General features: G+C 37.4%; 5 protein-coding genes across 5 annotated transcripts in view; 1 reads left to right on the top strand and 4 right to left on the bottom strand.

Moving 5' to 3' along the window:
• LOC100372162 (neuronal acetylcholine receptor subunit beta-4-like) overlaps positions 1 to 106 on the top strand; it is a 25,703-nt gene extending 25,597 nt beyond the window's left edge. The window contains exon 6 of the mRNA XM_085505727.1: positions 1 to 106. This exon is cut by the window's left edge and continues 1,796 nt beyond it. The gene's annotated coding sequence lies outside the window, so the exon portion shown is untranslated.
• Positions 107 to 12,089: 11,983 nt separating this feature from the next.
• LOC144350271 (cell adhesion molecule 2-like) lies at positions 12,090 to 16,275 on the bottom strand. The gene has a single exon (XM_078008526.2). It carries the CDS (start codon positions 15,970 to 15,972, stop codon positions 14,200 to 14,202), a length of 1,773 nt encoding a protein of 590 aa, XP_077864652.2. The 5' UTR covers positions 15,973 to 16,275; the 3' UTR covers positions 12,090 to 14,199.
• A 7,503-nt stretch (positions 16,276 to 23,778) lies between these two features.
• LOC144350273 (hemicentin-1-like) lies at positions 23,779 to 30,318 on the bottom strand. Its single transcript, XM_078008529.2, has one exon. The coding sequence runs from the start codon at positions 30,316 to 30,318 to the stop codon at positions 28,633 to 28,635; it is 1,686 nt and encodes a 561-aa protein (XP_077864655.2). The 3' UTR covers positions 23,779 to 28,632.
• An 18,161-nt stretch (positions 30,319 to 48,479) lies between these two features.
• LOC102808007 (kin of IRRE-like protein 3) lies at positions 48,480 to 53,615 on the bottom strand. The gene has a single exon (XM_006815423.3). It carries the CDS (start codon positions 53,406 to 53,408, stop codon positions 51,789 to 51,791), a length of 1,620 nt encoding a protein of 539 aa, XP_006815486.1. The 5' UTR covers positions 53,409 to 53,615; the 3' UTR covers positions 48,480 to 51,788.
• Positions 53,616 to 67,945: 14,330 nt separating this feature from the next.
• On the bottom strand, positions 67,946 to 70,135 carry LOC102809403 (kin of IRRE-like protein 1). Its single transcript, XM_006815430.3, has one exon. It carries the CDS (start codon positions 69,946 to 69,948, stop codon positions 68,518 to 68,520), a length of 1,431 nt encoding a protein of 476 aa, XP_006815493.2. The 5' UTR covers positions 69,949 to 70,135; the 3' UTR covers positions 67,946 to 68,517.
• Between the last annotated feature and the right edge of the window lie 1,954 nt (positions 70,136 to 72,089).

Below are 72,089 nucleotides of genomic sequence, written 5' to 3'. Positions count from 1 at the left end.
GGTATTTAGATAACTGTTTGCCGCTATATAATAATGTACCTTCACGTATTTCTATTCAGTTTAAAATATTACAAATTAATATAATAAAATATATAGAATACCACAATCGAATCGGCATGGCCGACAGAGCGTGCGAGTCACTAAAACTGTCGATCGCAAGTTTTATCTGATGGTATGCTTTTGATAACAGTTCCCTCAACGTGCAAATTTTATTTACTTTGTTTGTTTTTATTTATAGAAAGAGGGCGTACCATGATGGTGCAGCACTACTACAATATCATAACTACTATCCATACACGCCCATAAAACAGTGTGCTATCATATAGTCAAAACAGTTGGAAAAAAATGTTTAAATCAAGTAGTCAACGGTACCATCATAATATTAAGGGAGTTTGAGTTTCAAATTCTGCACCATGTTACTGGGATATGTGCAATGAATTATGGGAGATAAATTCCTATTACGCACTAAAGAAAACTATTATCACATTGCAAACTCAAAATGTTGGAATTCATATCAATAACAATACTCTTCCATTCCGAGTTCAAGCACAGTTGAGGGCCTGTGGTTTAAGACATGAATAAATAATTTCGCCATGGAAACCAATGTAAAAAACAAGTTTCACGGAAAAAAATGTCATGTCATGAAGTATGACGAGATGAAATATACTTTTCAATTTAATGTCTGAACAATTTAGTCGAATATGCAATCACGCAAATACTATCATCATTGGAAAAGATTTTGCCCAGCTGAATACTCGCTGTTATCATTATGGTTTTCACTAAAATCGCACTCACAAATCTAAGGCGTGGTTATTCAGGTATTGAGACATTCAATAAAACAGTTTGAAAAACAAAGTTGGCTTCCCTAGCAAAAATATAGATACGTGTAAAGGGAACTAATTCGGGCGTGCACCTTGTTACAATATCTAATCGCAATGTGAAAGCCATAAGAGCTATACTCGGGAAGTAGTTGTTCGTGGATATGATCTCATCTTGAAAAAGTCGCGGGTGTTTTTATGGTGATGTAGCGCCCTCTGACATGTACTGTACTGCTACTACCTGGGTAAAATATGCATAGAACGGTGGCGTTCTGTTGATTTGTCAGGCTGTTTATTGGATAGTTCATTTTTTAAATAATTGTGTGGCAGTGGTTGTCGTAATGATTTACGTGGGTTAATTGCACCCTCCGGGCATGAATCAATTATGCATTAATCTAGGACGAAAAATATGAGAAAACCTCTCTTAAAATATCCCCAGGAGGGCATAGAACTATAGAATAAATTGTAATGTTTAAAAACCAACACAGTTACATGGTATGTGGGTACCTCAATTAACCCAATTGAAAGATTTTGCACATTAACTTAATTTCCAGCAATGTTTTTCGAGAAAACCAGCCACACTGTATGTATCATATTTTGTCATTGAAATGTCACGTTTTAATAATATATCTCCAGATTATTTTTATTTTTAACATTTATAAATTTGAATATGTTAATTATTCGCGGTGTGCCCTCTGACCGATGGGGGATTACGAACGTATGTTGTTTAGAAGCGTGGGTTATATGACTGGTTTAACCTATGTGTGTCTTGCGCTCATATTTTATTTGATGTCCGACGCCGTCTTCTCTAATTATACTTTGCTTCGTTGACTCTTTTATTTGGTGCTGTCTGCACGTGGCAATGACTGGTGCTGGTACCCACACAATTCCTATGTTTTTGTTGAATGTATTGGTCAGGAATTTCAAATTGAAACTAATGACTGCCACATTTTCCCCGATAAATCAATCAATAAAATAAACCATAAATCAAGCTGACTGTCATTACACACGGAAAAACTGGCATCGGTGTTTCCACGGAGTCAACATAAGGTTTATTATTAAAATTTGCATATAATGAAGTTAACCTCTCCTTATATGGCACGTTGTAATTGATACCGAACACACCACGTGACCCAATTCGACCATTCAACACACTGTGTTATTACTGGCACAAACATTCACGCTATATTGTTTTCTGATATGGATGAACGTATGACCTCAAAACTTGAAAACAACAGGGAACTACCTTTATTGCGTGATGAATATATAAAATATGTTAAAACAACATCCTCCAAATAATTTGAAATTTAAACCTTCGAAATATTTACTAAACTTGACCCCAGCTGTAGCACATTTCTGCTACGATTTCTAAAAATTGAGAAAACAGTATCTGCGTGACCCAATGCGTCGTTGGTTAAACCAGCTTACCTGGGAGTATTTTTGGAATCTACGTATTAATATCAAGTTGTCAGAAATTATATTGTGTCCCGCGTCATTGGTGTTTATGAATGAAAAATAAATATCTTATATGTTACTGCCATTCGGTAAAACTGACAAACAAACTGATGGGCATAGCCTAAGCAGGTCAGAGTAACACATCCACGTATTCGGTACACCATTGAAGCGGATATAGCAGTCCACTTTCATTTGCTTTCGAGATCGATGGTACTTAAAACCATACATATATAAAATGGTTTCATTCTAAAGTTAGCATCCTGTTTACCAATACCACTCGTACAAATATTTTAATCCACCATATACCATGTGGCATTCGTAAATGCGGGTTCCTCTCATTTTAACCTATATTGTCACATACAATACATGTAGTTATTTTTTTAAATCTTTTTTGCCATTTACTACGTGTATTATTTGACACGTAATTTATTTTATTTGTACACCATTGATTCGACTTCGTACTGACATATATCCCATAAGGTGCGTATGAATGGCGATTATGGACTCAATTGTGCTGGTTAGATATGGAACATCATATTTTTTTAATCTCAGATTTCACTGTGGTGTGCTATTTTGATTATTAGCATAACAATAGCAACGCTTATGACAATGGAGGTGTCACGTGGTAGTTCCAATTGTTTGAGTGTTTATGGTTGAATACTGTAAAACATGTTTTAATAAATAGCTACATGCCATTTTAGCGAATTTGACTTCATGCATGAATTAACTGAATCTTAATTTAGCTAAAGTGCCAACAATCTCTCATTGTGAGGATATACTTCATTTGAAATAATTGGCATCTTGAATTAGCGAAATTACAGATTAGCTAAATTAGCTAAAATAACATGCTAGCTAAAAAGATGTGTTTTACAGTATGTTTGTGATGTTATTGTCGAAAACACAGAATCGCACACTCACTGCTTGACCGTTCTTCGAATAACACTTCCACACATGAATAACATTGTTGGGTAACATTACCACTGTATGCTTGCTCATGTACGCAGTACCGTGAAGTACCCATCTAAAAATAGTAGGATGACGTTGTAGCATTTTCCTGAGCCTTCAACAAGGAACTAATAAATATGCACTGGATCACACACCGCCTTTCAATACATAAGCAGTCGAAAGAGATTCGTTATATGATCGTGATTGCCAGCAAGCTTTTGATAGTACCAGTCGATATTGAGAGATAGAACTAATTCAGATAGTTCGAGTGGCAGCGAGGGACGCGTTGTTAACTGAGGGTATTTCAATTAGACAGGTGTCACATGCATCTTCCTTTTTCTGAGAGGTGCCTTGTGTATCACTGAGTGGAGGTGACAGTAGTTTACCACAGAAGGTAAATGCAAATCTCGACAAGCGTTAAGTGTTGGGCTATAAGAACGTGGCTAGCCATGAAGAAATATTCCATCGCGTTCAGCAACCTGAGAATTGTCTGCATTTTACAAAGACTGCGTTCTGAAGACTGTCGCTCCGATTACGTCCGAATATTTGGTAACGCCATACTGAAAATCAGAAATCATTAAGATAAACGTAATCTTAAACAGTTTTGTATAATTGTGAGGAAATTACGAGCATTATTTGTAAATTTTATACTGAAAATAGACGTGTTAGTCAATTAGTTCATACAACAAATTGACACAGAAATCTTCTCATTTGTGCGGTGATCACAGCGGTGAGTTCTCGCTTGAGGTGATATAGTGACACGTGGATTTACCATATTGTCCACATTACATGGTGTATGCGTGGCTCAGAATATAACAACAAATCATAGGATTATCATAAGCACGTGCCTAGAGTTCATCAACATGTGTAAAACGTTTGCAAGATGCTTAAATCCGATAAACGCATTACAGATACAATCGGTACTATAACAACAACATTGATCAATAATTATTTTGTCATGTAGAAACCAAACACTCAATGTTTCCATGTGTCATTTTTTTGACCAGGCGATGTTGATATTATACGGTCTCCAATTTGGTTTTAAACACCTAGCTTGTGTAAAATTCAAAGTCCCCGAGTCAACTCAGGAACAGTTAGCTTTTATCGGAAAAATTACATGGACAAGTGCTCTGACCGTAACTTGTATTAGCGTTTTGTAAGTTTACAGATTTTACGCAGATGAGATTTTGTTTGTGGGAACAAGTTAGTGTCCACACTTTGCATAAATATGACGTAATGTACCATTGTGAATGGGTAATGAAGCATTGAACGCAGAATACGAATTAAAGTGCCCCCTAGACTTAGGTTAGACTTGTATACAATAAATATTCCCTGTTACATTGAAAGCACGTTTGTCCCCAAAAAATGAAAGAGATATTTGATACTTTTAAGGTAGAGATGCAGGTTTGTGGGCACTTGGGAGTGAATTTTTTTTTTTGGCTTTTTATTACCCAAACAGTCTTGGCTATAGACAGTAAAAATTTTGTAGAATTGTGAACAGTGGAACATACTCAAAAAACGATTTTAAAATATAGAAAACAGGTACAAACATTCTCCTATTTGAATGCTTAGCAAGATTTAGCAAGGTTGTACATAAATAATAAAAAAGAAACATGGTGAAAAAAAGAAATGACGGGATCTCCATATTATGCACTACTATATTTAACTTTTAACAAAACGATAATACATTTAAATTTGGAACTGTTACAGCCATTTTAATTATGAGCATTAGCAAACTTCTTACTGAGTGAATTGTCATGCAAATTAGCAATTATCTCAGCTTCTTTTCAGTGCACATCCCAGAACTTTAACAAAAAATAGCTCCTAGACGCTTTGACCTTTTGTTTTGAAATTTTCACAAATGCTTGACAATGTGTTTATCTTCAAAACGCCGTCGGGGCATTGTTTTTGGTTGAACAGTGTTACAACAGTCGTACATACAACTAGCCTGGGTGTTAATTTATGCATAAACTTGAAGTAGTGAAATTTGGGCTGCTGCCCTGCAAAATTGACAACTGGTAGACAGTTTTCAAGACGGCGATTTCTTCATAGTAAACAGATGTACCCATAAACCAATTTTGACAGGAAACAGAAGCATGGTTTAGGAGCTATTTTTTTTAAAATCACTTTTGACCAAAAAAGCACATTTTTGTGTATATTTCAAATTACAGTGTCCATAAAAAAATACTAATTTGTTTTTAAAATTCATACAATAAGCTTTCCGAAAATATATAGTTTTGTGGACAAGGGAGGTCATCTTGGTTTCCTAATTAACTAATTAAAATACCTGTCAGGTAAACTGCATCTCTACCTTAATGTTTAACATTTTATGTTTTTTATTGTTCTTGAAGTGATGTTTCAAATGATATGAAAAGTGTGATTCCAACTTTAACGGAAATGAGGATTTCAGTCGTATTTCTGAAAATGTTATGCATTTTATACAACCCCGTGTAAATGTTCATTAGTGACATAGTTGATGTCAACTTGTTACGCCAAGGTGTGCCATGAATTGCAACTGATCACACGGTGATATAGTTTCTGGGACAGCTTCACGTTCATTGCCTTCATTACCATACAATCCTCCCTCGTGCATTGTACCAAAACCTATAATTAACAGTATGACCCAATTATGTACCCAGTGTTGGATTCAGCAGCATCTACCTGATTTGATGGACAGGACACCGTTAATGACATGGTCTAGGTTAGAGGTAAAGTTGCCGGATCCAGGGACTATTTGCATTATAACATAATTTAATTTAAAACTGAATGACAGGACGTACCTGTGATCTACATATATTGGAATTATTATTCACTCAATAAACGTAATAACATATTCGAAATTTTATTGCGATGTTATCGATTTATTTCGGGAGACGATCTCTCTTGGCACTCGCTCTATATACTATCATGTACTGGTAACTACACACTTCTCTGAGCAGTTATGTAAGATGATATCCTTTAAATAGGGCGATATAATTAATTCATGTCATTTAACAATTATTCTGAAATCTGCATAAATCGAGCTTATCCAAAATGTAGTTAAAATTGTAGTTGGTTATTAAGTTTTTTAAAAAAGCGTGAACATGTTATGTCGAATTGAACGATAAATATAGAAGGTAACACAGAACAGTATGGTAAATTGCCTTATTTTCACTTGGAATTTATTTTCATCTAAATGGTGAATCAATGAAAGTACAATCTATTGAGAATCCCTCTTTTCATATTTTTTACATTCAACTCATAAAAAATCAGTGAAAATATACTTAATTCAAAACAACATAATGTCTTTTCTGCAAAAATCAATTCCTGGGCCAGCTAAAATTAAGTATTTTACAGTATGATGTTCCAACATGTCCCCAAAACTGAAACAGACATGCCGAAGATGTGTTAAAGTTATTATCTAATAATCCGATGATGTGTCAAACGCCAAACAGACAAAGCTGATTGTCTTGCAATTGTTTCAGAATACACCTTTCCCATAAGTCGCGTCAAAATGCATTATTGAAAGCAATGTCGTTGTTTGGTTGTGTAAGTTACTAGTATTCGACATTTAGTATATATACTAAAGTATAACTCTTTACAAAATAGTAGTTTTATTGACAGGTGAATATTGGTCAAAACAATATGGACGATGTGAACAGTCTTTCTTTCACTCATTTACGTCACATCATCACTTTGTCGATAGAGGGCGCAGCATTTAAGAACGGTATATTGTCTGAGATTTATTTAAATTCTGTATTGAATACTCCTAATACTCATTCGACCACGCATATAGTCGATCACAATCTATAGTTTCCCCACCTATGGTTATGTATTTCAAGCCTGTGACGGCGAGAGTTTGATATAGTTGAGAAATAAATGTAAAGCATTCATGTAGTTTTCAGATACCCTGTATTACAGAATAGAGATAAGAGCAGCGGAGGTTATTACATCCATCATCGCGTCAGTGACGATCGCGATCTGCTCAGTAATGACAACAATGGATCACGAAAACAACTGGTGCTCCGAAACAGTAACGAGCAGCTGGTTGAAACTATCGATTCTATAAATAAACCAAATATTATAACGCGTTCACACCAACTTGTATAATAATATCATATTGACGTATGTGTAATTAAACCAATATTTGCAGCAAATATCTAAATATGTCTGAGCATTGGAAACACAGTGGACAAAACGGATAATACAATTCTCAACAATAAAGCATTTATCAGAACAATCATAGTCACGCTCCGACAGCTCTATTTAGTGTCGATATACACGTCTCAGTTAGACTCCAATGCAAATTAATAAAACAGATTAGGTTTGAAGGAATGAATAGACGATTGAGCTTGGTGTTATAATCGTTACCGCTAGCAATTTTATAATTTTTAAAAATAACCTCGAGGTTAGAGATCACACATCAATCAAACATCCAATTGTTAACATGGTGTGTGTTACATCCATTTTCCACGCAATCAATGGCATTTTGCATGCAACATGTGTGTACCTGGGTATTTGTTATCCGTCTATATTTACAGCGTACACGAGAAAGGTGTGAATAGAATGTTGTTGTTAAGCAGACCACGCCCAGCTCATCTACAGATCGGCCAACAATAGACGCAACAGTTTCCGGAATACCACGCCTAATTAGATGCCTGGACGCTGTTTGCTAACTTGGGTATACGTAGGAAGTGCGTATTCCATGCAATGCTACTTGGGGGCATCTTTACAAAAACTTCGTTACCTAATCGCTTTATGGGATATACGTGTGTGAGGAACAAAGGTTTTAGTGAGGGCTCGCGTCATCACATATAACTTCGTATCTGTTTCATGATATAAATATGGAAAACGTGAATATAGCGCATACTTCAAACATAAAAAATCCAGGCAACCCACATACAATTTATAGAGCTGATTCTCCAGCCTGCCAGCTACCAACATTAATTACGCATTTTGGGGATATAAATCACAAAGTAGTCCTTGAAAAAACAATAATTTGGATAAATTTAGTAATCATACCCTGGAAAATAAACGATCCACATCTTTCATGTTTCCCCTTAAGTGCTGGTCATTGACATGAAGTAGATATGGCATTTTACGTACCGTATTCTTGGCACGTTCTCCCTGGCGCTTTATTGAATAGTACTATAAAACTACCAACACACGTACGTGATGCTCAGCTATACGCTAGGTTAAGAGTGCCATATGCACTATCGCGAGTAATGGTTCGAATGAATGCATTGAATATAATGAACTATTGAGTTCAAGGAAAGTAAACGCATCCATACAAACTGTAAACGTAATGGTTATTACAAAAACACATTCTTTAGGCTCTTTTGGTTATATAATGATTTTGTGTGAATCTATGAATTTGCGGTCTTTATTCTGTGAAAATAAATGCTTCAAAAGACTTGAATAACAATTAATTGAGTCTGTTAATGTTAATTACCACAAACTCATTCATGATGGTTTAGCGATTCATCCCGGATTCCATTATTACTTCTTAGACTAGTAGTTACATTTATAGTATAGTTAATGAGAGATTTCTGGATGTACTTTTTTGGTGGGTTGCAAAAATAAAAAGACCGCATAAAATAAACAAAAGGACCGCATAACATAAATACGAGGCTATATAACATAAAAACAAGACTGCATAACATAAAGATGAATATACAAGTTGCATTTTGGTGCGATAGAGGGGTTCAAGAATATCATAATACACCATAATGGTTTGTGATAGAAAAATGTTTTATGTGGGGGATATTTATATGAGTGAAGATGTAAGTCGAGTTGTGCGTTGAAAAGTATCTTTCACTGGGTGACCAGGAACACGTGGCTTGTGTTGTAAGCAGACGTCTTTGAAATGTTTATTTCTTAAAGTAATCTTAGTATAGCGTAGATGGTGATGAATTGAAAGATGAGTTCAAATTACATCAACCTTTGTTTGGGAGATAACTACGAAGAGATGACAGTGACTGTTAGACATATGTGGAACAAGACAGTAAACTACAACTTTCATAGTTGTGTTGTTACATACGCAGTCGTTATTATACGCATGTAAAGATGGCCCAGTCATCACGGTTTGAGGGTAGCTACTTAACTATAGTAGAGTGGAGTTATAGTAGAGTGGAGTGGGTACAAATATTTTTGCTATAAAATAGACAAAACATGTTACAAATTAAATGTGTATTCCTTACATCAAAGACACTAGTGTCTTTGCGTACACCATATGCTGCAATTTGAGCGCGTAATAGTTTGATCAATCACGAGTCTGTATTGTGTTATAAAGCACGTAATACATGGCCTTATTTGAGCACTTGTACACGCCTATTCGCCCTCAACGGAATGTAAGATCCCAAAATACCTGTTTTTCTCGGCATACGGACAATCCAGGTATCTCATGTGCAATTTATGAAGTCAATCCCCCAGCCAGCAACCAACTATGCTATTTGGGTATAACTGGCACACGGTGAAAATTATTGTAGATAAATTTAGAGTCCATACCCTGGAAAATACACGATCGACGTCTTTCATGTTTACCCTTTATGTCTCGGCCAGCTATATGAAGCAGATACGGCTCTTTGATGTGTCGTATTCTTCACAACACGGTCTCCCTCCGGCGTTTTAGTTTTATTGAGTAGAACTACAAAACAACACGTACGTGATCAGTGATCAGTTAGACGCCAGGGTATGTGTGCTATATGCATTATTGTGAGTAATGATCATTGAGTCCATACCAACTTAACAGTTATCAGAAATGCATTGAGCCCATGGAAAGTAAAAAAATTAAAATTAGAAAATAAAGCACGTAGTAGTTATGGTGGGAAACTTGGTACAGCATGGATTTCGATTATAGGATTTTTTTTTTATAATAAGTTGAGGGTCACTATTTTCCAGAATTCCTGAACTCCTTTGATATAAATTTCAATAGTGTTTGTACGATATCTTTCTTTACTTCCCAATCATATTATTTTTATGTTGACATTTAGTGAAAACAAATACGGGTTTAACAATTCAAATATCAGTCATTAATATTTGCTCAATATTTGGCAAACTTCCAACTGTATTTTGGCGCTACACTAGAGAATGTACAACGCTCGCTGTTGAATATTTATGTATTTTTTGTTAATTTTCACACGAATTATCGATAGAATGATTTACTGACGTCATTTCACAGCTTCGTGACGTGATCGTTTTCATGTTCCCGTAAAACGCCTGCGTGTATACTATTTTCATAACATGCTGGAACATCCAATTTGAAAAGCTGACACCAGTTGTTGTTACATAGCATTACGCGACCAGCTGTCTGGGTCACGTTTTGTTTTTATTCTGCTGATCACTTGGCGTTTGCAGGCTGGCACATTGTAATTTCATTTGAAACCTGAATTTAAATGTCCATTGTGCACGGATGGGGATATCAAGTACCACGACAGTAGTGCTTACATGCTGTGTAATGTGTTCGTATCGGAACCAACGAGGGTGTACATAGAATAGAATATATTAACAGTATCTGAGTTAAGAGTACGACCTAAAATTAAATCCACATTCATCGTTTCTTTTCCCGCCATTCTTTATAATAACACTTACATATTTTCGACTTGTCAGTAACGGTATGTGTTATTAAACCATCGAAAAGTTAACTCTTTCGCGAACGAGGACATACATGTACAAGTATGGGAGCGTTTTTTCATGTTCGGTATCCAATTTACGCTACATACATTCTATCTCAATAACATATACATGGCCGTTGTACAATCTGTCACTTTCTGGTTGTATCTTGTCATATGGTAGTAATAATGTGTGACAAATTCATTTCACTAGTGTTTTAAACAACAATGACATTTGCTTGCAGTTATTCGAAAACTTGACATAGACATGGAATTTGATCCATCAGAAAGGACATGGACGTGTGACCCACAATGCATCATAGGGCTGCCGAGCGGCCATTTAAAATTTTGTAAAATCTAGTATGTATAGGCGTTGCATGTAAACCTATTTAGCAATATTGACAAGCTGTCGATATCATAAAAAAATAATAAGGTATGATTAATATGTATCACGTGATGTAAATACGCTGTAGTAAACTGTCAAAATATCATCAGCTGAATTTATCAAGGTGCATGAATAATTATCATAATGCACAAATGACGCACTAACGAAGAACACAAACAAATATAGGCTTCATTAAAAACGCGTGCGGGATCATATTTCTTGTTGTTTGATATAGAAGACCAGGCGTACCATATTTCAGTGACCAATTGCTAGTCTTAATACATATTCAAATACGGATTGAAAGTTTCACAATAATACAGTATTAATAAACGGCAATAGCAAACATTGTGCATACGTCAATGACGTACTGAAATAATCCGCCATGTATCTGAAATTGACAAGTTGTATATATTATTTTAAAATCAAACGTAAATACTGTAACAGTACACGCCACTCACGTGCCTGAATCAAATCAGAATCAACCTGTCACTGACGATGACAACTTTCAAATAGTATTGATTCTGGAGACTTTCCTATCGTGTTAGGCATTTGTTTGATATAGCCGATATTCACAAACGCCGTGTGCCGGCTAAATATTATAAGCCAACATGTACGACTGTTTTTTTTTACATTCACATAATTACTAGTAGCTTATTTTCCCGGGCCCCCGAGTCAATGTGAAGCTACTTACAAGATTGTACCTGATTGGCTACCAACCACTCACAATCAAACCGACAGACCAATCAGAGAGAAGCTTGTTTCAAGTTGTTGCCAGTTTTTTTTCTTCGACAAATCAAATTATGCCTTGTATATTGGTGCGACTCTACTGGATACGAACATACGTAAATAATTTCGATGGTTACCAACTTGATGAAATAAACAACACAAACACAAAAATTAAAATTATAAACATGTTTAATATATAATAAATTTTGAAAAAAACAAACTTTAAATACAACAACGTCTTAGTGCAGATGACTGCTTACGCCCCAAAATTACAGACCCAGAGAGTTCTTACAGTTGTTCAGTAAAAAAACACATTGAATTTTACCTGTCGCCATCACATATTTATTGAACACAGGCATTTGTCATGGCCATGCAGTATTACCGAGTCACATGATATAACATCATACATTTAATTGGTCGAGACTAATGGGATCTTATTAACCTTTAACAATAACGCGTTGACTTTTATTGTTTTGATAAATACAAAAAAAAACAAAAAAAAAACAATTAAATTACGGACATTACAAAATGGAATTCTTATTTAAAATATTTAGTTATTTGAAAAGAGCTAACCGAATTCTGATACAAACTATTTCAGGCGATGTATTTTTGGTCAACACCGGCTCAGAGTACTATATGTTAGAAGATATTCCTACTAAATATACAACAAGGTACCGGTAGTCTGAAATAGAATTCGGTGGAACACGTCAACCGCGAAAATATTATTTTAGCGTTACAAAATTTACACTTTTATTGGAAGACATTTAGCACAGATTAATAAGATTTTGTCATGCTAATTTTATTTCAAATATTAATTATTACACATTTATTTTACATTTACTCTAATCTTATATTTACGATGTCGGTTGCCTAGGTGATACACGTGACAGGTAAATAACGAAGACATGGTATACATAATGTCTAGATGCAACAAAAAGCCGTTCCTTTCTACGTTGAATGCAACAATATGTTATTGCCTATTTCAAATCTGCGTAAGCCAACGGCGATCACTGTCTTCCATTTTTTCCTTCTTTTGTATTTATTCCAGATTGAATTGATTTGTCTTACTTTAATTAATATGGCGTAATAAAGTGTATTTTAGAGGATTTTTTGGGGTGAAAATTGAGCACCGCCTCTAGAGTACAAATGTTTTCGACCGTCTCTAAAACATAATTATATGCGCCCGCTACAATCCAAAATGGCGGCTACTTAAATTTCAAAATTTCTTTTCTTTATCATAAAAAATCGTATCCGATTAAAACAACTTGCACTAAACCGGTTTATATTCTAGCGCAATGGAATTTGCAGCAAATTACTTACACGTTGCCATCGGAATGGATCTAACAGAGGCGGGGTTTCTGAAAAAAAGGTCGAATAGAAATTGGAATCGATTTTCGGTGAAATTTCAATGGAATTATAAAATTGTCAATGCGAGAAAATAAGTCGTATAAGGTGGTTTTTGATTGGCGCTCGTCCAAATTCAAGTTTGTATTGAATATGTTTTCTCGTACGGGTGATAAAATACAAAAAAAAAAAACAACAAAAAACATTAAAATAATATGATCGCAGTTATTTAAACATATATGGAAGTGTTTTACAATTTGTATACACTTATATAACTTAAGCCTTGTCACAATTCTAACTTGAGCAGGTAATTTACATGACCTACTTCATTATAAAATCAAGAAATTAAATTTAATTACCCTGTTATCCGACAATAAAAATACGCTGCATTGATATTGCTCGACAACCAAGCAGGCAAGTTTGCACCACGACGCGTGTGTATGCCCAAAAGACGCTTCCCGAAAATCCATGCAAAGGTACGGAAAAAACCTAGACAGGAATAATTCATTGATGGTCCCTGAAAGCGAAAATCGACATATCATTACGAATCATTTCAAGTTACTGTCTCCATTAACAGCATTTACCAAACAACCAATTACATACCAAGTACTATGTGTATTTTACCAACAATAGTGTGTTAATGAAGTTAAAGCACCCAACTGACGTCATAATGATGTCTACTTCCAATCCAATGTTTCCATAGCAACAACTTATACGACGATATACATCCTGATTTTTATAAATATTTCCGCCTTGCTTCTTTATATTTTATTTTTTTCTAATGCGAGTGTATTGCTTGCATTACAGAACTACAATAGACGCTGCAATATCGGTTATTAGCCAGTTAATATGGTCGGAGATTATTTGCTGGGCTTAGGCTGTTGAAAGTATAATAAATTATACGATGTCCTGTTTGATATGCACATTCCAGACGGCGTTAATAGAGAATACCGGTTTGTTTTTTCTGTTTTCTTTTTGTAGATTTTTCTTTCCTAATCTCCGCGTAAACTGTAGGTTCAGATTTTGTCCTTATTCTAGTAATTGACGAATTTCTATCCTTCTTGAAACTATCTGCATTACTTTCTACATCACCTATCGTATCCATGCCAACCCCTGAGTCGTATGTTTTATGGGAATCTGTTCCCTTGCTGCTGACGTTGTCAAAGTCTAACGAGACGTAGATCAACTGGTCATCGATGTCGGTTTGTTTCTGTGGCGTGTTCGGAGAGGTTGGACTTTCAGCCCCATCCGGACTATGCTGGTGTCGTTGATCGCCCATACGCAACGTTCTCATTTGATGGACTGTGTCCGTGTCTGGCAATTCATAGTTATCTGCGGCATGGTGAACCTCGACCGGAGCGCTAGTCCGCATTAGCGTGGCAGCGACTGGGGATTCTTTCCCAGTCATTGTAGGATTAACTTCTCCTATATACGTAGTCTGTATCTCCTCAATGAACTTCACCTGGTCGGGGCTCTCGGCATACCTCGTACTTTCTCGGATTTCCATCGGATAGACTTCGTCTACTTCCGTGTCAACCGGTTCTTGCACAGCGGTTCTGCGTGAAAGTGTAGAATCCGCGTCGCTGGGATAATACGGAGGAGTACCGCCCTCCACCCACATTTTAATCTCGCGCGGCTTGAGTTGCCTCTTTCTCGGTTTCCTGCACTCCTTGATCAGGTAAATGAACAGGGCAATAATTAACAAAGCAAGTACAATGGCGGCTATTAGCCACCCAATCCGTATATCATTCGTGGGCATATCCAATATGGTTATAGAAGATTCTTTAGTAGCGCTGCCGATCGAATTAGTAGCTTGGCATGTAACGTTCGCCCCGTGGTCATCCACAGTAACATCACGTATGGTCAGACTCTGGCCATCCGTGCTGACCAGAAACCGTTCGCTAAGCTGTTCGATGTTAATTTTCTCGTATATCCAAATATATTCGATAACATCCGGGTTACCCACGGCATCGCATCGAATTGTAACATCGTTACCGAGATATGCCCTGTAAACTGGCGGAGAAATACTAACCTTCGGTGGGAAAAGAATACGTAGAGGTCCCGGGGTACACGATTTGGGGGTTGGAAACTCGGAGCTTTTGGCAATGCAGGAGTAAATCACATTGTTGTCACCACCGTCAGCGCGAAAGGTATACGTCCTAACTAAGTGACCCATCCCATCTCGTAACAATGTGCCCTGGTTATCCACTCGCTGGCTCGCACGGATCCATTCCAGGTCCAGATCATCCGCACTGATCTCCGATGCACAAGTTAGTAATAGTTGATCTCCTTCGTGTACGTTAGACATTATACTCTGGATGCACCGTGGATAGGTATCGTTCGGTGGGTCGATAACAGTTAGAGTTGCTGGTGGAGTGATAATGTACCCAGACAGTGCGTTGTTATTATCGGTGACTTTACACGTATACTGCCCGGCATCTTCCATGCGCGTGCCGGTGATGCGTAAATTATACACACCTAAACTCCGGGACATTATGACCTGAATGCGTCCGGTTACATCGTCGCGTATTTCGATAGTTCCGTTCTGTTCCCAGTAAAGTGTACCAATTTTGTTTTCAATTGCACATTCCAATATCACGGTCTGGCCAATCAGAACGCTACTGTTTCTTGGCATGACCGCGAAAGACTGCTGCGATATTACCACGCGGCATATGCCGTGGATCAGTATTACTACGATCCATCCGTTCATCGTTTCTATTGTTATTGAAGGTTTTCATTCACGTATCGGTTTATATAAAATAAATAACTGACCTCTGTATTAACCGGCGGCATGTTGACGACCCGACTAATTGCATCAATCCATCAGCATCGGTGATGTACACGCCGTCGATCCAGTTTCAGAAGCGTCGCTTGTGAAACGATATTTTCTCCATCCGACGCCACATCCCTGCGACTATATCACATCGCACCGCGTTTCGATCAGCATTCAATCAGGTACAGTACGGAGCACACAGTCCCGCTATCGTTCCGTTCCATAGACAGCTAGCACGTCGATGTCGATATGTTAAATTCCATGTCATATTGCGCATGCCTTGTTCAATATTACTATATTTGTTACGAATTACCCATCATTCTTTGCATATGTAGATCGTTGTCTTGGCAACACTTTGAACGCTTGCAACAACGACCATGTTATTCTGTTGAGGGCGCTCTTTAAATAATGTCACAGTAATGCATTTTTTTGCCTATTGCTAAAATGTCACGAGTTCAGAAACACTGACGCCAGCGTAGCTTTGATGGAAACACAGCAAACAATTGATTTCGATTTATCTACTCGGTCAGTATGACGATGAGCGCCCGCTGGTGTCGAAATAGCCGTAAATGTCACCCGAGTTAATCAGTTTTTGTCAGCGTCATGAATCGATTGTCAATAAATAAACAATTGGTTATACAGGTGTATTTGGAAATCATAATTCATTAAGAACCAGATTCGAAATGCTAAGTCTAAAAAATACTCTTCAATTATTGCAATTCAAGTGTTGGCGACGTAGACATTGGGGCACCAATGAGTATAACGTATACGAGTGCATATTCCAGTGTAATTACGTCGCAGCCATTAAGCTGCAAACGTGGCATTATACACGGTATTATTTTAAGCACCAGTATGCAGCGGCGACATGTTTTCTTAACGAGTTTCTAGCACATCCCATTTGAACGAGTCAACGGAAAAAATAAATGAGTTGTCACATACCACCTATACTGACCTTTTGACCTTACTACTTTATATATGTCCCGCATATTTCGCATTGTTGTACAGCTGTTAACATTATAATCGATGAAATAACCACGCACCGTACGTGCACATCATACTGTTCATTATATTATCTCTTGTCGGTTGGTAAACTTCTAGCATACATATTCAACATTTTACGATATCGGAATCTTCAAAATCCAAATATTGTGTCTACTGCCATGTAATCCGTGATGCACATTGGCCATGTATGACTGGCGCACTGTAGACATGTTGGGCGATCAAAAACAGTCACAGTGTTTAATAATGTATTTCGTAAATGCAAAGATACTAAGAACAAATCTGAAATAACGTGCGAGAAACGTGACTAGAGAACCAATGCCAGTAAACCGACTAATGACTTTTCAGTATTGCAGCACACCTTCTGAGAGGTGACCACCGAAACGGCGTGTCCTGGACTTCCAAGAAACTCTGCTTTGTTTTGCGTGTCACGGTATATCTCAAACAATCTGCAGATGAAAGAGTTAAAGAATGTGGATGGAAACTATTGCATAGTAAATATATTTATGTGATCGTGGGATAAGCAATCAGCAGCAACCCGTGAAATGTTGGCACTAAATGTCGTCTTTTGCTCAAATTTTGCTAATTGTTTGCCACGTTACTGTGTCCCAAACATTACAAAGCAGGGAAAATATTACAATAGAAACAACCATAAGGCAAATAAATAAATTCAGATCACGTTAGTACTACGATCTCACTTATTGCTATGTTTTACTAATCGCATAATGTGACAGTCTTATTGGAGGGATATTATAGTGAGTATGATATGATTGGCTGCGAACGAGGATGAATAAAATGGTGAATTTGATGACTGCTCGGACGGACATCAACATCACACTCAACCCCAAACGATCTATTAGACAAATTTTCCTATAAAAACGCACGAAAATATCAAAAAGATCGTGAGGAATTTATCATAATGCAAAGGACTTTATTTAATGACGTATTCGAAGGACACTTTGGTCTGGTGGTCCACAGGTAGTATGAACCACTTCAATAGAAGCAGAATATTTTAACCAGGTTATGTGTCAGTGTTATTTATACACATACTGTCTAATAAGTTTACCATGACTACGATATGCCTGCCAAATATTCACCATTGTATGTGACCTACATGGTGAATGCACAACACAAACCAGCGGCTAGGACTCACATAGTTGGCTTTTGAAATCAACAATTGTTGAAGTAATAAGTAAACCGTTAACGTGTATCTTTCAATCGAAAATTATCATTTGACATTATACAAAGGTCAACCAGCGAACGATACTTTGTAGTGACTCCTTAATGTATATATTCCTCAGTCTCTTATAAACTTTGCAAGCATTTGATTCAACGAAACGAATAATTAACGTGCATTCCAATAATGACAACTTATTTATTAAGACTCTATGAAAATGTGCACCAAATAAAATGGTGAAATCTTCGCTTAATCCTTCAGCCACGTCACATAGTCTCACTTCGCATCACCTATGTTGTCTCACTTCTACCACAGTATTGTCTGGCGATTAATTGTTTGCGGTTGAAAAACCATATGCAGTGGGCGGGATTGTACGTAGAGAAGAGAAACCAAATATTTGATAGTACTTTTCTGTGAGTTATCCTGGAAAAATTTTCACAAAAAACTTTTGGAAAGTGGTCAATAGTTCAGTCAGGAGGGATGTCTATAAATTGCGAGTGCGAGTACACCTAGAATCTTTGAATGGTTCGGAGATTAAAAAAACATATACATACTTGAATATTCAATACTATCACCAAGACAGGCAATTAATAATTAGAATTATCTCATTTTTTTCACCGATAATTAATTAAATTGATTTACCAGCCTCGCACTGATCAATGCAGTATGTTCCACGACAACACATAGAACGTAAATCTGCTACAATCCGTGCAATATTTCACAAAACAAATCCTACAGTTAATTTAATTATGACAGACGGCTTTCGAAGAGTTCTCCTGGGATTTAGAAACACAACATTAAAACCATAATCAGTCTGACTACTGGACAGATGGTTCTAAAACAATGTAGTCTAATACCAAATATGGACTGCTAGGCCAAGCTATGCCTTATACTTTCCGTAAATATATTTTCTGGAAGCTTATATAAAACAAAAAATCAGTAGTATACGTGGCATCACCAAAATCGATATTTCTATAAGTGGTTGACGTCCTAGAATGCGATTTTATTTCATTCATATATCTATAAAAAGGGCCATCAAGGTTAAATTTTGCGAAATTGTTTCGGGCGCCATCTACTTTTATCTATCGCTGCTCGTATCGATCTTTAAAAAGGTAAATTAAACGCAACGCAATCATATTATATATTCTGATATCATTATAACCACGTAGATTTCAAAAACCGGAAACATTGATCTAGCCAGCGCCATAAAAAAATCCGTTAAATTTAGAAAACAAGACTCGGTAATTGTACCGTCTTGGTGGCTAGCAGGAACGTGTATTAGGCGTACTGATTGTAACGTCCAGGAAATGAAACATTGAGACGTACGATACATGTCATGCGATAGCATGAGTTGCATACCGATTAGGCCACACTGATTTAATTTTATGGATGACATCCTCTGATGACCCCAAAACTAATGCGAGAGGGCGAAAAAAAAAATCTTGCGAAAAAAAAAAATGCTGCTAAAACCACAGGACTACGGAGCTGTTATTACGAATTGAACCACAGTGTACCAAAAAAACAACAAGTCTTTATTTGTAGGAGGCACATGTTGATGTACACATCTCGTACTGTATTACTGTCACAGGTATCATCACCTTTGATTTTGAAAAGGCTAGAGGATAAGGCAGGTGTTAGCTTTGCCAAAGGCATACACATCAACTCAATAATAAAGAAAAACTTACTGTGTTGTATTGAAAAAAAATAATTAAAAATGAACAATATGTTTGTCAACAGCAACCTGGAAATTAACTTCTTTTACATTCAAACTACAGATTTTAAAGTGACACTTCGGATAGACTAAGTGTAGACACAAATGCTCTAGAACTACTTCAACTATGTAACAAGAGGCTCGATATTGAAAAAAAAAAAAAAAACACCAACAGAGAGTCAAACAAAATTTGGATGCAGAAAATTATGTACATGTATCTTGATGAAAATTTGTCATATGATCAAAATATTACTGACTGTGTGTGTAAGCAAATTATCAGAATCAGAAAATGAAAAAAAAATTAATAAGAAACTTTTCTTTACCCCGAAAGGGACTTCGGCCGAGGAGCTTCCGCTGATTTCATTGCAGTTTTGTCGACTTCAATGCGGACAAAGCAACCGAACTGACTTGTCGCCTGACCAACTTTTAGGCCACCATACACCTCCACTTCTCTCCCATTTCTCTCATCGTTGCAGAAGAAACGCGGGACAGCCACTCTGGACAATATGTCCTTAAAGTTGTCTGGGCGAAACTCGCTTGCCGCTACCGATCTATCGTATAGCTGTGTAAACGTCACATCTCCCTGGCCAACGTCAATTGCGTACCAGTCTACAACAATCCCTCCGTTTTACCCCTTAACTTTCAGCTCACATATTTTGGTGGTGTGGTCGCCATGTTGGAACATTTATGACAAAATTGGCATGTTTTGTGACAATCTCCTTCCCATAGGTCTTTGCGCTTTACGTAACGCGCATCTAACTGTGCGGAGTTTGGTTTTGAGGTAGTTCAAAACGAGTTTTACGACAAGTCGGCGCTTTGCGATAATATGAGTCGGCAAGTTCCGGACAGAAAACCGTTGTGTGGAGACTTGTCGTCAAAGATTTTTTTTTTTTTTTTGAGAACAGGCGAAAACAAATGCGCGCGCGGATGTCATCCATAAAATTAAGTCGGTGTGGCCTTACTAAGGGAGCGACAAAACATGTCACAGCGAAAACAATATTCATTCTTATTTTTTTATCATCGTGCAAGTTGATAAGATACTTCTGGACGTGTTTATAATTTATATATATTATGCTAGGGATGTTAGTACCGGTATACATTGCACCAGTTGCCTTCAGAAACCAATAAATTTTGACATCGCTTTATACGTTGCGTTGACTGAAACAGACAGTGGTTTGATTTCTCATTAATCACGACATATGATTGAAACACATTGTGACATATTTGATTCACAGTCGAAAATTTAATTATCTTCTGATTCTAAATAAATATCACATGTGAATAAGTACCCAACGTCGAAGCTTTTAGCAACTTACATCGAGTCATGAGTCCGTCGGTCACTGCTTCTTAAAACTGGCAAAAGTTTGTACGGGTACATATATTAATTGCATATTAATGATGTCCGTGATAAATTGACCTCGAACGAGGTTAGACAATTCACCAGGTGCAACTTTACATACGTTCCCTTAATATTGTGAAATGAATGTGACTCCGTTACATACCGCTGTTTAAATAACATATATGAACAGTAAGCATTACTGAATTAGAAACCTTATTGATCTAACACTGAAGTGACGACAGTGTAAATATTCGGTGAAATGAACACACTATGATGTGATGTGTATGTCTATACAATAATAACGAACCATCAATAGTTGTATCAGCAGACAATGTCCGCATGAAAGCTGCGACGCGGTGATATACCCTAAAACGTCGCCCTCTAGTGGCGAAGCCGTTCTGAGACGTCAAAATTACGTAGAATGATGCCACCAATGTTGTTCAAATAGTCAAGTCTGTTGGTTGTGCAGTCGTTTGTCATTTGTACTATAGGAAATCTCTAATAAACGATTGTTTTTTATCGGCAGACGACCACAATTTGTATGTTGACAATGACGTCACATACACCCATTTACATCACAGGAGAGCTTGATCGCTAGATGGCGCATCGTGTTATAGTATTCGTCGGGTCGTTATATATAAATCGCCTGTACCTGTGATTAGATTGTTGACATTACGAAGGAGAGTCAAATCTTTTGGAGCAAGACATGTAGCATATATTACGTACAAATTCCCATGCGTTTCGGCAGAGGGGGTTTAACCAGCTTTAGGTATGATAATAATAATACAGAATACAGATATGTGAATGTGCAATAAGATGTGCATGCATACGGTGTTTCACTCACAGACGATGGGCGGAGAGTTCTGGAATGCACGAAAATCCCGCGGTGCTTGTGTTCAAGAATTTGGCAAAGAAAAAAGGATTAAATCTATAGATCCGAACACTTTTTACAAACCAGAACACTTAAACAAAATCACACCAAGAAGTCATACAGTATATTTATATCTCCTGCACTGAATATGTGAAGACAATTTAATATATAAATGGTGACCTGTTTTTATTTCATGCGAGGCCTCCGCTGGTGACTATTTTGTACAGCTTGTTCCATGCATTGTCATTTGGTTGCCATGGTGATGCATCTAAGCCGGAAAAAGATGCGTTTCAAAGCATAACAAATTGTGGTATTCCTACAAGTTAATGTAAAATCAAAATAATCGGCAGGGTGCAAAGAGGTCAACACAACGCCACATTTCACAGGATAAAGCTGGCATACACTCTATACACTACACAATCATTAAAAGTCCGTGTCTTTATCTATTCTACTGCATAATACGAAATCACATCAAATTGACAAAACAGCGACAGAAAGGAAATTACAATGCACTTTCGCCGCCCTTCAACGTGCCTTGATCGTGAGTACTGACAGCTAGCGATATAATGGAACAACAGTGACACGAGGCATTCAAACTCAGTAAACAGTGCAGCAGGACAGCGATTATCAAGTACGAATTGCACAGATTTAATTGCTGTTTCGCGGATAGAAAACGAATTATACCTCGTTGAGAGACACCTTTGCGCATCAGGGGCACATTTACGTATCCAATTACACTATATAGCAATACCATTAATAGCATATTGCGTAATAATACGTGCAGTAGTACAAATTATCAAGCAGCAATCACGCAATATACAGGGTGTCCATTTCAGCTATCACGTGATTTGCAATCGTAATGGATACGCAACGTCTTTTTCAATTTATTTCAAAAACGACCCCATATATGTGACAGCTTTGTTTTATGAGTTTTGAAGGGCGGTGGCCGTCGCTCAGAGCGCGTACGAATTTCATGTAAACAAACAATATAGTTATTTTACACGCGTTGTATACGTCGCTATGAGTATCAAATCGAACACGGTCGTCGCACAGCATCGTATTCAATGTGTTCCCATACGACGTTTACAGCGAGTATAAAATACACGAACTTCGAACACGCGCTGTGTAAGTACCATGGCCCTTTAATTTAACACCAATCATAGTCTCCACTATTAAATAACATATTTTCACTGATAAACATGCAACAATTACCGTTATTTGCTACCCCAAGATGAACTATATTTAGGCGCATGCCACACCCACGTGTTGTTTAGGTCATCACGTCTTGGGGAGTCTGGAAGCTGAAGTTTTATGAAAGGTATTCATACTATACAATCAGTGGCGTTATCCCTCTCAAGGTTCCAATTTGAATTTTTGGACAAAGAAAAAAACAATATCACCAACACGTCCTCTTCACCACCCTAATGTGTAAACAACAACTACCTCTGCCTCACCCAGACTTTTCTAAAATCCTCGATGAATGGTAATTTACATGTCCTTGGTAAGTGGATGGGTTGACGACCGTACAGTTTTCATACCAATTTATTGTGATTTCTTAAAGTACAGCGACCTAAGATAATGTCATTTCAGTCGCGCACTGAGCATACTACCAAGTCACTCAATGAACAGATAATAACATAAGCAGATTTGTTTTGCACCAGTTTATTAAAAACAACAATTTATCAACAATCTTGTTCACCACTTTTAGTGAGCACGGTTTCACACCACGTATGCGTCAATTTCAGTTTCAACACAACAAGTATTTATAGAAACAAACAACTGAAATTCTTTCATTCGAAGTCCAAACTTAAAAATATGATATTATATGTAGCATAAGTTTTATAAATATAAGTATAATATAAAAATATAATCTTTGTAAAATGCAGAAAAAAAAGTTTTGAAAAAAGTGAAAGCAAACCTCGAGATATAGGTGCAAACATCTTTGTACATTTGTTTGTACATCATAACCGGAAACCGTGCTTTGTAAATTGTCACAATGCATGCTGGGATAGTATAACTTGAAGTATTGAAACCATATTTAAAATCAAATATCTTTAAACTTCAAAACGGCCGTTACCCATAACACACCACGGCATTAACATTACGTCACAATTCACGCGAGATTATTGAACAAAAGAAACATAATTTTTATAATAATAAGACTATTTTGTTTAAAAAAAAAGCCAAGAGCTAAACATATTTTGCTTCAAAAAGACAAAACAATAAACTATTTACAATTATTGTGGTTTTTTTCAATTATAAAACTGAACATAATTACAGTCCGTGAATATGCAACAATTATAGTCAGTGGCCATCTTAGATCCCCCTCCAAAATGTTGACAATTTTTGATCGTGCCGTCTTGAAAAAACATTCTTCTTCAATCTTGTTGATTGTACAAAACATTCTTAAACAATTAATTGAAAAATACCAACCGAAGACAACGTGTGTTGTCCAACCCGAAAACCAATACATATCGCATAATGGGACGTTGTTAGAGTGCCACAAGACACCTTTCAAATCCCGCAGCCTAGGGTATCAATATCAACGTACGTGACATTCCAAGATAGAATATAAAAGATCGACCTTTAAATAAACTCCACCCAGTGATTATAATAAGTGAAGCGGGCCACATACAGTATAAGTATTCCGACTTGAATAAAAATACAGTAAATATTGGAGTAAACACTTAATATTCAGGTTACTCAAAAGTACATATGCTTATATATGAACCAAGATTATGTATATTATTTGGTTAGGCCCTTAATGATGAATAATTATACTCAATTGGCCCACTTGCTAGGATATTGTATACTACACTACGCTACCATGATACAGAGTAAGATTTTGCAAAATTGAAAAGCTTAAAAAGATTGTTTTGTTTTGAAAGTCTTCGTTGATTTTATCAGGAATATTATAACAAAAATTGTAAAATATTACTTATAATGCATTAAAAGCGCCCGGCCCGACGAGTTCTGCTACAAATGTCGGACAAAGTTGCATTGCGGACTTAGCAGATTGGGATAGTTGAGGCCATTTAATTTCGTATTAAATGTATTATATCGAAGGTTTATTTCTAATGAATACTTTTGTGCGAGACAAAAACATGTTACGATATCACAATGCAATATAAAACAGAAATGCATTTTTTGGATTGCTTCACTCGTGGTATATGGTACGAAATAAATCAGTTCATCTAAGTGGCCATACCAATTCCAAGCTTAAAAAAGTACAATTATTTCATAGAAAACATTCAATAAATTGAAACCATTACAGTTCAATACATGCTAGTCAACAACTTTGGTACAAAAAATAAAATAAATACAATAGAGTAAATCGGTGGTTGAATGAAGTATAATTTTTTTAAAAAAAAGATAAAGACTACTTGTGCATATTTGCTACGTGGCAAATAATACTGCCCATATTCACTAAAGAACAAAACATCATGTACGACGACAAAACATCATGTAAGACGACAAAACATCATGTAAGACGACAAAATATCATGTAAGACGACAAAACATCATGTAAGACGACAAAACATCATGTAAGACGACAAAACATCATGTAAGACGACAAAACATCTTGCAAGACGACAAAACATCATGTAAGACGACAAAACATCCACAAATATGCGTTGGAACATGCTTGTTAACATAATTGCAAACACGCAAATATTCCACGCGTTATTTATTATTGTTACTATATGTTTGAAAGGACAATTTTTCGAATCCGTTCTAAACTAATATCAATATAGCGAACAAGATGAAAACAATGCATACATCCATTAATGTAAATATTTAAACAATACGACGGACATTGTAATAGAATCAGAAACAATATAAAATATGTATAAATAGAGGAAAACAAACATTACTGGAGCATACTTTAATTTATTAATTATTTTTGTTAAAAGTGTTCATATTCTTGTTCTTGAATTGCCAAAATAGTACCCCTACTAAAAATGTGGTTGTTTATTTAGTTTATTTACTACATACATTTTTAATAACATAACTTCCCAACCTTCCATCCTTCACTGTGACTATTTCAATACTAGTAGCTGAATTTAACTAAAACTCGACCTTTTGATCATGGTATATTGAGAGAAAGGATATTAACCTGCAATAGATTGGAAATGGTATCCTGTGACGCAGCCTAGCACTTTATATTCAGGAAATCCGTAGAATTTAGCAGGTAAACACGACTCTTTTAAGTACTTTGGTGTTAATTTTTTGTCCATTAGAGAATAATTCGAAGCGATTGTGGGGAATAGCTCCCAGGAAAATTACACCGAATCATCAGCAAAATTCGTAAGTTGCTAGGTGATATCAATTAATTAATGTAAATGTATAGTCGATATAGGATATGACCACTTTGTGTGTGGTCTTACAATATGAAACACATTTTGTTATAAATAGGATGCTACATATAAACAAAATCCACACCACATGATGTTTGTAACAGAATTAGTTTGATCAGTTACCATGGCAATCGCGGTGTGCCCGTAGCAGCTGTTTCCTAAACTGTCGTTTGCAGATAATTTATATCAAGGTCAGAAGTCATTATATTGTAATAACGTTCGAGAACCCATTGGTTATCACAATATCTAAACATGAAAACGCGATTCATTTTTTTCTGGCAATATTTTTTATATAAGGTGATTTTAATTAAATTAAATTTAATTATAAGATGTTTAATATCTCATATATTGAAGATTTGTTTTGATTTGTGCTTGCTTAAGACGCATTTTTTATTTCCTTATGGTCTTCGCACGATATATACCGGTATATTAATTTATTTAGTTACAGCAAAACTGTGAACCCATTTTTTTAAATGGTTTATCTCTTCAACAAACAGTCGTGTGAAATTATACAATTTAAATTTGAGTTGATGGTTTTTTTGAGAGTAGTGACCTTCACTGTCACCCTTGCCATTAGCAACAATGGGAGCATTCGCGTTGATAAAATCAGTCACAATTTTCAAATTAAAGTCATTAGCTATTTTCACCCTGATACAACAAATCTTTAAAATAGATTTGGTTTTAGCAAGTTTTCGCTAGGCAGCAGTATCATTTTAATTTCACCACGGAACGAATTCAGCTGGTGTCAAAATTGAGCAAAATAATATCATCGAAAGCGTTCAAGGTATTTGCTTTACGATGGGTTTAAAGTGGGATTGACACTTAGACTTTACACTACGTCACGTGATATTTACAGAGACGACATGTAATCGATATCTATACTCCCAAAATTTACATAAGAATACAACTGGCTGCATGCCGATACAACTCTGTATTGGTAACAGCATCACGAACCCCGGCTTCTAAAATATACTACTTAAATTTGGTTAAAATATGTTTGCATATATTTTCATATATATATATTTAACTGAAAATTTCGGTGGATAATATTGATGTCGCCATGTAGACTGCTATAGTTTCTATGACGACGATGCCATATCTGTGATGCAATGTGTTTGCGTGGTAAACACAACAATGAAAACCACAGCATACCGGGGTCGTCGTTCAATGGTATTAGACATTTGACACCGTAGAGATTATGACAATATCCAACGCCAATGCATTGTGTTTTGAGGTTGAACATGAAGGACATATAATGACCCTGTAACCGAATTTAATAACGACCTTTAACTATAGGACGAGTCATTAATCCAATAACCACCTGTTGCATAATGCCACCAATATAATAATAAATTGAAATAAAATAAATTGAAATAAAAACAAGATTGGAGCAATGTTTAACACGTTATTCAGAGAGGGTAGGGTGTAGGTTTCCCAATATGTTGTCGAATATCTGAATCGAATGAATCAAAGTTTGAACGATGTTATTTGTTCTCAAATTACTATGACAACTGGAGATGGTTATAGATCCGAGTGCGCAATGTAGTGTCGTTATTGAATTTCGTAACACCAAAAAGAAGAGGAACAGATAAAGTGTACATTATTTTGGAGAATAACTAGTTAAATTCAATATGGAAGATTATAATACAATTGCAATAAATTCTGACTTGAACATTTCCAATAATTAGCTGAATGACCCATCTCCCGATACCGAACAGGATACACGGCAATATCGACATATAGTTAGATCGTTGTGGTATGTTTAAACAAATTTGTTGAAACAGTCGTGAGCCGGAACATTGCATCTCAAACAGGAATCCGTCAACTCTCGCGAGATTACAACGTATGATAGATAAATGGAGAACGCTGAAATATAATTTAGATTATTTGATTACATTATTGAAGCAGACTGGTTATTTCGTCCTCACTGTGCATACAAATTGTTTTGATTCGTCGTATCAGAGCAAAATGTATTTTCACAAATTGTATTTGAGTACAGTGTTTGATTCGCCTCAATTTGTTTTTTGCTATTTTTAGTTAGATATTCATTATTTATCTTAATAAGAATAGATTTACCATGAAATGGAAAGTACAAAATAAAAAAAAACACAAATAAAAACAAAACATGAAGTCATATACATGTTATAGTTCTGTTGAAATGTTACAGCTATTATCTGACGGCGGCGTGTCAGGGGGGCTATCTTCGCGTTGGCTGAAGTTTATAGTAGCATACTCTGTTGCGTCGCGTTGGGGTGGCTGCGATACACTACTGCTGTTGAAGGACAAATCCGCGTAAACGAGCCCTTCGCTGCCTTCATGTGCTTCGATAGGTTGGAAAGAACTCGCACTGTCTACGGAGCGAGATTCGACCACAGCGTGTGTCGTATCCGGCACCGGTGGGGGTGTGGGCGGGGTTGGAGGCGACGACAACACCGTCGCATCAATGTTTGTTTGGTCACTGCTTTCTGTCGAAGTTGGATCGTTATTTGGACTGCAGCTAAGCGATGCTTGCCCACTGTCGCCGCTATCGGCTTCGTCAGTAGTACGCTCTTCCCGGGGTATATTCCAAAGTTTCGGGGTCTGTGGCCGAGAACCATTCATGCTACCATCATATACATACGCAGTGTTGTCTTCTGGTGATCTAGGGCCGGTAGGGTCCGTTAATTCCAGCATCTCCTGGGTGACTAATTCGTCTTCGGCCAGTTGTGTGGATGCAGCTGACGCGCTCCCGGAAGTGCGACCTTTCCGGTATCGTCTGACTCTGCCGTTTCCATTTCTTGTTTCCTTTCCATCAAATTGACTCGTTTCGTACGGATGAGCCGGTCGAACGGCGATCCCATTCGCCCAGACATGGACATCAGGCGAGCTCCGTTCGCGGCGACGAGAATACCTTTTCCACCAACACAAGAACACACACATTAATAAAACGACCAAACCTAAAATTATACCAACAGCGATTGGCCCTACAAGGTTCATGATACTTTCTAACTGTACGGTGTAGTATGCAACTCCGTCACCAACATCATTAGAAACCTCACAGCGAATAATTTCGTTGTCGTCGGTTTCCATGGTTTCCGCAATCCGCATCATCTTTTTATCATTGCTGATAATGAATCTCGGGAGATCTTGGTGCGGAAGACGCATCCCGGCGAAAAACCAAGTCATACGGGATGGAGGAGGATTACCGGTGGCGTCACATAGATATTTAGCATTGTATCCAACGTACTGATTGGCAGAGGCGATTATTAACGCCTTTGGTGCGAACATGACACCCAGAGCTCCTATATAACATGTTCGAAACTCATGGTTGTTTTCGTCGAGAGCGACGCAGCTATACTTAACCCCGTGATGCCTCGATGTGAGAGATACCAATAACTTCTTCACCGTAATCGAAGAGTCTCTTCTTTCAGTATTTCCACCCTCATCACTAAAATCGTCATCTTTTCTCCAAATTAACTGAACATTCGGATTGTCTGTTACAATCAGACAAGTCAGTAAAATTTGATCCCCTTCGCGAAGCTCAATATTCATATCCGGAAAACACCGATGATCGTTCTGTAACGGCGAAGGTTCTATCACAATCAATGTTGCTCGGTTCGACTGGTAGACGTGGCTATCGGCGGCGACTTCCGCGACGCAATAGTACTCACCCATATCACTTTTCTGTGAACTGAGAATCTGTAAATCGAATTGTCCTGCAAACGGTGTAATAATAACATTGTTAGTATTGGAGTTACTATCACTGGGAACTATTGGCAAACCCATCGGACCTACCCAGTACACCATAGCTGAAAGGCTGACGTTAATTCGGCAATGAAGGGTGACCATATCGTCTTTCAAAACGCTTGTACTCCGGGGGTTCTCGGTGAAAATCAGCCCAAACAGGTCCGTACTCACGGTTGATTGGCTTTCCACGCATGGTATTAGCACCAGCGAGATCGATAACAATACACAATAGCGTTCCATATTAAGAGTTGAAATAACGATATATGTGGCACTAGAGTCGAAAAGTTTCAATCTATCGATCGCTCAATCATTCAATTAACTAATTCATTCTTTTACTACTCCCTCACATGCGACGAAAGCCAACGATCTGCATTTGTCGCCCACATAAAACATCCACTGCGTCCCGAGGTGCTGCAAAACATTAATTACTAAACGTAGTATTCATATATAATGGCGGATCAGTGAAGTAGACAACGCTAGTTGCTGGTCGTTGGCCTCACCGAATAAACAGATTCTGTTATGTCAAATGCGGTCGGTGTTGACTCTTGAACTTGTACAACAAGTTAATTTGACTGGATGGTGTCAACTATGCAGCATGTATGCGAAGTATGTATACACAGGAATCCCTGTCTTAAGTGGTCCCTATAAACCTAGGTCTTCTTGATATCAGTACCTGCGAAGTAAAATAGAACTGTATCAACATGTTTCGGTATACCATGTAATCTTATACACGAGAATACTGGTTAAACATGATCCAATATCGAATAACTGTCTCCAATACATTAGTACGGAATATGCAAGCTGTTACCCAACTGACCCGTGCATGAGCACGCCAGACTTCGCATGAGTAGGGTACTCCGTACTGGAAGTACTAAATAACGCATGTCAACCGATGCACTCACCATGGAACACAACTACATGCACAATTATTAGCGGCAGGGTTATAACAGCCTCGTCCCAGCGTTTTGTGAATTCTCAATGACATACAAATACCGATGTCAATTAACTTGATTCCTCCCTAAAGATTACATCATAGTGGCAAGCAGAATAGTTCTAGCAGAACAACATCAACGTAACCCCCCCGCGACAACAGCACGAGATTTTTTAACGAGTGATATGCAGTTCGCGCCACAGTAGCAGAATGCGAGGTATTATCCACATGTGACCCGACTGACACCAAGTATAAAAAAACACGACTGTTTGTTATAGACCAGTCACTATGAGAGACGCGCCGACAAAGCCCGGTATATACTCGTCTGGGCGAGGCAGAACTGCGAATAATTGAAAGAGAAGTCTATGCAGACAATTCCATTCCAATGTTAAAATGGAGGCTGTAGGATTAATTATTCTAGGTCATGTCCCACCGCAGCTGTGTATTTGTAGCTGTAGAAAACAGTGTTACTCACCTAGACTAGCCGGTAACTTTGAAGTGCATCAGCGACAACATTCCTTCATTAGTTGAACCGTTGGTAGTAATCTCTCCGTTTTCAATGATTTAACATTAGATCAGTGTACTAGTGCGTATTGGTTATAGTGAAAAAAATATCAGAACATCTGCCGTTTCACCTTGGTGCTAATGTATTAAAACGGAAACTTGTAGCTTTCCAAGTTACTTCCGATGTTAGTGAAGCAGGGAAATGTCCTTTCTGTAACAAAAGAGAAGTAAAAATATAATATCCTTATTTTTACTGAATGGTATGAAACGTCGACTGGCTCACATGATTCAAGCAGAGTATAAATGGAACGAGTTTGAGAGGTAAAACCCCCGTAATCTGAGTTAAATGTTCCGTTTTATATCGATAAGGTAGGCCCATCTAGGGTACCTGTTGATCTCATTTACCAATTTTTACAATTATATAAGATTATCCAATGATCATCTAATGAGCGACTGTCCAATCGCCACCACACAGTGAACTTAAGTAAACAACAATAGCAACAACCTCAACAACAACAACAACAACAACAACAACAACAACAACAACAACAACAATGACGACGACAACAACAACACTTTAAGAATTAAGTTCAACACGAGCCTATAACGCGTAACATTATAACACCGTTAAAAATAACCGATCAGCACTTCTAGTGAAGGTTACATACCGAATAGTCAAATGCTTGAAGACGTCGGGCATTGAAGGGGAATAATCACGCCTGTCACCGCATGGCCAACATATTGATGAAATGCCCGTTTACAGGAGTGAATGGGAGAAGGTCATAGGTGACACAATGCAGTATACACTGAAGGGTGGGACACGATGGTGCATTTTAAATATTTTGAGAGTTATTGTCACAAGAGGTCGTACAAACATTAGCCGTAAAGCATCCGAAATAGGAATGTTTGTCTGTCCTCGTTTGGTTATTTAATGCGACAAATGTATGTCTGTATCAATAAAAGCTAGTTTCGAGCACCCCGTGGGACTTGGTTACCTCGGAACCCGTGTGAACTATTCTTCGTGGTATTCCAAATCCATCAAGCACACAAATCAATTCAAGCGCAGCCGCACTGTATCTCACCACCGCAGTGCTAGTATGCGTATATATTGTGATTGGATATGCGTTGTAACATCACTAGATGTCTTCACTAATGGCCAAAACATGTGCCCGCGATTAAAGTATGACCGGTATATACTTTTTGCAAAAAAAAACGTGCTGGTTGATGATTAAAGAACGACTGACTGAATTCCATATTCATAGATTTGAATATGTAAATGCAGTTGAATGTTTTGATTGGCGTGACCACGCTAACAATTTGAATTATTGAAACAATCGTTGACAACACGTGTTACAAATTGTAATGTTGCACAATTGGAATATACAAGAACCAATTAGTACATGAATAAGTTATGGTCGATTACGTCATTCGAAACGGCATTTTTTACACGGTCAAACACCGTATTAATCAATAATATATTTGAAACATAATTTAAAGATATTTACATTTTTGGTGAATGACAACATTTACAGTATTTCCATATCTTCATTATTCGTAAATTTTGCATCATACATTTATTAGATTGTCATTAGGTTTCCCCCAAATGTTAGTTCATTGTAGGAGCGCCTAACCAAACATCGATCATTCTAGAATCTTTGAACTAGAGAAGATTGAATTTACACCTCTATCATGATTGTATATGGTAGATATCTATAAATATTCAGGAGGACATCAATGAATTGCCATTTACGATGGTGCCAGGTGTTATCAGTCACCTCATAACCAGTCCAATTAGTCCTCATTAGAGTAAATCGTCATATATTGGAAATTAGACAAAGGTCAAGTTCATATATGGCATTAATGTTGTACCATTGGCAGCAGAATTATAATATTTATTTAAGAAAATAGAAACATTATGCAATTACTCCATTCAAATTATTTTACATTAATAACGATCTATAGAACGCATTGTGGGAAAAAGTTGTTTTGAAAGAACTTAAAAAATGTCTTGTTGTATTTGTTTGTTATTCTGAGAAATCCTGGAGATATGTACCTCATTATGCGACAACGTAACACATAAGTTCAGAAGACATCGTTTGACACGTGTCCAGTGAATATATAAAATTGAATTAGTACTATCCACAACCCGGAAGTAATCACAATTCCACGTGTTGGTAATGTGTGATGTAACATGTTATATATACATACTATAATAGCATCTAGAATAATTAATGCTTAAATTAGAGGTCAGCGCTATTTAATTAGTGTATTTAATTGCATGGCTTCACTCAGAAAACTATTTTTGACAGCTGTGATATTTCAGGTTGTAATAAGGATGATGAAAGTGGAATCAAAATATATGAGTTCGCTATACAAATCGTTTGGATTAAGTAGTTGTACAGCATAAACTATTTTGCGATGGTCACGGTTGCCTACGAGTATATCTCAGGATCGTAATATTTACTCGGTGTCACACAATGATACCGTGTCTCATATACAAGGCACTTATAAAAACAGTTTTTCTTTTCGAAATGTGTTTTTATTGTGGCCAATTGTCATTTTATTTTTCTAACAAAAAACTGCTAGTGAAAGAGCGTCGTACTGTCGCCTAAAACTGTACTAAAATAATTTATTATAGACAGATTTTGTCACAAAATATTGTTACTGCCATTTGAAATTTAAAAAAATAAATATAGTATAAACCTCCCTCCGTATGGTACAACTCAAAACTGTGAATGACAAGACAATGATAATTGAAACATGACTCCTTTTTTGTTTATACACGACAAATGATGGCAAGAATGAGATATTATATGAAACTGTCTGTCTAAATTTAACTACAATTATACAATAAGCTGCACGTGAAGCCATTCATATTAACACAACGGAGGTGTTATGCCATATTATTTTGATAATAGTTTTAATATTTCGAATTAATCATAATCATGACTTGCAAATGGTGATTTGAAAAGAACATCACATTTTAAAATTTAGGCAACCCCGAAAGACAAACTGAAAGAAAAAATATTTCTTCAAGAACATAAAACAGTAATGTTTTAATATCAAATTCAACTAGAAATGGTGCAAACTTTTATCAGCCAACCAATAAGTTGACCTGGTTCACATATCAGAAGAATGAGACAGCGTGCTGTCAAACACACAATTACTATAAGATCATGAAACTAATCAGGTCAACGGGATTACCCAAGTAACATGTCTTGGGTCCAAAGTAACACGTGTGCGTTAACACCTTGGGTGATATCTCAAATGAGAACAAAGACATATCGATCGGTGGCTTTCGGGAGCGATCAAGCACAATGTAAATACCTACGAGAATAGCTTAAATAAAAGATGTTTGTTATCGAGAAAGGTATATTTTGATGTTGAAAGAAGAGGGTGAGAAACACAATCTTGACAAAGAAATGCGGTCAGTGAGTATATTCATGATACCTATTAACATTTTCAAAAACTTTGGGGAAGGATTATGTGACTGAATGGTACCACGATTGCCATGTCAACATCAAACCAATTCTATTGTATATTTCTTTGTTTTGCATAACAACCATTTATGTATCTATCGTCCAAAATAAATCGGACAACGTTTAACATTTGTGTAATTGGAGCATGTGATTTGAAACCTATAGTTTGAAGCGGTTATGCCAAATGGAAGCAGTCAGACCCCTAGACTGAACGATATAATCAAAGGACACAGTTTGTGTGGTTTTATTAAGTGATATTTTGTTTCAATTTTTATTGTAATCAAGCAAATGAAATTAATTTCTTTGTGAGATATGGTTCATATGCAGTTTGAAAAAATCGTAATGACATTTCAAATACTATGTAACTAATGTCGGATATGCAATTATTCATTAGCTCGGCCAATGAGGGAGAGTTAGAGATACTAAGTTACTTTTGTAAGAATATTTGAATAACTAAACTGTCTCCCCAAGATCAAAACAATCAATGAACATCAACAATATGGGATGGGTAAATGCACATCAGACATTAAATGCGTTGAGTTAATAAATATGCAAATAATGTCACCAAGAAACAGTTAAAGTGTAGAGTTACCTCCAATTAGAATATAGCTTCGTCAGATGCAGTAGGTTACCCACTTACATGGTGCATTGTATTTTTCAATATATTTGGAGGAAAGAAATTACAAACCACCACATTTTATGGTAACTATTCGCCACTTGCGGATGACGCTATTAACAAAATAGGGTTATAATAAACACTACCATGGGGCACCTTCGTATGTTCTGAATCTTCTTGGTGTAAATTTACTTTTGTAATGGACGCCATATTTAAGACAAAACAAGATGCCCCCAATTTTACCAGATAATTTGTATTTTGGGAAAACGAGTATGTGTATTAAACTAAATTAAACAATCATAAATATTGGTTTACTATATGTCTTATTTTCTGATGAATCACAGGAGCAGAAGCCCACTTATGTTAATTTGACTGAACTTTTACTTAATTACCTTATAGAAAACTGTGCTGAAAAACATTGTCATCAATCTTCATTATTGCATTTGTAATTTACAACTTAAAACTCAACTACAGATTTACTTTTCATTGAATCGGATACATTGCATCTTCTCTGGGAGTCGTTGACTGACAGCTGAGTCTGTATGTACGTTCTACAGCGTGATGAACGTGCTCAATGAAAGACCTACCGTTGACAACTCAACGGATGCGTCTTGTTTACTGAAGGTTCTTTCATACATCAAAAGTTTGAATTTTTTTTTTACAAATATTGACCGAAAGGAAAATGGCGACATTCTATACAGAGAGAATGCAGAAGCGCAAATAGTAATGACTGCTCCGAACCACGCATTTGTTTTAAAAAAAAAACTGAGACTGCAAACTCACACAGAGGGTTTTTGATGAGTTGAATTACAAGTTCACCCCGCAGATAGCCTTATCATTGTAATATGAACAATACAGCTGGAAGGGAGTATTAGCTCGGAACAAAGACGTGTACAGTGAAGATGTAATTTCATATACCGAAAGCTGAACATGGCGTTCATTTCCAATGAAATCTATCAGGTGCACACAAACAGAAGCAACCAAGCAAACATAATTATGCAATTTTAAATATCGATACAAAGTGGTGTGTTGTTCGTAAATGTCGTGGGTGGCACATAACAAAGCCGGGACTCGCTCACAGACTGATGTATGTGCCGTAACACGAGAATTCACGCCTCGAGCTACAACATGTACATGCCTGATGAAAAGACCGGCTTGTTTGGGCAAGGGTGGGCACCCTAGAGATGCCTGACAAGAAACTGAAGCGACATGGCCTTAACAACGGTTAATTTCATTTCGATTTATGAGTAGTTCTCTATTCTCATCTGAGTTTACCTACTCTACAGGCATTTCACGGACCAGTTGCACTACTCAATTCTAAACAAATAAAACAGAGAATTTGAAAGGAAGAAACTGATGTAATCGACCTATCTTGACCAGGATTTCCACTAGTCATTTCTCTAGGGAATATCAGGAAACGAGGCTACATCAGTTATAACACACTAGAATACATAATAGGTTTCAGAATTCGAGAAACGTGTTCCAAGATATTTAAAGAGCATTTTAACAAATTTAATGAGTGGACCAGGTCTCCCCATTAATTATATATACCCAATATCGTTTAAAGTTGCTGACATTTCTAGGCGGTAAATACTCCATGGGGATAAAAAGTTATTCATACTATGTATTCAATACAACAACAATGTAAATATATTACATCCCATTCAATGAATACGAACTAGCATAATTGAGTGCGGATATATTCAGCAAGCTGACAGGCAGCAAAACTGCACTTCACTGCAATGCATTGAATAATGAGGTTCGGTCTGCTATCATATTTTGTTGTTAGGTGCTATTGTTGCATAGGGAAAATAGAGCAGAGCACAGTCGGTAATTTTGATAAAGTGTAGCATACAAAGACATGTAATGTGTTAAGCAATAATTAACAGACGAGTACTTATGAGTAGTATGATATGCACAAAACGTTTTGCACCAACACAGATATGACGATGACAAAAGCAGGAAACTGCACAAAAATCTTAGCATTTAGCAATATTTGATGCGACAACTCTAACAGACGTGGTAGAGCACAGCTGTGCATTGAATCGAGTAAACAGACCGATTCACCAATTTAACAACAATGTTAATTACGCGATATTCATGACCCGATATGTACTGTCATATGTTATATCGCCCTCTGTGTTACGTTTTCTGGGAATACTGCCAGGGCGAGGCAATACATACTTTAACAAGATAGTACATCTGAGACCTTTATGACCGAATAAAATCTCGCTCGGCGACTTTCCCCATTCACAGAATAAAGTTATTAAGCATCATCGTTATTTTAACACGGTGGACACGAGTTAACATATTAGATTGGACACAGTGACGTATACATACATGGTGGACACCAGTTGACATATTAGATTAGACACAGTGACGCATATACACATGGTGGTCACCAGTTGACATATTAGATTAGACACCGTGACGTATTCATACATGGTGGTCACCAGTTGATATATTAGATTAGACACAGTGACGTATACATACATGGTGGTCACCAGTTGATATATTAGATTAGACACAGTGACGTATACATACATGGTGGTCACTAGTTGGCATATTAGTTTTGAAACACTGATGTATACATACATGGTGGTCATCAGTTGACATATTAGATAGGACACAGTGATGTATACATACATGGTGGTCACCAGTTGACATATTAGATTGGACACAGTAACGTATTCATACATGGTTGTCACAAGTTGACATATTAGATTAGACACAGTGATGTATACATACATGGTGAACACAAATTTACATATTAGATTGGACGCAGTGACGTATACATACATGGTGGTCACCAGTTAACATATTAGATTGGACACAGTGACGTATACATACATGTTGGTCACCAGTTGACATATTAGATTAGACACAGTGACGGATATATACATGGTGGACACCAGTTGACATAATAGATTGGACACAGTAACGTATTCATACATGGTAGTCACCAGTTGACATATTAGATTGGACGCAGTGACGTATACATACATGGTGGTCACCAGTTAACATATTAGATTGGACACAGTGACGTATACATACATGTTGGTCACCAGTTGACATATTAGATTATACACAGTGATGTATACATACATGGTGGTCACCAGTTAACATATTAGATTGGACACAGTGACGTATACATACATGGTGGACACCAGTTGACATAATAGATTAGACACAGTGACGGATATATACATGGTGGACACCAGTTGACATAATAGATTGGACACAGTAACGTATTCATACATGGTAGTCACAAGTTGACATATTAGATTAGACACAGTGATGTATACATACATGGTGAACACAAATTTACATATTAGATTGGACGCAGTGACGTATACATACATGGTGGTCACCAGTTAACATATTAGATTGGACACAGTGACGTATACATACATGTTGGTCACCAGTTGACATATTAGATTAGACACAGTGACGGATATATACATGGTGGACACCAGTTGACATAATAGATTGGACACAGTAACGTATTCATACATGGTAGTCACCAGTTGACATATTAGATTGGACACAGTGACGTATACATACATGGTGGTCACCAGTTGACATATTAGATTGGACACAGTGATGTATACATACATGGTAGTCACCAGGTGACATATTAAATTAGACACAGTGATGTATACATACATGGAGGACACAAATTTACATATTAGATTGGACGCAGTGACGTATACATACATGGTGGTCACCAGTTAACATATTAGATTGGACACAGTGACGTATACATACATGTTGGTCACCAGTTGACATATTAGATTATACACAGTGATGTATACATACATGGTGGTCACCAGTTAACATATTAGATTGGACACAGTGACGTATACATACATGGTGGACACCAGTTGACATATTAGATTAGACACAGTGACGTATATATACATGGTGGACACCAGTTGACATAATAGATTGGACACAATGACGTATACATACATGTTGGTCACCAGTTGACATATTAGATTATACACAGTGATGTATTCATACATGGTGGTCACCAGTTGACATATTAGATTATACACAGTGATGTATTCATACATGGTGGTCACCAGTTAACATATTAGATTATATACAGTGATGTATACATACATGGTGGTCACCAGTTGACATATTAGATTAGACACAGTCACGTATACATACATGGTGGTCACCAGTTAACATATTAGATTATACACAGTGACGTATACATACATTGTGGTCACCAGTTGACATATTAGATTAGAGACAGTGACGTATACATACATGGTGGTCACCAGTTGGCATATTAGATTAGACACACTGATGTATACATACATGGTGGTCACCAGTTGACATATTAGATTAGACACAGTGACGTATTCATACATGGTGGTCACCAGTTGACATATTAGATTAGACACAGTGATGTATTAGTTTGGACACACTGATGTATACATACATGGTGGTCACCAGTTGACATATTAGAAGAGACACAGTGACGTATTCATACATGGTGGTCACCAGTTGACATATTAGATTAGACACAGTGACGTATACATACATGGTGGTCACTTATTGACATATTAGTTTGGAAAAACTGATGTATACATACATGGTTGTCACCAGTTGACATATTAGATTGGACACAGTGACGTATACATACATGGTGGTCACCAGTTGACATATTAGATTGGACACAGTGACGTATTCATACATGGTGGACACCAGTTGACATATTAGATTAGACACAGTGACGTATTCATACATGGTTGTCACCAGTTGACATATTAGATTGGACACAGTGACGTATACATACATGGTGGTCACCAGTTGACATATTAGATTGGACACAGTGACGTATTCATACATGGTTGTCACCAGTTGACATATTAGATTAGACACAGTGATGTATACATACATGGTGGTCACCAGTTGACATATTAGATTAGACACAGTGACGTATACATACATGATGGTCACCAGTTGACATATTAGATTGGACACAGTGATGTATACATACATGGTGGTCACCAGTTGACATATTAGATTAGACACAGTGACGTATACATACATGGTGATCACCAGTTGACATATTAGATTGGACACAGTGATGTATACATACATGGTGGTCACCAGTTGACATATTAGATTGGACAAAGTGATGTATACATACATCGTTGTCACCAGTTGACATATTAGATTGAACACAGTGACGTATACATACATGGTGGTCACCAGTTGACATATTAGATTGGAAACTGTGACGTATACATACATGGTTGTCACCAGTTGACATATTAGATTGGACACAGTGACGTATTCATACATGGTGGTCACCAGTTAACATATTAGATTGGACACAGTGATGTATACATACATGGTAGTCACCAGTTAACATATTAGATTGGACACAGTGACGTATACATACATGGTGATCACCAGTTGACATATTAGATTAGACACAGAGATGTATACATACATGGTGGTCACCAGTTGACATATTAGATTAGACACAGCGATGTATTAATTTGGACACACTTATGTATACACACATGGTGGTCGCCAGTTGACATATTAGATTAGACACAGTGACGTATTCATACATGGTGGCCACCAATTGACATATTAGATTAGACACAGTGATGTATACATACATGGTTGTCACCAGTTGACATATTAAATTGGACACAGTGACGTATACATATATGGTGGTCACCAGTTGACATATTAGATTGGACACAGTGACGTATTCATACATGGTGGACACCAGTTGACATATTAGATTAGACACAGTGGCGTATACATGCATGGTGGTCACCAGTTGACATATTAGATTGGATACAGTGACGTATACATACATGGTGGTCACCAGTTGACATATTAGATTGGACATAGTGACGTATTCATACATGGTGGACACCAGTTGACATATTAGATTAGACACAGTGACGTATACATACATGGTTGTCACCAGTTGACATATTAAATTGGACACAGTGACGTATATATATATGGTGGTCACCAGTTGACATATTAGATTGGACACAGTGACGTATTCATACATGGTGGACACCAGTTGACATATTAGATTAGACATAGTCATGTATTCATACATGGTGGTCACCAGTTAACATATTAGATTAGACACAGTGATGTATACATACATGGTGGTCACCAGTTGACATATTAGATTGGACACAGTGATGTATACATACATGGTGGTCATCAGTTGACATATTAGATTGGACACAGTGATGTATACATACATGGTGGTCACCAGTTGACATATTAGTTTGGACACACTGATATATACATACATGGTGGTCATCAGTTGACATATTAGATTAGACACAGTGATGTATACATATATTGTGGTCACCAGTTGACATATTAGATTAGACACAGTGATGTATACATACATGGTGGTCACCAGTTGACATATTAGATTGGACACAGTGACGTATACATACAAGGTGGTCACCAGTTGACATATTAGATTAGACACAGTGGCGTATACATGCATGGTGGTCACCAGTTGACATATTAGATTGGACACAGTGACGTATACATACATGGTGGTCACCAGTTGACATATTAGATTGGACACAGTGATGTATTCATACATGGTGGACACCAGTTGACATATTAGATTAGACACAGTGATGTATACATATATGGTGGTCACCAGTTGACATATTAAATTAGACACAGTGACGTATACATACATGGTGGTCACCAGTTGACATATTAGATTAGACACAGTGGCGTATACATGCATGGTGGTCACCAGTTGACATATTAGATTGGACACAGTGACGTATACATACATGGTGGTCACCAGTTGACATATTAGATTGGACACAGTGACGTATTCATACATGGTGGACACCAGTTGACATATTAGATTAGACACAGTGACGTATACATACATGGTTGTCACCAGTTGACATATTAAATTGGACACAGTGACGTATACATATATGGTGGTCACCAGTTGACATATTAGATTGGACACAGTGACGTATTCATACATGGTGGACAACAGTTGACATATTAGATTAGACACAGTGGCGTATACATGCATGGTGGTCACCAGTTGACATATTAGATTGGACACATTGACGTATACATACATGGTGGTCACCAGTTGACATATTAGATTGGACACAGTGACGTATTCATACATGGTGGACACCAGTTGACATATTAGATTAGACACAGTGACGTATTCATACATGGTTGCCACCAGTTGACATATTAGATTAGACACAGTGACGTATACATACATGATGGTCACCAGTTGACATATTAGATTAGACATAGTCACGTATTCATACATGGTGGTCACCAGTTAACATATTAGATTAGACACAGTGATGTATACATACATGGTGGTCACCAGTTGACATATTAGATTGGACACAGTGATGTATACATACATGGTGGTCATCAGTTGACATATTAGATTGGACACAGTGATGTATACATACATGGTGGTCACCAGTTGACATATTAGTTTGGACACACTGATGTATACATACATGGTGGTCATCAGTTGACATATTAGATTAGACACAGTGATGTATACATATATGGTGGTCACCAGTTGACATATTAGATTGGACACAGTGATGTATACATACATGGTGGTCACCAGTTGACATATTAGTTTGGACACACTGATGTATACATACATGGTGGTCATCAGTTGACATATTAGATTAGACACAGTGATGTATACATATATGGTGGTCACCAGTTGACATATTAGATTGAACACAGTGACGTATACATACATGGTGGTCACCAGTTGACATATTAGATTAGACACAGTGGCGTATACATGCATTGTGGTCACCAGTTGACATATTAGATTGGACACAGTGATGTATACATACATGGTGGTCACCAGTTGACATATTAGATTGGACACAGTGACGTATTCATACATGGTGGACACCAGTTGACATATTAGATTAGACACAGTGACGTATACATACATGGTTGTCACCAGTTGACATATTAAATTGGACACAGTGACGTATACATATATGGTGGTCACCAGTTGACATATTAGATTGGACACAGTGACGTATTCATACATGGTGGACACCAGTTGACATATTAGATTAGACACAGTGGCGTATACATGCATGGTGGTCACCAGTTGACATATTAGATTGGACACAGTGACGTATACATACATGGTGGTCACCAGTTGACATATTAGATTGGACACAGTGACGTATTCATACATGGTGGACACCAGTTGACATATTAGATTAGACACAGTGATGTATTCATACATGGTTGCCACCAGTTGACATATTAGATTAGACACAGTGACGTATACATACATGATGGTCACCAGTTGACATATTAGATTAGACATAGTCACGTATTCATACATGGTGGTCACCAGTTAACATATTAGATTAGACACAGTGATGTATTCATACATGGTGGTCACCAGTTGACATATTAGATTGGACACAGTGATGTATACATACATTGTGGTCATCAGTTGACATATTAGATTGGACACAGTGATGTATACATACATGGTGGTCACCAGTTGACATATTAGTTTGGACACACTGATGTATACATACATGGTGGTCATCAGTTGACATATTAGATTAGACACAGTGATGTATACATATATGGTGGTCACCAGTTGACATATTAGATTGGACACTGTGATGTATACATACATGGTGGTCACCAGTTGACATATTAGTTTGGACACACTGATGTATACATACATGGTGGTCATCAGTTGACATATTAGATTAGACACAGTGATGTATACATATATGGTGGTCACCAGTTGACATATTAGATTGAACACAGTGACGTATACATACATGGTGGTCACCAGTTGACATATTAGATTGGAAACTGTGACGTATACATACATGGTTGTCACCAGTTGACATATTAGATTGGACACAGTGACGTATTTATACATGGTGGTCACCAGTTAACATATTAGATTGGAAACTGTGACGTATACATACATGGTTGTCACCAGTTGACATATTAGATTTGACACAGTGACGTATACATACATGGTGATCACCAGTTGACATATTAGTTTAGACACAGAGATGTATACATACATGGTGGTCACTAGTTGACTTATTAGATTAGACACAGTGATGTATACATACATGGTGGTCATCAGTTGACATATTAGATTAGACACAGTGATGTATACATACATGGTGTCACCAGTTGACATATTAGATTAGACACAGTGACGTATACATACATGGTGGTCACCAGTTGACATATTAGATTGGACACAGTGACGTAGACATACAGCGTGGACACAAATTTACATATTAGATTGGACGCAGTGACGTATACATACATGGTGGTCACCAGTTAACATATTAGATTGGACACAGTGACGTATTCATACATGGTGGTCACCAGTTGACATATTAGATTAGACACAGTGATGTATACATACATGGTGGTCATCAGTTGACATATTAGATTAGACACAGTGATGTATACATACATGGTGGTCACCAGTTGACATATTAGATTAGACACAGTGACGTATACATACATGGTGGTCACCAGTTGACATATTAGATTGGATACAGTGACGTAGACGTACATGGTGGACACAAATTTACATATTAGATTGGACGCAGTGACGTATACATACATGGTGGTCACCAGTTAACATATTAGATTGGACACAGTGACGTATACATACATGGTGGTCACCAGTTGACATATTAGATTGGATACAGTGACGTAGACGTACATGGTGGACACAAATTTACATATTAGATTGGACGCAGTGACGTATACATACATGGTGGTCACCAGTTAACATATTAGATTGGACACAGTGACGTATACATATATGGTGGTCACCAGTTGACATATTAGATTATACACAGTGACGTATACATACATGGTGGTCACCAGTTGACATATTAGATTGGACACACTGATGTATACATACATGGTTGTCACCAGTTTACATGTTAAATTGGACATAGTGACGTTTACATATGTGGTGGTCCCAAGTTGACATATTAGATTGGACACAGTGATGTATACATATATGGTGGTCACCAGTTGACATATTAAATTAGACACAGTGACGTATACATACATGGTGGTCACCAGTTGACATATTAGATTAGACACTGTGATGTATACATACATGGTGGTCACCAGTTGACATATTAGATTGGACACAGTGACGTATACATACATGGTGAACACCAGTTGACATATTAAATTAGACACAGTGACGTATACATACATTGTGTCTTTACCTGTATTTAGCTGATTGTGTAAGCTATTATGAATCTTCAATCTCTCATCTGACCGCTTGTATCTCAGTATGAATTCACATGAATTGACGTTGCCTGTTATGCAATTCCTGGTTTCGAGGCGTTCAGTTATGCAACAACTCCGAGAGTGACCATCACCGAACAATGGTTATTCATCAATTTGTATGATGGTGATTTTTACCCTCTTTGTTACAACCTACCACCTGGATGGAGTTATGGATCATTAATTTAAACCTACGTGGATACCATGTATATCTCAAAACAAGTCGTATATACGTAATATTCTGCCAAATTAATTATTTTTAATCACTAACATTATATTATGTTCATAATATAACTGTATTAAATAATATTAAATAATATTTAGAATGAAACGATTACTTTGCACCCAAAAATGTAAAATGAACGTTTTTTTCCCGTATGTCGTAAACACAACTAATGTGACGATGCAATTCGTCACAGTGCACAAAGTTTCCAAGGGCTACAATAAAAACACATTTAGATAAGAAAGTATTGTCACCGAACTATTCTTTGCACAACAGTGTCGAACTTTAAAGGTGATTTGTTAACAATTGCAGTCAGATAGTTTATAAAGTCTCATCTCAGTAATAGTCTGTCGTAACATAATAGATATAAGATGTGTACTTCGTTCCAAACCTGTCTGGATAATAATCTAAAATATTAATGATTTGTGTCCAAATTGATAATTAACAATTATGAAACAAAAGACTTTGATGAATTGTGACCCGGGTCAGATTTGTTGAGAAAAAAGTCGTTTCAAGCATTTCCCATTAAGATTCGTCTGCGGTGCTCGATATATTATTTCGTTCTGTACAAACCCTGGGATTTTATTAGTGACTTTATAACACGACTCTTTTAACAATGTTGCCACTACAGCAATATATGCTATGATTTTAGGTTTTCTTCACAAAAAATCAGTTCCATCAAGATCGAACATTGCCCAATTAAACAAAATGCACGAGACACTAAAACGGTAAAACGATGGTAATTATGGTACTGTAATCGTACGACCAAACTAACTTTAAATATTACAACACTCGGCAGTGCGAGGTGAGGTGCATATTTAATATATGAAGAGGAAACTAAATGAACCTGATTATAAAACAGATGATAATTTTGTTGATAAACTGACAAACTGAACACATGTTTAGCATATGTGAAACGTGTATAAAAATGAAGTTAAAGCGGAGGAGTCGTCACCTGCGCAAGCGTCAAATGGCCATAGCGTGTCATTGTTTACAAACAAGCGACTACCCATGAGCCTTTGCGTTTTAGCGTGTGTTGTTATCGACGCTTGGGACTCAATTCCCGCGCGTGCGCAGGTGACGACCCTCCCGCTTTAACAATACACACAATCACGTAATTCTAGGTACGCGGGTACAATGGAATACGTGGAGTAAATGAACTATTTTTTTTTTCAATTTCGTATCCGTATGATACTGAATGTATCCGTCTAACACTGTGCCAATTACTGTGTCTCGAATTGTTGTTGACATCTCACTACAATGTGAGTATACATTGCATTTCAGGGAGTCACGTTTCCTTGCATGACTGTATCTATCTGGTGATCACCTTGGCAACAGTCGGGACACGTGACATTGTAGACATTTGAAATAAATTATAACGCGTTGAACATATATATTTTTCTATCAAAAATATGGATCAATTAATTAATATTTTAAAATATTATGCTTCTGTCACTGTAACGCCATAAGTTACAGCATTCGGTGATTTTGCGATACTTTACGGGGTTTCTGCATCATACCATATTAGGAAATGGGCATTCCAAATATGGAACGCTTAAGCGAGAAAGTTATAATAATTTTCATCATATTGATCAAGCGGCTGGTTTGCAAAGATGTATAATTATAAGGTTATATTTTTTTGGTGTTGGGGGAGAGCTTCTCAATGTACTCAAAGCAGGGAGTCATCACCTGCGCATGCGTCAGATGGCCATAGCGTGTCATTGTTTACAAACAAGCGTCTACCCATGAGCCTTTCTGTTTTGGCGTGTGCTGTTATCGTCGCTTGGAACTCAATTCCCGCGCTTGCGCAGGTGACGACCCTCCCGCTTTAAAGCTGAGATTAATAAAGTGAGAACAAGTACTCAAGGTCTCGGCGGGATTTATCGGAATCTATTCAATATAGACTACTAATAAAGTTTTTATTTCATTAGTTGAAATTTCACCTTAAGGTGATGTTCTTATTTTCATGTTACCTTGAGGTCAATATTAAATACAGTCCGAATGCACTAAAGGCTGGTGGGGCGTAGTCGCGCGGTCGAGTTGCAATCTCCAGCGGGTAAACATAGAAGGAAAGCGCACGCTGCGTCTTGGCCGGACTTTATAATGTGAAATAAACATGTATTTGGAATATAACACACATTACTGATATTTTTGTGTTAAATATTAACTTTAATAATAACAATATCAGTGGACATTATTGCATTTATCAAGATGAAAAAATACCACACCCATCACAGTCAATCCAACGAAATATATAAGAGCAAAATCATTTCAAATATAAAAAACACAAAGTAAGAAAAGTGCAATCAAATAAAACTCAATAAAGTTTAAAAAAAGATGTAATAAACACATATTTAAGACATGAACTAACAAAGTCACGATAAACATATTGACAAATGATGGCAGTGAAATACTAGTAAGTGGAATATCCGAACTCGTATCTATGAAATCTCATAGCGTTCACTCCTTACTAGTTTTTTTTTTTTGATTTTCAAATAGCCAGTCAATGATCACTGCGAGTAATTTAGGAGTGTCTCAACTTGGGGAAAATTGCATCAAGGAACAAAACGTTGCATAATTCCTGATAGAGATTACTGATCGTATAGTCAGAAAACTACTCGTTTGTTGTCGGGTTATTTGGATATTATTAACACGAGAAACAACATCAGGTAGAAAAACATTAATATAAAAGCATGTATATAAACCGAACACTAAAACAGTCATACATAATACTAAGTCATTATGTTTTGTCGCGATGCGCCGAATGGAACATTTCAGTCAAAATGAGTTACGAGCAAATGTGCAATGGGTCGTGAGAAATTGCTTAGCGGAGCTTACTCATGGCGGAGGTCAGGTCTGCCAACAACAACGACCTATGGGAGGGATAATTTTCATATTACTGTCTCATTATTAAATTAATTAATTTAGTCGGTGGTACCAAATAACAAATCAATCGTGTCCCCCCCAGTCCCACCAGGTTACATGTACAGTATCGGTACTGATCAGTTAGTATGAGTGAAGTTGTTAACATGAGAGCCTAAAATGTCTGGGTGCGGCAGTGTATTATTATAGCGAAGGTGACAGCGGTTATTCGCTCACGTACAGCAGTTAAGTTATATCAAGACTTTCTGCACCATTTGATTTTGAAGCGCAGCAGACGGGTTTGTTGACTTGACTTTTAAAAAGTTAAAGCACACTGGCAGTCAAAAGAACGCATGATTGGCATGTAAGTCGCTTAAAGGTAAATGTATTCTCAAGTATTTTGTGAATAAACCGAGAACAATGACCAACCCAAATAACAAATACAATACAACGACGCGGCCTGGTGGTACGAGTCAACTTTCAACGACATATATCAACTACTTTTTTTGATGTTCACGCATGCGCGCGGATAACAACTTATGTTGGCACCGTATCCACTGATGCACGTAATGCAAATAGTATTGTCAAAATAAGGTTGTAAGGTAATTTCATATGCAATTTCGATTTGCATATTTGCCACATGAGAATTAAAGTACTTGGCAGATCATAGTACATTGTTTTGAACCTGACTACCTCGAAAAAGCGATACGAAATCGATTGAAATGTACGATCTATGTGTTGGGGGCGTTCCAATTTCTTGTGAACAAATACAGTATTTAAATCTCGTTGTATACGCAACATGGGACCCATACTGAAAGCAACACGGAGCGACGACTGCGGCCAATATCAAAGATTTCATATCACATTTTAACAATTTCGCAGCATCCATAAACGTATAAAAACATAAAACAGTGGATACATGACTTTGAAAACAACAACAATCAAACCAACAGTATTGCAAAGTGGGTCAATATTTTTGTAACAAACTGGCAATATTTATAGTTCAAAAGTAACAGTTTGTAATGGTAAACTGATATAAATATTGTCGATTTGTTAGCAATACAGCGGGTTATGTGTTACACTGCAGGCTGAGTTGCTTCTTTGTTAACAGTAATTGGTTCATTGAAGTATATATCTACTTGACTCACAGAGCTAAAACCAGTAAAGGCAGTAAGCTTGTTAAAATATACAAAATCAACTGGCGTAGAAAAGAAAACACAACAAAACAGACAGCAAAAACTATAGTTAAAATATGTTTTGAATATCCGTAAACACAAACATCGAGGTATTAAAGAGCGTTATGTCCCTGTACTGTTATGTTTACAGAAATACAAACAAAATGTGGACACTGTTCTTCATAAATGACATTATAAACACTTGGCTGTATATTATAAATTTTGTAAAACACTATTTAAAAAAAAAAAATTAAAAGCGTACTCTGCATAAACAAGGGCGAGAGTTGCCGGCGAGACACGGCTATTTCTGGAACACTTCCGGCTGCTTATTGTGTATTGGCTCAATTTCATTAAAATATAACATTAAAAAGACACAATCATATCAATGAATAAAATAGTGATGCCTGCTCTCAAGTAAAATGATATTATTTTGTTTATTAACATACACATTCTTTTTTTTGTATAAAATTTGCACTCGGCAGTTTTATTTATTTGTATCTCGTAATATATACGACTTGTTAACGGTGGGAGTGGTGCCTTTTAATCGAACAGCCGAACTATCAATATCATTGCATAATAAAAAAAGTGACGAGTAACGTTTTCGTTCAAATGACAGGGCAATACACGCATTGTAATGACATTACAGTACACGTACTATGATGTTAATGTGTGTGTTTTTAATCTACATCGAATTGTGTTGACTCTATAGTCGGGAGATGGGCAATAAGAGTATTGTGCTGTCGAGGGTGTCAGTTCAGTTCAAGGTTGGGACATGTTTTTAATAGAATTGTTTTTTCCATCAGCTGGACACGAACTGGTAGTAAAATATACAGTCTATTTATAGTTTAGTCAGCCATATTAAAATTTGCATATCAATTCGATTGATATGTTTGTTTGCATAGTGGCTAAATTTTCTATTGTCACGGCACAGAATAGAAATATTTATATCAGAATTGAAATACTTCCTGATGATATATTTATGTTATACAAGATACACGACACGAGAAACGACAAATCGCGACAAGACACCACCGAAGACCAAATACAAAACGAATGTGACAAACGATAGTTCGAATGTGGTGTAATATTCACTAAAAGAAGTTAGGAAGGATCCAGGCGTGTTTTGTTCAGAAAATGCGTGGATCGAATTTTCAAAATGAAATACATGTAACTGGTTATAAAATATATAAAAAAAAAATAGTATACACAACGTAGTCAATCGATAGTAGATGCCATGTATTTGGATACTACGTGACTCGCCCCGTAACCTGAATATTGAAACAGCGACTTTGGTGCACAATAAGTAAAAAATACACAAGTGAACAAAATTTTTTTTGTGTAGTATGGGCAATACCACGATAACTGCATTGAACTTGATCATTGCTGTTAGCGCACTGTCACATTTAAAAAACATGTCATCTCAGAGAATCCATTTATCTGGATCGTCAGAGAGTCTTAGCGTATCATGTTCTGACGTATTGTTCTTATTCTTTCTCATTTCTTCCCGTTTCTTTTTCCTGGCCATCTTCATCCGATGAGAAGTAGAATCTTTGTTTTCTTCCTCCGACACGTTGACAAACTCAATGTTTTTATTCGGGGTGGCGGTTCCGTGTTGCAAGTCGTTCATTCCGTTACGGGTTTCGATGTGTTCATATGCGGGGTTGTTGTAGCCGCCCTCGACAAATGGTGGTGGTGACGGCGGTTCGAAATCCGGTGGCGGTGGAGTATCAGGCGGACGGTAATCAATGGTGACTTCGTTCATTTCGATAGTTTGGTTCGCTCCGCCTTCAAACTGTTGAAGATCAAGAGCCAGGTCGTCACGTCGATTCATCGCCATATTCTGGTTTCGGTTCTTTTTCTTCTTTTGATTCATTCTTTCGCGTTCTTCCGTTTTTGCGGTACGTCTACAGCAACACGCACACGAAACGCCCCCCGAGACAAAGTACATAACCATCACTGTGATGATGACGGTAAACAACGTGATCCCCGCAATTACCCCAATCATAACTAACACGTTATCTATATCCCTAGGCGGGCTTGGCTCATTTTTTCTAACTATTACACCAGTTTCGTTGCCCTCTCCCAGATCATTTACTGCGAAACACGACACCTCCAGGCCATAATAGGCTCCAGTTATGTTGAAAACGGTGAGGTATGACACCTGTGTATCGTTGGACACCATAACAGACGTGTCATTTACCTCTACTTCAGAACCATTGAATGTCCACACAAACGGTTCAGTGACTTCAGGGTTTGCGGCTGCGGAACATTCGAATACAACATCATCACCCGTTGCAGCTTCATATCTTCGCGGGCTTACGGTAACGACTGGTCTGTATTTGACAGAGAACGGTCCGATTTCGCACGTTCTACTCTCGTCCAACGCCACGTGCGATTCTTTACAAACGTACGTTGCTTGGTCGTCATCGGGGGACAGGGACCAAGTGTACGTGTTCTTGGCATTGTACATTTCCTCCATTCCTTCATAAGTCGCGTATGTCCCAGAGACCGTGGTTCCTCTCCGCTTCCACGCGAGTCCCGCAGGGGGCATCCCACCCTTGGACGTGCACGTAATGCTAACAATGTCCCCTTCTGTGTCACCGTCGATTTCAAGTTCACAAATGGGCTCGACGTTAACAGGTGGTCGAGGCATTGTTACGTTCAAATAAGCAACACGGAGCTCGGTACTATTATCAGACGATGGCAGAGTTATCAAACAGCCGTACTCACCGATATCTTCGAGAGTCGCATCGGATACTTTCAAGTTATATTCGCCATTGGTGTCGTTGCCGAACATTCCATAATTTGGATACGCCGTATTACGGTTTTTGAAGGGACCTATTAGGAACGCAGTTTCCGATTTGTCGAGTTTAATATACCAATACACCTGGTAGTCCTTTAAATTCCCTAAATGGCACTCTAGTGTGGCGTCTTCTCCCACGACGGCTACGTGGCTCGATGGCTCAACGAGAAAGACGGGGTCAGCGGCGGTGTGAAGCATGGACGCCGCCATGATTATGATGACTGCCCACAACAACATAGCGTCAGTGAAAGTGTTTATACGCCGATTGGAATCGATGATTTTCAGATCCTATGATGTACACATGAGACGAAAATACACCAGTTTCACCAATTTAAAAAAGCTGAGACGCTCCTATACAGAAGCACTGTCGATCAGAGGGTTACATTTACGTTCCAAATCAGAAATACGCTGTATTTACTCCACCCGGTCCCAGCTGCAAACGGCTGACTAACACAGGGTGTGACGTTGTATGCAACACAATAGAATCTACACAATGGGAGATGAAAACGAACTGGGCATTCCGCGTGTACGGGGTCAACCAGTCACTGCATGCTTGCACGAGTGATTACTTTCCACTTGAATCTTCGGTTTTAACCATCGAAGCCTTCTAGATGCAAATCACATTACTTAGAAGACACACAGACTTTGATATCAATTTAGTTAAAAAGGCTTGCGGTGTTTTACCGCGATATTAAAGCAATAACAATGGTTGCGTTCATGATGCATGTAAATGCATACACACGCTTACATGTGTTTATATCTAGCATACGGTTGAAAAGACGGGTTGTTGATATTTATAGCGAATTAGCATAACCGACAGTACCATTCTAGTATATTTAGAAATGTGTCGATTTGCGTGTTTTTAAAGAATACTTTGTGTAAACTAAACCCGACATACTACGCACATGCAATTAAAATACTCCCATCAACAAATTTCGTTACTTGAATTAATCGCTTAAAGCGCGGTGGTCGTCGAACAACGCGTGTTCGAATTTCATGTGAATAAACAACGTATTTTACACGTGTTGTATACGTCGCTATCATGAGTCCCCATATCGAACAGGAAGCGGTACGACGACCACCGCCCTTTAACGAGGTTGACTAAATTTAGAATGCTTACTAATACATACCCCGGTTTAGGAACCAATTTGTAAACTACGTTTATAAACAAGTAGTCGATCGTGTCAACTATTCTTTTCCCGTGTGTTCCCATGGTAACAGGTTTATTTGAATCGCGGTTCACATGTATATTATCGCACACGCTGAGACACCCTGCATCAGTGATATTGTATTAACGACAATCCATCAAACACTCCGGAACAGTTACACCATGGAGTTGATACAAACGGCTAAAAAATAAATATAGAATTTTTGCTATAAAATACTAGTGATACTAACAGTTGTGAAGAAGCAGTTACCTTTTTAAAAATGACGTTGACAATAATGAAAGAAATAATTCATACATCATGACATATTCCTTATAGTGGTGTATTTATTTTTAGATTATAAGAATAACAGTGAATATGGTAATTCAATATTTCTACTGATGTGGTCGCCATTGGTTTGAAAATATCCTTCTTTGAGTTTCTAGAAAGTCGCTTGACTCATTCGCTTTCCTAAAATATTGCGCAGCTACAAGTGTCGTGCGTCGATGTTTTTTTTGGAGAAATATGCTTCAATAATACACGTTCTTTTGCGTTGTTTTTTTGCGAAGCTCGTAAATAATCACCAATTTTAGGCGGAATATTGCTACAATGGGGAAAATGACAGTGATGTATGGTGTTACAATTATGTCTGGAGTTCAGTTCAGGAGTAAATCTGTATTAAATACATTTTGTAGTACCTTAAACACAATTATGTAATTTTGTCAACATCAATCTTCGTATGACATGTTTGACAACGCACATAATTTTATTTTGATATGAAAGAAATAGAAAGAAACCAATCACACGATAGATACAAAAACAAATAATATAAAAAGAAAGAAAGGCAAACACCATGTAAAATTACTCTATCGTCATTGCAAATAAAACGGCATAACGGTATAATGGACACGTGTTGTCTGGTACAACTATCGCGAAGTAGCCGCGTAACTTCATAGCTGTTGTCAACCAATGCGAATGTAAATAGAAAATATACAACTATAACACGAATCATATTCAGAATATAAAAAAAAACGTCAAAAGCATTTTTTCTTTATTCCTCAGCTTATTATTAAACGGAAAGGGAAAACACGGCAGGCGCGTTGTGCCGTGGATTATCCTGCTACCTGAAATTAAAGCGGGAGAGTCGTCACCTGCGCATGCGTCAGATGGCCGTAGCGTGTCATTGTTTACAAACAAGCGTCTACACATGAGCCTTTGCGTTTTTAGCGTGTGTTGTTATCGTCGGTAGGGACTCAATTCCCGCGCGTGCGCAGGTGAAGACCTTCCCGCTTTAAATTAGTTACGTATCAAATCATAACATGTTTAAGCTCTTCATTATACGGGCCATTTGGTGGCATGTATTCGTTTAGTTCTACTCTGTGGTGAATTGCGACGATAACTGTTAATCAAACATGCAACGCCATTGAGCAACGCAGCCATGTTAGCTGTGTTGTCTATTACATGCGGCGCAGTGTCACTAAAACCGATATTTGTGTTTTTTTGTCGAAGTCCTCAATTTTTTTACCACTAATTGGTGGAAGTAATTGACACCATATTTCATTAAAGAAGCGCGCCAGAAACAGAACATTTTTTCCAAAACGGTGTTTTGACAGGTACATTACGTCAGTGCCGAACAAAACAGCCCAGAATACCATATACACCAATGAAGTGCTTTGTTATTCTGTGAATTTTATTTTGTAATTTCGGGACAGTTAATTCCAGCCACGTGTGCATATACATGATCCTACATCGAATAAAAATTAAAACGTGCTTTTTAATCGAGATTTTGTAAATCGTTTTATTAATGAAATTCTTTCGTGGATTTTATGATATGACCTCACACTAAAAACATTTCATTTTAAACTGTCAGTAATACGCCAATAGGAGATGACGCCTAATACAAGTAGTCACATGACACTGTCAAATTTCACATCAATTGACTCACAATATTGATGCCGTCAAAAATTATCGCTTCGAGCATAAGATTTGATTAAGATTTTAAAAAGACCGAATATGACACGACAGCGAGGCCAGTCAGAGGAGTTACTTAAAGGAAACGTTGTAATACAATGAACTCTGTTTTCATTGTACGTTATAACAAATGAAGCTTTATCTAATTGAAACAATTTCCTGTAAATCGTGTCTCATTGTGATATTTTAATATTTTGACGTGTTAAGTAAAGTCTATTTTTTTACACGTATGTATCCCAAAGGTAGTATTTAAAAAATGATTCAAGACAGAGGCAAAGCACAACCCAGCTTAATTCAATACACAGTGTGCTCAAACCTGATTTAGCTCCAATAATATATATATATACATAAAATGTATAAATATATAAAAATAATTTTAATCAGAATGAGTGTGACTGTGTTTGCAAAGCCTGACATATATAAGCGGCAAGATTTGTTAGAACTAAAAAAAGGATTTTAAAATAATGCCTTGTTATATACAACTCACGTACGATTTTATAGTTAGGATTTACGAAACAACATGACATGCGTTCTCAATATATGTATCTAGGATGAAGCAACGAAGTTGCCTCGTGTGTATGATATAATTGTGTCACCAAGATGGGCCAGGCAGTTTCGTTTGAAAAACCGTCATGTCGGTTGCCTCGAGTAACCGATATTGTCGTCTGCAAGATTCGTGTAACACGTCATTGAGAAACAAGTCAGTGGTTTAGACACATCTCTCCTACGCCGAAACGACAAACAGTAGATTAATTGTGCACCTATATTTACATTGTTACTCGTTTTCTCTTCCAGTCTCCTCTAGCATTGAATACCATTGCAATAGACATCATTGTAATTCCATTACAAAACAAGTAACGCGATACAGGACACACCTTTTACGTATTCTATATTCAATGGTAGCCGCCGCCATTTTCCTAGAACGGTTGCAGTACTTATATATTAATTGTTCCTAATAAAAATAGGATTTTTTTTTCTGTTTGCGGTGAATAATAATTTCACTATGGCAACACCAAATTGCCACCACAAAAGTGCCACGTACATTATAAGAAATATGCGAATACAATGCCCGATAATTTATGAATTTATTTTCAGTTGAGGTCACGGTAATCTTCTTTTACTTTGTTTATTTGGAGTCAAACACTAAATACTTACACCAAACTTGTTTCTTTTGTACAGTGTGTTTGTACAGACAGCAATCAAATTGATGTATTCATGCATATAGGGCGTGGTCGTAAAAATTTTGACAATGTGTACACATTTATCTAATGAATTACGTGTCCACTGAAGACTGGCAAAGGTTGAAAAGAGTTGTATATATTTTGTTAGTCAACCAGTAAAACCCACTTAATTTAAATGTCTCATATAAGATATTGGCGAGATGGACAAAATTTAGTTTGATACTCTCTACACACAGTGAATTAAAGAGCGGTGGTCGTCGCCCCGCGCATGTGCGATATTTGTGTTGATAAACATTGATTTTCCCACAATCCAATGCGCGCATGTGCGATATTTGTGTTGAAAAACATTGATTATCCCACAATCCAATGCGCTTTTCTAATAGAAATAACGAGCGCAAGTTTTGACCTGGGCGTGATGTGCACTAATTACCGCTGGCGACTCCTTCGATACCTTCCAATTACTAAAAGAATTACTTAATTAAAGCTTGGTAACGTCTCAGTCTGTACTCATTGCTCTGCGCCACAGACAAAGTCGCCATCTTTGTTGATATGATCCCAATATCTCGCGCATCCGTGGCGCGACGACCACCGCCATTTAACCGTCATTCTAGTAACAGATAATACTGGGTTTTTCATAATCGAAATATGCGCATATTAAGTCTTATTGGTTCTTCACATGTATGTTGTCTCATTTGTTACAGCGTTTTGTGCCGATAGTTCACCCGAGGTTATATTTATGCATAATTAATTAGGACACCAGACACATGACTCGTCACGTGTTACCTAATTCCTGACCCCTAAGTGGCTAACACCAGTTGGTGTATAGATTTTAATCTCGGTAATTATCGTTGAATTGAAACTATGCATAAATGATTTGGTCATATGATAGGACACGGCTTAGTCTCAATTACTGCTCCCATCTGGTACTTTTCCCGTGATATGACTTTCATTTCATTTCCAAACATTTTATTTTCATTATTAATGAGGTCAAGTGACATTCACTTTTCACTGTTCGTATTGGGTGGCATTCTTCTTTTAGTAATACAGTATTGGGTGTCGCTTTGACAAGAGAGTTGTCACTCCCAGTAATTTATATTAATTCTTGATTTTAGCTCCTGATTCAAGAAATTTGATATTTTACGGTTTTGAAAACAAATGAGAAATGTGGCACCTTGAAGTTCAACCTTTCAATAATTCAAATTTATTTTTCAAGAATTTAGACAAAAACTTAACACGTACTACTTCAGGCAACCCAACCACTAACCAGTCACTCTCACTTATCTGATCGCATTGCGGTTACCATGGTCACCGTCGTGATGCTGATCTTGATTTGACACATGTGTTTGGGGGCGCTGTTGAGCAAATTTGTTTTTTGTTGTTGTGATTGCAGTTCGGTTTACCGTCGGTCAAAGTCCCTAATGAACTTAGTCAGTCTGTTTTTAAAGTTCTGTACTATTTATAAAATCTTTTTTCGAGTCATTGTTATGGTTGCTATGTTTACATTGTAATTTCTTGTGTACTAGTATCACACCTCAGTGGGTGGGATAACCTTACTTCATTTACCGTCATTATGTTTACGGTTGAGCAATGGGTATAAATACGCCATGACCCTAATATGAAGTGCACCCGCCGCGTGTCATGAACAGTTTGCCGGACCGATTGTGTACTGCAGTGCACGTACATCAGGCAGTATTAAAGCTATTTGTAATTCGTAACGTCATTACGTGTCATCAACAGTGAGTACAAACGTACACATTAGACGCACGATGATGATGTCGATATCTACATCCGGGTTATGAGATGCCCATTCTGTAATTTGCATATGACCGGACCACAACTTGAGCATAACGCACACAGTGAACACAAGCGACGGAATGTAGCTATTGAACACCATAGTTCAATAATGACCACACCCTTGACTTATATGACTAAGTAGACAATAGCGAAAACGACAATAGGTTTGGGTATGCTATCTGACATTTAGACAAACGAAGTTGTATATCAAACTGACACTGATAGAAACGGCCAGTCATCGCGCAACGATGATCGACAATAGTTGCCCACCTTGACGTTGACATGGAATATTGTCCATATAACAAGTTCGCCGCACTTAGTATATGAGAATCGGCTAGTTCATGATTTACGACAAGGTGTGTTTTTGTTCTGCCCTCGCATTGTACTGAATGTATAATCATGCAAGTGATTGATGGCGGGGGAACTGAACCCAATCTGCCGCCGTGTCATCCCACCTGTCAAGTTGTGCCATCCTCTCTTCACTCACTCACACGTCAGTATTCGTAGTCAGATATTCCTTATAAAAAGACGCTGTCTAAAACGTCTGGTTGTTTGGCATAATTACACTGCGATTAAATAGCCACCATTTTCAGTACGTCGTATTTACCTGGTAATATCAGCTATTTATACAATATAATACCCCTAGTTTGTGTATTCGGCACATACGGTACGTGATGATGCTGTGAAAACGACACATTCAGAAATCCATTAGCAATGCTATCCAATACACTCGCCCTACATTGAAACACGCTAAAGGAAATAGCGCAAACTATATTAATACGTGCGAAGGTTACGTTAAATTTCCATCAAACTGTTGTGTTTCATAATCCCACTATTTTGATATTGCTTCGTGTACAACCTTATTAAAGTGAAAAACGGCTTGATAAATTGTTGGAGGAAATAATAAATAAGTTGAAATTAAATACTCGTACACCAAATAATAATTCTTAACTCCAAAGTATACACTCTAAAGTGTAATAAAACTAGTGACTAGTCACATTATTTAAATTGTACGATATAAGTTTCAAGGTGTTTCATTGTACTTATCTTCGATTTAAACATATATATGTATTATGTCAAACGTGCATGTGTATTATGTCAAATGTGCATATGTATTATGTCAAACATAGATGTGCCAGTGTATTACGTCAACATGAAAATGTATTATGTAAAACGTGCCTATGTAGTATGTAAAACGTAAGTGGGCAGAGCGTTGTGTCGCGGATGCGGACTCCGTGATCATACGAAATAATACTGATTGACATTTTCTTTTACCGGCATTATTCTACTACAAGGAACGCTCTATTTGTTAAGTTTCATGTTTGTCCCTTTTGGAACAAGAGCGTTTATTGACCAAAACCGTCAGTTATCTGCGCATGCGTAATATGCTTTCCCAAATATGGCGTTGCATTATACAAACTGTGCAACAGAAAAAGCAAGAGAGCTAAGTAAATCAACCATGAAGCTGCGACACAAGCTGATTAATAGTACCAAGAAAATGAAAAAAAAATATTGATGAAGTTGTATTGATAACTTGAGGAACGGAAGATCACGTGAATGCATTAAAGTCATTCGCTACGCTTTAATAGTCACAGCAAATAGGCATTTGCAGCTTAATCCTGTACGACATCCAACATAACACTTCACTGCAAAGAATGAGTGTCATTGAAGAAGAGGATACAAGAATGTGAACTTGAGCTTCGGTGGACTAAATCCAATCTGCTTATTACATCGCTATTATCAAAATATATTAAAATATATATTTAATTTGACATGTGTTCCAATAATAAAAAATGCAGCCAACAAAGTAGGTATTCATCTATACACAATTTCCTTTAGAGAAATATTAGTAAAAAGCAGTCGTTGTAGGACTCCTCTAGCTTCATGGCGCTAGTAATCGCATCGGTGCGGCCCTGATCGCGGTATATAACGGATAACATGCATGATCGAATATTTACACATACCATCTGTACAAGTAAAAATCAACGACAATTGCAGCAACACATTTAACTGAACACGTCTAGCAGCGGATTAACAGCGATAATTCAAATAGCTGAGAAATATAATAGAATTAACGAATTTCACTTGCAATCACGTATTGTGTTCGCTAAAGTTTGCGATAGTTAACAGCTAAGAGAATTGGCGTCAATATAAGAGAAGTATTCACGCCTCGCTAGCTGAATTATATTCGCAGGTACAATACAATGACCGGTATGTAATGTGTGAGCTCGTGGGAATCTTAATCACATAAAATAAATTGTTCAACACAGCGTGGTAAAGTGGTGACGTCACTTAAAAGGGGATGAGAATGTAGAGGAGGGTAGGGCCGAGTAGTGGCAAGTCCTTCATCTTAAATATTAGCCCTGGGCTACGCGATAAAAGAATCTCCGACGACAGTGTTTGTTTCGAGTACAATGAAAGTTGTTTGTATGACAACTACGTCGAAGTAGGGGTCGCTTGGCGTCGGTCAGTTGGCACTCTATTCATGTACTGCTTGTATTATTCTGTTTATAAACTTAACTTTGACATTAGAAGTGTCCGCATGTCGCAAACCCAAATAAGCTTAGTCCAAGAGCACTACGTGGTGAGTGAAAGGGCTGTGCTATAAACCCTGGGAAATGCTTGCGAAATATTTTGGTAGTACTACCAACATGCTATGTTTGTTAGTATCTGGTAATTGTTCAATAAATTCAATTTATTGTGACGCCATCAAAGTTTTGCGTGAGGGATACCGCATTACAGCAATGTATAAGTTACTGGTAGACGTATGTTTAGTGTATTCCACTATAATACTAATTTACTTGCAAGAGTGTCCCTCATTGGATACAATTCCGTAACATCTGACTACCGAGCCAATCAAAAAGCTCATAGTATGTGAGTTAAAATTTACTTACAATAAAGTCTCTTATTTGATACCAGTCCGTAACATCTGACTACCAAGCCAATCAAAAAGCTCATAGTACGTTAGTTGGAATTTATTTAAAACAGTGTACCTTATTGGATACCAGTCCGTAACATCTGACTACCAAGCCAATCAAAAAGCTCATAGTACGTTAGTTGGAATTTATTTAAAACAGTGTACCTTATTGGATACCAATCCGTAACATCTGACTACCGAGCCAATCAAAAAGCTCATAGTATGTGAGTTAAAATTTACTTACAATAAAGTCTCTTATTGGATACCAGTCCGTAACATCTGACTACCAAGCCAATCAAAAAGCTCATAGTACGTTAGTTGGAATTTATTTAAAACAGTGTACCTTATTGGATACCAGTCCGTAACATCTGACAACCAAGCCAATCAAAAAGCTCATAGTACGTTAGTTGGAATTTATTTAAAACAGTGTACCTTATTGGATACCAGTCCGTAACATCTGACTACCAAGCCAATCAAAAAGCTCATAGTACGTTAGTTGGAATTTATTTAAAACAGTGTACCTTATTGGATACCAATCCGTAACATCTGACTACCGAGCCAATCAAAAAGCTCATAGTATGTGAGTTAAAATTTACTTACAATAAAGTCTCTTATTGGATACCAGTCCGTAACATCTGACTACCAAGCCAATCAAAAAGCTCATAGTACGTTAGTTGGAATTTATTTAAAACAGTGTACCTTATTGGATACCAGTCCGTAACATCTGACTACCAAGCCAATCAAAAAGCTCATAGTACGTTAGTTGGAATTTATTTAAAACAGTGTACCTTATTGGATACCAGTCCGTAACATCTGACTACCAAGCCAATCAAAAAGCTCATAGTACGTTAGTTGGAATTTATTTAAAACAGTGTACCTTATTGGATACCAATCCGTAACATCTGATTACCGAGCCAATCAAAAAGCTCATAGTATGTGAGTTAAAATTTACTTACAATAAAGTCTCTTATTGGATACCAGTCCGTAACATCTGACTACCAAGCCAATCAAAAAGCTCATAGTACGTTAGTTGGAATTTATTTAAAACAGTGTACCTTATTGGATACCAGTCCGTAACATCTGACTACCGAGCCAATCAAAAAGCTCATAGTATGTGAGTTAAAATTTACTTACAATAAAGTCTCTTATTGGATACCAGTCCGTAACATCTGACTACCAAGCCAATCAAAAAGCTCATAGTACGTTAGTTGGAATTTATTTAAAACAGTGTACCTTATTGGATACCAATCCGTAACATCAGACTACCAAGCCAACTATATACCATATGTTGTGTTAGTGAGAATTTACTTACAGGGGTTTATTTTTTTGCGCCGTGAATAATAATCACTCGTAATAAAAATTAATAGCATACCTTCTTTGAATAATGATGATAACCGCGGTGCTGAATGAAAAACTGAAAACCACCTAGCCAACAAATGTTTATTTCGTCGTTATAATATATTCCAGTGTCTCATAAACACCAGCCAAGATCACGTGTGCCGTCCACAGTCCGCATGCGAAGCACGCACTGTGATTGCGAAAGGTGTACAGTACACCCACACACTAGATAGAAGCATTGACGATAAAGAGGCTATTACACAATATAGGAGACGTGATGTCGCACAGCGATTTACTTTACCTCGCCATGTATCGAAATACCAAAATCTCTCGTAAATACGATGTTTATATCAGGGTAATAAACATATGGGAATACACATCATCCATTTAAAATATGGTACCCGTATCATTCCGAACGTTTACCATAGACAAAATTGGTCTATATTGAAACTGAACAAATCCTTGCATTTAAAAAAAAAACATTTGTGCTAACCAAGTATAATTTTAATAAATTATATACATCGTGTATCCTTGTAAATGACGGTTTCTTGTTTTGATAAACGTCAATCACAGTAATTGCAGCGATTCAATTTTACAACTGTGATTCAGACAATCAGGATGCCGTAAACTGGGCATGAAATTGGGTGTTTTGTTGCGGGGGCGGTAATAGCTCTTTGATAGTCACGATAAAACACGATAAAACAATTCTACTCTAAACTTTGTCTTTTTGTGTGAAACTCGCTCACTCTTACTCAACTTTGTATTAATGCGCGGCACATTTTATTTGCATTACACGGATTTTGAATTCAACTAACGAATCAATACCTGCATCATGATACCAAACCTCCATTCCAAAAATATACACGTTCTAACGTGGCGCGTAGCGTGGTGTGAACGCAGGGAAATGGGGTTCAAGTATTCGTGTTCATGTATTTGGTTGGAAGCATTTGTTCAACATTTGCTCCAGGAAGCTACTTCATTTCTGGTCTGGTCGATCTTTAACCCTAATCGTACCAAATTTCCGCAAATTTTATGGGATTGGTAAAATTAGGGTTAGAACCCATTAAACAATTTTAAGGATTTTTAACCGATTTCTGAAAAATTCGTGTTTACAGTTGCACAGTTTAGCCTCAAACCGACTTTTCTGCACGTTGTGGAGCATTCCCGATAAATCATACGAACTGAGTACCTTCGCCCAGGTTTTGAACTAACATTATTATTATGGATTCATGGAATCTTTTCTCCCTGTCCATATTTCAACATATAGTATACTAGACAGAATTTTATACATCGAAAAAAAAAGTCTACAAACAAGCTGCTCTGTGATTGGATGTCAATGTCAGAGTTTGCTAGCCAATCAGGCTCAATCTTGTGAATAACTTCACATCTATACTATGTTATGCCGAAGGCGACAAAACAATTGCGTATCACACTCGATTCCCAAGATCTTTTCGGGTATGATTTAGTTTGCAACTGTGGCAGCGCTAGATAAGTACCTCGTCCTCACGGCGGTACGAGCGAAATGCAAATCAGCATAATACATAGTATGGGTCAAACAGTCATCGTGAGTCACGTGTTTGGAGGAGCAAACGTGATTTGCTAACCTCTATTTAAAATGAATAAACACAACGAACATTTACAAATCAGCTGTAAGAATATCTTGTATTTTCAAACTGTTATACAGTATTGTATATAAAAAAAGATTATTTATAGGTAGAAAAATTAATATTAATATTTAGTCATGTAAATTATTCAATGCTAAAATTACAATTTGACAATTCAATTCAATAAAATACAATATATTATCTTTTTGAACAAATTAAAAATAATATTGAAATAACATATTTGCGTGATGACCCAAAATTATAAGCTGCTGGTAGCAATGTGCAACATACTGTTGGAACACCTCCTTTAACACCTTGTTGAGTAATGTGCTTACAGTCGCGCAATAATGTTCACGCGAGAAATCGGTCTAAACTATTTTTTACCCATAGTGCAATATTAAAAATGGCCACCAAACAACACAAAAATATATAAATATTTTCTAACCCTCAATTCAATTCCTTGTGGAGAAAAATGCTTTCTGAGAAACACACTGTTGTTGTTTTTTCAACACAAACGCCATTAAATATGTGATTTATGGACAATACTTCGTTGAGGTATGACGTGTCTCTTGTATTGTCGGGGTGAATGAACGATTAAACACGATGGGAACGCCGGTAAATTGGAAGTATAAGCTGGCACAGTGAATTAATCCCAAACTACCTGCGGGGTGTTATAACACACAGTACCATCTTTTTAAAACGAAAATTCAAACACCCACAGTTTCCATACAAGACACTATTTGAAACCAATTTCTTCCTAACAGTAAAGCATTGTGTAGATCGGAAATGTGTCGCATTCCAAACGACTAATTTGGGCAAACAGTTTGCTGTGACCCGACGAGTCACCTGTTGAATAAAAGACGACCTGGGGCGTATGATTTTTTGGGCACTTTCTAGGGAAGCGTCACGCATTCCTTAACACGGCACAATAAAGCCATTACATTATATATACAACGTTACATGGTCTAAACTCTATAGTGGTTAAAAAAAAGAAACGCTGATGCCGATTGGCTGGAGAAGAGGGTGTCAATAACAACATAAAATGCACTCAATATTATGCGTTTAACCCCCCCCCCCCCACCACCACCACCACCACCACCACCACCAACGACTTAAAGAGCAACACTGTACATACAAATCTGAAAATCCCCTGGCTGTCATGGCAGATTATATATTTTAAATCTCATTAACAATCTGTTTTGGAGTATATTATATGCGAGAATTAAAATAAATAAATATTATATATGTACACTGGAAATATATTTCACATCGGCGATACAAAAAACAAATCGAATATCGCCGTACATACATACTGTGTATCATACCTGCAACTTAATTAACTAAAACACGTAAAGTGACGTCAAATCCTGACATTATTCCGGATTTTCACTCTATTGTGTTCAATCGATTTAAACTGCATTTGTATGTACACGTACCGAACAACAAAACGTCCCCCGGTGAATAGGAACACGCTTGGCTAAACGATCTGCAGACATAGCATCACTTGCTTGGTTGGAGTCATTTAAATACGCCACTGATTGCCGGTGATTTCCTTTACAGTGACATTTCATCTGATCACAGTGCACCTGCTCTGGGATGGCCACTAACGCCGGATTGGATTTTGAGTGGAGCTTTTGTCAGTCACTCCGACTTTATTTAACTCAACAAATTAAATTTCAATGCATTTAAAAGCCAAATACTCGATATGAAAGCCCGCCTTTCAAAATAGGATATGATGGCATGATTAAAGAAAACAACCCATAGACTAGTACCACTTAGATTCAGGTCACAGTTTGTATAGATGACATAAAACGAAGTAAATTGGGAGCAGTGTTGCATTGTCCCCAGAGCCGGACTGTAAGGGCTTCATTATTCCATCTTACGCTAACTGAATGTCCATGAAATATATAAATCTGGTTTATTGGTGTAAAATATGCCGAACACATCGAAAATCTAGGAAGTGTCACTTCTTGCAAATTATTATGCACAATATAATCTGCTATTTTTGGAAGCACAATAGTGGTTATTTCGTAGTATGGGGCAAGATATTTATAGCATGTCCTGACAATGTACAATGGGGTACTAATGACGTCAGACATCGTAGAAGATTGCGAAATAAAATGTTTGTTATGATAGGACGAACAATACCTATCAAAAAAATAGTAACACAAAAGAACGAAACTCGTGAGAAAGTTTACAAAAATCTAATATTATATATTATTTGATTTAATCAATATATACTGTATTGTCGTTTTTAATTAGTATTATTAATTTTATACTTTATAGATATGTTTTGTTACATTCGTATTTATTGAAACTCTCGCGCAAAATCCATTTTTTTTTATAAAAATGTTTTGCATTCTTTTAAACTTCACCTTACACTAACGTTTTTTTATTTATTTTTATGGGTTAAAATACGCAGGCTGACCTTTGCATATCATTACCAAACAGTCAGATGCATGTATAGGTTTCACACCACAATTATAATTTGTATCAAGGTTAAAGGTCACAAAGTGCAATGTCCTCTATTTTGAACTCAACTTATTTGCAAGGGAATGTATATTTAAAACTGGTTTATTAAATATGATGCGAGGATAACTAAGTCATGTGTGTTTGGAATCGGAAAACAGTCAACTCAGCTCGGTCATCGTTTTTAATATAGCCATGATTACTAGTGTGGTTTCGTCGGTTTCGTTTTGTTACTTCCAACTCGTTTACTGTTGGATTTTATAAACCCGGGCAGATATCTCATACTATCGATTCTATTCGCTTGTGACTACACTGGAAATTTAATTGCAGTATGGTACATATACATCATGGATACTTGTATTACGTTGTGTGTTTACTTTATATCCAACTGTGGTTTGTGGTTTTATACATGTACGGGTGAATGGCGATGTCTCACATCGACCTCGCCCATTCTAATACATTGCTTTGAGCTGAGTTACTATCTTTACCCTTTGTTCCAACGACGTTTTTTAACATTATGTTCGAACTTTTAAAAGACTGATTCACTGAGAGCAAAGGCGTCAATAATACGTTGCATTTTTTGTTTTGCTTGATCTCCCCGGGCCGTGCTTTTGAGGGCATTTACGGTTCACTGCGTGCAAACAGTGGCGTTGGTTGACTTGGATATTTTGGGAGTGTATGAAGTAGTTGTGAGTTGTTAATGGTTGAAATTCCACGCAGTATTGGGTTTTACACCCTGAAAAAAATTAACAATGATCGATACGTGAGCTCAACCACTGATACCATACTGAGGGGGTATATAAATACAGCGCGGATATCATATTACTTAAGTATTCGAATAAAAAGAAAACACTTGCGCATTACCCATCCCAATATGAATCCGATTCTTGACCAAAATAATACAAAAAATTACAAAATGACACCTCGTCAATCAATTTCCTTTGGTGTACCGTTGGGTTCGGGATCAGGGTTGACATCGTAACTGCCGCTGTGTAGTCCGACGTCGTCGTCGCCGATATCAAGATTCTTGTACGTTTTCCGTATTTCGGTATCTAGCCGGCGATTACCGGGAGGGGTCGAGTATGCGTTGTTGTTTGGCAACGAGTTCGGCCGCCTTTCGTTCATTTCCAACGTGGTATTTGAATCCACTTCGGTGCTGTTGTCGAACGTGGCATTGGAACGTCCGTGGCGAAGGTAATCGGAGCTCTCAGGTCCGTATCCTGTAGACCGTAAATTTGGTAAATTGGTGGCGTTACCTGGCGGTGGGCGTCGCCGGTGGTCACGGTCACGTCTGCAGTCGCATAAACAGTACCACACAGTCCAAATGAGCAGTATGATGACCAATGCCCCGCATATACACCCAACTATTATAGGCCCAAGTGTTTCCATAGTTAGGGTCGTACCCCGTACATACATGAGTGTATATGCACTCTGAGTACCCAACTCATTGGTGACTTCGCACGTAATACGAACTCTACTGTCCTCCATTACTACACTGGGGATAACCAAAACTCTACCTTTATCTTCGAAAGCAAAATGATTAAATCTGTGGTGTGAGTATGTTTGGTCGATCTCGGTGGCGCCAAATAGCCACCGGTATGCGAACATCGTCGGATTGCCATCGGCTATGCAGGTGAAACGTGCAGTGTCTTGTTGCGGGTATTGTGGTTCCACGGGATCGATGGTCACACGGGGTGCATAACGAACGTCGAGTACTATCGAACACGATTCGTTATTAACAGATGCATAACATATGTATTCCACACCGTGATCTTCGTACTTCGCATGGATATCGTACTCAACAGATGAGTATTCCTCCGTTCGGTACAGCGTGCCGATAACTGGACGCCCCCTGTAATTCCATGACAGTGTGTTATTAGGGTTGCCTGACACACAGTAGGCCGTCTCTGTTTTACCCTCGTCGATTGAATTTCTCGGCGACAGAAAACATTGCGGAAACGTCGTCTCCTCGGGTCGAACGACTTCCAGTCTCACGGGGTCTGATCGTGTCGTTGTCCCCATGTCGTACACGGCGCACTGGTAAGATTTGTCGTCACTAGCGTCGGTGTTCTCCACTTTTAGGTCGTATTGTCCACCCGCGGCTCCACCGAGTATACTGTACTTATCAGTGGTGTTCCTGTTCGTCGCCAGCGTGATCTGCTCACCTCCCGGGAATATTTGCCAAAACACACTAAAACTTGGACTTTCGTTGCCGGAAATGGCCACCGTACACTCAATGATCGCAGTCTTCCCCGCCAGCACAGTGGTGGGTTTGGGTGTGACCATAAACGGGTATGCACCAGCACACAGTCTGCTGCTAATCAGAAGAACAGTCAGCGAAAGTACTTTCAGCACCATTTTGATAGTCGGTTGTCAATTGGTATGTTTGGGGGGTATGGTAGCAGCAACAGCGTGCATTACATGGTTCGGTCTACTTCCCAAATATCAGACGTGGCCACTGACACCACGGTTAGCCATTTTGGATCGCACCGTTTTAGCAGTACCACACTCGAATATTTGTTGTGCTACCCACATTGTCAGACAAGAGAATGATCACAGTGAATGGGGTTCCCCGCTGTCGCCGCCAACAGTGAAAGCGCCCTCTATGGTTCGTTTTTGTAATAGATATTTAGCATTATGAAAAAAACTATTGAATATGGTTGTGCCGCAACTCCCGAAATATACATCTCTGTATTTTTCAAATTACACATATTTGATGAAATTATATATTTTTTAATCCAAAGACCAGATAAAAAATACTCGGGTTGTTGGCGATTGGCTCGCTGCCAACTACTTACAATTACGTGCACACAACAACAGCGTGGTGTTAAAACCAAACACACCGCTTATAGACATGTTGTTAACATGAATGTTCAATACAGAGTACTAGTGCACTCTCTGATATCGTTAAAGCCGTTTTCGGTGTAACACTATGGAATTAGATCAAGTTTATACAACACAGAATTCCTCGACTTCCACGCCATCTTCATCAGTTTGTTCATGATCCTCTTAAAAAACGACCGTCACTGCGTTATACCCCAATCGCCAAGCGACTTAGCTAAGAAATATATGGCCTCTAACTTCTTCTTGGTGGCACCAACCAAAAAAATCATTCCGCTCAACTCTTTATATATAGAGCATTTCCTTTGGTCTGGGTTAAGGGGATATCTTGTCTTGTTTTTAGTATTTAGACTCACTTACATTCAAATTACGTCGCGAAACAAACGACAGATTTCGAGTGTCTACAAAGTATAGAGCGGTGTCCCATTATCCCATGATGCAATCCAAGGAAATGAAGTCTTCTCTTTTATCATTTCAAAAATATTTATATTTTAATGGAAAACAAAATAAAAGACTGACCCAGAGAGCACATTCCACAGACAATGTTAATTGTATCTATGGTGAAACCAACAACTCATTAATGATTCGTCTTCCAATCACCGTCTTGTGTTAACATAATTTAAAGGGCGGTTGTCGTCGCGCCACGCATGCGCGAGATATATGGTCTCATATAAACACATATGGCGACTTTTGATGTTGCGCAGATCAACGAGTACAAACTGAGACGTTACCAAGCTTTAATTAATTAGTGCAAGTCGTGCCCAGGCCAAACCTTATATTTGTGATTCCCATTAGAAGAGCGCACTGGATTGTGGGGAAATCAATGTTTATCAACACAAATGTCGCACATGCACGGCGCAACGACTACTCTTTAATTTATTCACAATTAAACTTCTAAAACCCAGTGCGAAACTCGCTGCGATTTCGAAGAGTTAAGCTTGTGCTTATCGGAAGATTTAAAATCACTACGTGTGGATTATTTCCTGGTTAAAAATAGGGAACAGAAACAGAACGGCTTTGTCCCAGTCGCAGGATAAGTCAATATAAATTACGTTCCCAAATAAAAAAAGAGAAGAGGACATAAAAATACCCGAAAAGAACAATCCATTTCTATGTAGAAACTCGCCAGTAATTGGTTTCAATTCAATGAACATACGCCTCCATCAAACCTTGTTGGGTTTGGGAAGTGGTGGTTTATGTTCCATTCAGTTATATGAGCCAGTTTCAAAAGAAAGTGGCACTTCTTGCTCCCTCAACGAAGCGTGACTTGTTTTATTATGCGATGTGTTATTTTAGCTAAAGTCACGGCATGCCGCCCTTGTGGTCGTTGGAGAATTCTTTTTTATGCCAGCAGTCAACTAAGCAAATAATTTAGGTAAGAAGTAAAATTTAAACAAATTAATAAAATTTGTTAAACAAAATAAAAACAAAAGAAATTCCTAATACTTCTTGATTATTGACATATGACGGGTGCTACGTGTGAAGATGGTACCACTTCTCGATACTAGTACCCGATGGTACTTCTCGGCTATGATTTTATCATGTAATGTAATAGTAGTTATGTCAGTAATATGTAACAATCGACGCCAAAATATAAATATAATATATTGAATTAAATCAGTTTACAGCAACTCATTTATCGACTAAGTTTTTGATTC

Source organism: Saccoglossus kowalevskii, chromosome 11 (assembly GCF_978046115.1).
Source record: "Saccoglossus kowalevskii chromosome 11, keSacKowa6.1, whole genome shotgun sequence".
NCBI lineage: Eukaryota > Metazoa > Hemichordata > Enteropneusta > Harrimaniidae > Saccoglossus > Saccoglossus kowalevskii.
The sequence above is the reverse complement of the archived record's forward strand: the minus strand, read 5'-3'. Positions and strand labels throughout refer to the sequence as shown.

Excerpts from the sequence above, each read along its gene's own strand:
- LOC144350271 (XM_078008526.2), bottom strand. The coding sequence starts at position 15,972 with ATGAACGGATGGATCGTAGTAATACTGATCCACGGCATATGCCGCGTG.
- LOC144350273 (XM_078008529.2), bottom strand. The coding sequence starts at position 30,318 with ATGGTCACCCTTCATTGCCGAATTAACGTCAGCCTTTCAGCTATGGTG.
- LOC102808007 (XM_006815423.3), bottom strand. The coding sequence starts at position 53,408 with ATGTTGTTGTGGGCAGTCATCATAATCATGGCGGCGTCCATGCTTCAC.
- LOC102809403 (XM_006815430.3), bottom strand. The coding sequence starts at position 69,948 with ATGGTGCTGAAAGTACTTTCGCTGACTGTTCTTCTGATTAGCAGCAGA.